The sequence below is a fragment of the Apodemus sylvaticus genome, chromosome 13 (assembly GCF_947179515.1).
Source record: "Apodemus sylvaticus chromosome 13, mApoSyl1.1, whole genome shotgun sequence".
NCBI classification, from domain to species: Eukaryota; Metazoa; Chordata; class Mammalia; order Rodentia; family Muridae; genus Apodemus; species Apodemus sylvaticus.
The window spans coordinates 88,549,814-88,621,902 of NC_067484.1; the positions used below are offsets into that span (position 1 = coordinate 88,549,814).

General features: G+C 38.2%; 1 pseudogene; it reads left to right on the forward strand.

Annotated features, from left to right (window-relative positions):
* Positions 1 to 24,447: 24,447 nt before the first annotated feature.
* Positions 24,448 to 51,327, forward strand: LOC127663680 (mortality factor 4-like protein 1; annotated as a pseudogene).
* Positions 51,328 to 72,089: the final 20,762 nt, after the last annotated feature.

Consider the following 72,089-nt stretch of genomic DNA (forward strand, 5'->3'; position numbering starts at 1 on the left):
AGGTGTCCTTCAATGGAGGAATGGATACAAAAAATGTGGTATATTTGCACAATGGAGTACTATTCAGCCATTAGAAACAATGAATTCATGAAATTCTTAGACAAATGGATGGAGCTGGAGAACATCATTCTAAGTGAGGTAACCCAGTCTCAAAAGATCAATCATGGTATGCACTCACTGATAAGTGGATATTAGCCTAGAAACTTTGAATACCTAGGACATAATCCATAAATTAAATGATGTCCAAAAAGAATGGAGGAGTGGCCCCTGGTTCTGGAAAGACTCAGTGCAAGAGTATAGGGGAATTCCAGAACAGGGAAATGGGAAGGGGTGGATGGAAGAACAGGGGGACGGAAGAGGGCTTATGGGACTTGCGGGGAGTGGGGACCCAGAAAAGGGGAAATCATTTGAAATGTAAATAAAAATATATCAATAAAAAAAAGAAAGAAAGATGATAGGGAGGAAGAAGAAAGTCAAAGAAAATAATCAAAGTTTACATGCCTCTTTACCCTCCAACCCTATGCAAATCACAAGCATCTGTTGCTTAAACCATGCCAAAAATAAAACTTTCAAAAAGCTGAAGAGTACTATGACATGAACAGCAGCCCTCTGAAGGAGAGAGAGCTTTCTCATCCAGTCAGAAAGAGTTCCGTTGCAAGGAGATGGCTGCCCATTGTGCCCTTGTTACAGAGACTATATCAATCCTCCAGCAGAGTCCACTTCCCCTGACAGATCTTCAGAATTGCCTTCAAACACTTCTAGACAAGTCAATTCTGTGACAGTGAAAGAAACCCTCATTAACAATTCACTCTATTTGAAAGTGTGACCTAAAAACCAAGAATTACCAGATTTCACATGAAAGAGAAATATCAACCTGACCCCTGCAATGGAGAGGTAATTAAGGCTAGTGAGAATCTTTCAAACAATTGCATCATGCAGCATGTTCCATGTTATTACAAATTATTACATTTTTTTAAAAAAAAAAGTTGTAAAAGTAAAAGAACAACTGAACAAAAAATTTAAAAACAATGATTGATTTCTAATAAAAATAAACAACAATACCACTAAATTAAAAACACTTTAAGGTACTGCCTGTCAGAGCAGGAGCCCTGAGAAAACCTTGGGATGGAGTGCTGCACCTAATTCCACAACACTGAGAGGAAGCTGGACTCCTAGGAGCTCTAACATGACCAGGATCATAGCCCTGCACACAATCCCACAACACCCAACGTAAGCTCAACTCCTAGATGATCTAAGACAGCCAGGGTCAAAGGATCACAGAAATTCAGGAGCTTGGTCACAACAGTATTTCAGGATTCCCAGAGGCAGCTTGATACCCAGGATCTCTTACACCCAGGATCTTAGGATCACAGAATCATAGAGACATCTGGACTCTGAGGAGTTCTATCACAACCAAGATAAGAGGAGAGACAGGCTCCAGTTAGAGACAGTGAGTATAAGTAGCACTAGAGATAACCAGATGGCGAGAGGCAAGCACAAGAACATAAGCAGGAGAAACCAAGGTTACTTGGCATCATCAGAACCCAGTTCTCCCACCATAGCAAGTTCTAGATATCCTATCAGGCCAGAAAAGCAAGGTTCAGATTTAAAATCACTTCTCATGATGATGATAGAGGACTTTAAGTAGGCTGTAAAGAACTTCCTTAAAGAAATACAGGAGAACACAGGTAAATAGGTAGAAGCCCTTTAAGAGGAAACACTAAAATCCCTTAAAGAATTACAAGGAAACATAACCAAATATGTGAAGGAATTGATCAAAATCATCTAGAATCAAAAAATGGAAGTAGAAACAATAAAGAAATCACAAAGGGAGACAACTCTGTAGATAGAAAACCTATGAAAGATATCAGGAGTCATAGATACAAGCATCATCTACAGAATACAATAGAAAGAAGAGAGAATCTCAGGTGCAGAAGATACCATAGAAAACATTGCCGAAATAGTCAAAGAAAATGCAAAATGCAAAAAGCTCCTAACCCAAAACCTCTGGAAAATCCAGGACACAATGAGAAGATCAAAGCTAAGGATAATAAGTAGAGAGGAGAGCAAAGATTCCCAACCTGAAGGGCCGGTAAATATCTTCAACAAAATTATAGGAGAAAACTTAACTGATATAAAGAAAGAGATGCTATTGAACATACAAGAAGCCAAAGAACTCCAAACAGACAAGACCAGAAAAGAAATTCCTCTAGTCACATAATAATCAAAATACCAAATGCACAAAACAAAGAAAGAATATTAAAAGCAGTAAAGGAAAAGGGTCAAGTAACATATAAAGGCAGTCCTATCAGAATTACAACAGACATTTCACCAGAGACTATAAAAGCCAGAAGATCCAGGACAGATGTCATACAGATACTAAGAAAACACAAATGCCAGTCCAGGCTACTGTACCTAGCAAAACTGTCAATTAAAATAGATGGAGAAACCAAGATATTCCATGACAAAAACAAATTTACACAATATCTTTCCACAAATCCATCCCTACAAAGGATAATAGTTGGAAAATTCCAACTCAAAGAGAAAAAGTTCACCCTAGAAAAGGCAAGAAAGCAATCTCCCAACAAACCCAAAAGAACATAAGCACACAAACATAATTCTACCTCTAACAACAAAAATAGGAGGAAGCAACAATCACTTTTCCTTAATATCTCTTAACATCAATGGACTCAATTCCTCAATAAAAAGACATATACTAACAGACTGGATACATAAACAGGACCCAGCATTTTGCTGCATATAGGAAACTCACCTCAGTAAAAAAGACAGACACTACCTCAGAGCAAAAGGCTGGAATACAATTTTCCAAGAAAATGGTCCCAAGAAACAAGATGAAGGAGCAATTATAATATTGGATAAAATTGACTTTCAACCAAAAGTTACCAAAAAAAGATTAAGTAAGGACACTTCATATACTTTAAAAGAAAAATCTACTAAGATGGGCTCTCAATTCTGAACATCTATGCTCCAAATTCAAGAACACGCACATTCATAAAAGAAACTTTACTAAAACTGAAAGAACACATTGCAACTCATACAATAATAGTGAAAGACTTCAACACTCCACTCTCAACAGTGGATAGATTATGGAAAGAGAAAATAAACAGAGATTCAGTGAAACTAACAGAAATTATGAATCAAATGGATCTGACAGATATCTATAGAACATTTCATCCCAAAAGAAATATACCTTCTTCTCAGCACCTCATGGTACCTTCTCCAAAATTAACAATATAATTGTTCAAAAAACAGTTCTCAACAGATACAAGAAGATTGAAATAGTCACATGCATGCTATCAGATCACCAAGGACTAAGGCTGGTCTTCAATAACAACAAAAACAATGGAAAGCCCACATATATGTGGAAGGTGAACAATGCTCTACTCAGTGATAACTTGGTCAAGGAAGAAATAAAGAAAGAAATTAAAGACTTTTTAGAAGTTAATGAAAATGAAGACACATCATACCAAAACTTATGGGACACAATGAAAGCAGTGCTAAGAGGAAAACTCATAGCTTTAAGTGCCTACAAAAAGAAACTGGAGAGAGCTTGCACTAGCAACTTGACAGCACACATGATATCTCTAGAACAAAAAGAAGCACATAGACCCAAGAGGAGTAGATGGAAGGAAATCATCAAACTCAAGGCTGAAATCAACCAAGTAGAAACAAAAAGAACTACAAAGAATCAACAAAACCAGGAACTGCTTCTTTGAGAAAATCAAAAAGATAGATAAACTTAAAGATAAACTAAGATACTTAACCAGAGTAACCAGAGAGCATAGAGACAGTACCCAAATTAATAAAATCAGAACTGAAGATGGAGACAAAACAAGAGAAACTGAGGAAAATTTTTTTTAAAAAAGATCAGATTCTAATACAAAAGCCTATACTCAACAAAAGTGGAAAATCTGGATGAAATGGACAATTTTCTAGACAGATACCAGTTACCAAAGTTAAATAAGGATCAGATAAACCATCTAAACAGTCCCATAACCCCTAAAGAAATAGCAGCAGTCATTAATAGTCTCTCAACCAAAAAAAGGCCAGGACCTGATAGGTGTAGTACAGAATTCTGTCAAACCTTCAAAGAAGACCTAATACCAATTCTCTTCAAACTAATCCACAAAAAGGAACACTACCCAATTCATTCTATGATGTTACAATTACACTTATACCTAAAGCACACAAGAACTCACAAGAAAAGAGAACTTTATACCAGTTTCCCTTATGATCATCCATCATGATCAAGAACACTTCATCTCAGGGATGCTGGAATGGTTCAATATTTGGAAATCTATCAATGTAATCCAGAATATAAATAAACTCAAAGAAAAAAACCATGTGAACATCTCAATAGATGCTAGGAAAACATTTGACAATATTCAACACCCCTTTATGGTAAAAGTCTTGGAAAAACCAGGAATTCAAGGCCCATATAGAAACATAGTAAAGGCAATAAACAGCAAACCAGTTGTCAACATCAAACTAAATGGAGAAAAACTTGAAGCAATCCCATTAACATCAGGTACTAGACCAGGCTGTGGACTCTCTCCCTACCTGTTCAATATAGAACTCAAAGTCCTAGCAAGGGCAATTATAAAACAAAAGGAGGTCAAAGGGATACAAACTGGAAAGGAAGAAGTCAAAATATCAGTATTTGCAGATAATATGATAGTATAGTTATGTGACCCCCCAAAATGCCACCAGAAAACTACTAAACCTGATAAACAACTTCAGCAACGTGCCTGGATATAAAATTAATTCAAACAAATCAGTAGCCTTCCTATACTCAAAGAATAAGCAATCTGAGAAAAACATTAGGGAAACAACACCTTTCACAATAGTCACAAATTATATAAAATACCTTGTTGTGACTCTAACCAAACCAGTGTAAGATCTATATAGCAAAAACTTCAAGTCTCTGAAGAAATCAAAGAAGACCTCAGAAGATGGAAAGATCTCAAATGTTCATGGATTGGAAGGACTAATATAGTAAAAATGGCCATCTTATAGAAAGCAATCTACAGATTTAATGCAATCCCAATCAAAATTCCAACTCAATTCTACAGAGAGTTATAAAGAGAAATTTACAAATTCAATTGGAAATACAAAAAACCCAGGTTAGTGAAAACTATTCTCAACTATATAGGAACTTCTGGGGCAATTACTATCACTCACCTCAAGCTGTACTACAGAGCAATTGTGATAAAAACTGCATTGGTATTGTATTGGTACAGAGACAGCCAGAAAGATAAATGGAATAGAATTGAAGACCCAAAAAATGAATCCATACAAGGTCAGTTCATCTTTGACAAAGGAGCTAAAATCATCCAGTAGAAAAGAAGACTATTTTCACAATAGTGCTGGTTCAACTGGAGGTCAACGCATAAAAGAATGCAAAACTATCCATTCTTATCTCCTTGTAAAAAGCTCAAGTCCAAGTACATCAAGGACCCCACATAAAACCAGATACACTGAAACTGACAGAAGAGAAAGTGGAGAAAACTCTCAACACATGGGCACAGGGGAAAAGTGCCTATAAAGAAAACCTATGCTTTCTGCTCTAAAATCAAGAATCGACAAATGGGACTTCATAAAATTGCAAAGGATACACTGTCAATAGGACAAAACAGCAACCAACAGTTTGAGAAAAGATCTTTACCAATCCTATATCCAATAGAGGACTAATATCCAATATATACAAAGAACTCAAGAAATTAGACTTCAGAAAATCAAATGATCTTATTAAAAAATGGGGTCCAGAGCTAAACAAAGAAGTCTCAGCTAAGAAAACCTGAATGGTCAAGAAGCACATAAAGAAATGCTCTTCATCCCTTGTCATCAGGGAAATGCAAATCAAAACAACCCTGAGATTTCACCTCACAGGAGTCAGAATGGCTAAGAACACTCAGGTTGACAGCAGATGTTTATGAGCATGTAGAGAAAGAGGAACACTCCTTCATTATTGGTGGGATTGCAAGCTGGTACAACCACTCTTACAAATCAGTCTGTCGGTTCCTCAGAAAATTGGTCATAGTTGGGGCTATGCCATTCTTGTGCATATATCCAAAAGATGCTGCAACATATAACAAGGACACATGCTCCACTATGTTCATAGCAGCTTTATTTATAATAGCCAGAAGGTGGAAAGATCCCAGATGTCCTTCAACAGAGGAGTGGGTACAGAAAATGTGGTGCATTTATACTACTCAGCTATTAAAATCAATGAATTCATGATATTCTTAGGCATATGGATGGAGCTAGAAAATATTGTCCTGAGTGAGGTAACCATACCACAAAAGAACACATATGATATGCACTCACTGATAAGTGGATATTAGCCCAAACGCTTGCAATACTGAAGATACAATAATTCACAGACCACATAAAGCTCCCGAAGGAGGAACACCAAAGTGTTTCAGTCCTTCTTAGAAGGGGCAACAAAATCCTCATGGGAGCAAATACAGAGACAAAGTGTGGAGCAGAGACTGAAGGAAAGGCCATCCGAGGTTGTCCCACCTGGATATCTATCTCATATATAGTCACCAAACTCAGAAACTAGTGTGGATGCCAAGAAGTGCATGCTAGATATAACTGTCTCCTGAGAGGCTCTGCCAGAGCCTGACATATACAGAGGTGGATGCTCGAAGCCCACCACTGAACTGATGGGCTCATGGGATCCCCAATGGAGGCGTTAGAGAAAGGACTGAAGGAGCTGAAGGGGTTCACAATCTCATAGGAAGAACAACAATATCAACCAACCAGAGCTCCTAGGGAGTACACCTTGAACAACCAAGTAGTACACCTGGAGGGACCCATGGCTCAATCGGTATATGTAGCAGAGGATGGCCTTGTCAGGCATCAATGGGAGAAGAGGCCCTTGTTGTCATGAAAACCCAATGCCCCATGGTAGAGGAAGGGGAAGGCAGGGAGGCAGGAGTGGGTGGATGGGTGGGGGTGATACATAGTCATAGAAGCAGGAAGAGGAGGGATGGGATGAGGTTTCTTGGGGGACTTCAGGAAAGGGGATAACAGTTGAAATGTAAATAAATAAAATATCCAATAAAGAAATAAAAAATAAACACTTTAAGATAAAATACTGAATAAAATACCTTCAGAATAAAAAACAAAAATGCAAAGTATATTTTCTTCCTAATGTTGCTTTCAAGTTTCCAGTCACTGGAGTCTTAAAGCAATATCCATTCATAAGTCCACAGATCCTGAAGTGACGAGTTTCTCATATTAAATGCTTGGTTTTGTTAAAAATATTTTCTGGATATGCGAGGTGAGAATCTTTTTTATTCCTCTTATTCTTAGGTTGGTCTTTCATAGTGTCTCGGCTTCTCTGGATGTTTTGTTTCATTTTTTTTATTTTTTCTTTAGATGTACATTTTCTTTAACCAATGCATCTATTTCTTCCATGGTATCTTCAACAGGAGAGGTTCTTTCCACCTCTTGTATTCTGATGCATCTTTAGTTCCTGTTTGTTTACCTACATTTTCCACTTCCAGAATTCCCCGTTTGTTTTCTCTATTGCTTCTACATCCACCTTCAGGTCTTGTACAGATTTATTCATTTCCTTCAACTGTTTGTTTTTTCTTTGCTTCCTTGACATTTTAAAGCAATTTATTGATTTCCTCCAATTTTTTTGTATTCTACATTTCTTTAAGAAATTTATTAATTTTCTCCTTAAGAACCTCTATCACCTTCATAAAGATTTTAAGCTCATTTTATTGGGCTTCATGGACAATATATGTTGAAATATTCAGGGCTTACTTTAGTGTGGTGGGCTGGGCTCTGTTCACCATCCCTGGCTGTTGTTGATTATGTTCTTACACTGGCATTTGGGCATCTGGATTTGGATTAATTATAGGTCTAGGTACTGATGTCTGGGTTTTTCTCTGCTGGATCAGTGTTTTCTTCCTTGGTTTCTATTTCCTCTGGTCTTGTGGCTGGAGTCACCTGTGGTTGAACAGAGGATCTTTGTCCAAGTTGGAGACTGGACTTCTGATGGTCTGGATGATGTTTGATCATACAGGGGTTCTGCCCAGGTTGAGGTCTAAAGTTCAAGTAATATGTGTTGCTTCTGGTCTCACTGGGGGGTGCTCTAGGTTTCAGGATGTTGATCTACCTTCTAATTTAGTAGGAGGCCTCTACCTAGTTTTCAGGGAACTGGCCTGGCCTCTGGTTATCAAGACATTGGCCTGGCTTTAGAGAGTGTAGGATACTTTTGCTGTAGACATGAGCCAAGATATGTTAACAAGAAGAGGAAGATCAATAGGCATTGTGCTGGGTGGGTGTGGGCAGGTCTGTCAAATGTTCTGACCCTTAATCCCTTGCCAAATCTCTGATGGGGTTGAAGACTAGTTAGTCATAGTCTTGAAATTAAACTTAACTTGTTTAGCATTGAAGATGTTCTAGATTTAAAAACATGGGTTTCAGAAGATAATACATGTTACAATCAAGTATGATTGAAGTACAGAATTATAAACTCTTTAAATTATAATAGATAATAAAATAATTTTCTAAATTGCTAAATATAATGAACTGGGCATTATAAGTGTATATCATACCTTGTAATTTGCATAATTGTTATAATAATGCTCAATTTATATCTGAGAGACTTTTATGGACTAGAAAGAGGAATTGTTGAGATTTTTGTCTTTTACTGTCTATAGAGATGCTAAGTGTGGGACCACAAAACCTGAAGCCTGCACATAGCCTCTAGAACCCTGCCTCATTATGATTGTTAAATAAGATGCCAACAGCAAATAGGCAGAAGAGACATAGGTTGGGTTTAAGCTTCAAGGGCTTGGAGTGCAGAGGAGTGGGGACCACAAGGAAAGAATAGAGTTCAGGAGGGGGAAGGAGATGCAGCCATGGGTTAAGAATCAAGAAAGCCTGGCCCTGAGGGCTACCCAATTGGTGCTAAGAGCAGTCCAGATGAAACATAGTAAATAGTAAGTAATAATCCGGGTTATGGATGATAGAAAAGGAGATTCTAACAGCATTGGCAATAGACAATTGCTCACCTCTTGTGTTGTTTAAGGCTTATTGTTAATATAAAGGCTTTGAGTGCTTCTTTCATTATTAAACATAAATGGTTAAAGATGGGGTAGAAACCTGGGGCCAGAATTTTAATAATTTCTACAACAGTTTGAATAATAACAAACCTAAGCACCCAGAATAAATTGATAATTATGATTATATTAAAATCAAAAGAGAATCTTATTTTTGAAAATAACTTCTTCCTACCTGTATATTTCTTTAGATCAGACTAATTTCCAATAGACATTCATGAAATAAACATTTCATGCTTTAGAAGATTTTCAATAAAATATAGAGGATTTCTGATGTACAAGGGGAATCTAAATAGCATAAGAGCTAAGAGATATGATATTTATTTACTTCCAAAAATATAATTGTTTTAAAAAATAAAGAATCAATGTACTACTTCCCGCACCTCATCTCCACCTGCCTCCAGGAGGCCTGTTCTAACCCAGGAAACCCAGGAGAGACACCATGTCCCAATAGGCCCTTGCTGGGTCTTTAACAAGCCCAGTAGCCTTGAACTCTGCACCACCCTATTGTTCCTTCACCTTCTTTTCTGTCCAGACCTCCACTTGTAATCTCAGGTTGCTCCAACCCAGGACACCCAGAGACTATCAGGCAGTCAACTAGAGACAACCAAATGCAAAAGGGTATCTTAAGAATATAATCAACAGATGCCAATGCAATAATTCACCACCACAACCTAGCTTTACTAGCACAGCAAACCCTGAATAGAATAGTCTAACACACCAGAAGAGTAAAACTATGACCTTAAATCTCACCTGATGAAGACGATAGAGGCCTTTAAAGAAGATATAAATAAATAAATAAATCCCTTAAAGAAATGCAGGAAAACACAGTTAAAAGCTTTTAAAGAGGAAACAAATAAGTTCCTTAAAAAATACAGAATGATACAATCAATAGGAGACAGAAATGAATAAAATTCTCCAAAGCATAAAAATGGAAACAGAAACAATAAAAATAAAACACAAATGGAAGAAAAATTGGAGATGGGGAACCTAAGAAGGAGAACAAGAATTACAGATGCAAGCATCACAAACAGAATACAAGAGATGGAAGAGAAACTCTCAGGCATAAAAGATATGGTAAAAGGAATTGGTATATTAGTCAAAATGGCAAATATAAAAAGTTGCTAACTCAAAACAAACAGGAAATTTGGGACACTATGAAAAGACCAAACCTAAGAATAATAGGCATAGAAGAGGGCAAAGATTCCCATATTGAAGGGCCAGAAAATATCTTCAACAAAATCATTGAGTAAATTTTCCTAGCCTAAAGAAAGCTATGGCTATGCTCTAAAATGAAGCTTATAGAATATCAAATAGATTGGATCAGAAAAGAAACTTCCCTACCACATTAAAATCAAAACATTAAATGTATAGAATAACAAAAAGAATATTAAAAGCTGCAAGGCAAAAAGACCAAGTAATTTAAGAAGTTCAACCTATCAGAATTACACCTGACATCTCAACAGAGACTCTAAAAGCCAGAAGATCATGAACAGATCTCTTTCAGACCCCAAGAAAAGATAGATTCCAGCCCAGACTACTATACCCAGGAAAACTTTCAACCACCGTAGATGGAGAAACCAAGATATTCCATGACAAAACCAAAGATACATGTAAACAGTATCTTTCTACTAGTCCAGCCTACAGAGGATACTAGAAGGAAATTCCAACATGCGGAGAGTAATTATACCCAAGAAAACACAAGAAATTAGTCATCTCACAGCAAAAGCAAATGAAGAGAATCACACACACACAATACTAATACCAACATCAAAATAATAGTAACTAACAACTATTGGTCATTAATATCTCTTAATTATCAGTGAATTCTATCTACCAATAAAAATACACAGGTTAATGGACTAGATACATAAACATGACCTATCATTCTGCTTCATACAAGAAACTTATCTCAGTCACAAATATAGATACTTCCTCAGAGTAAAAGGCTGGAAAAAAAGGATGTGCAAGCAAATGGATCCAAGAAACAAGCTGGGGTAGCCAGTCTAATATCCAATAAACTAGACTTTAAAACAAAAGTAATCAAAGGAGTTGGGGAAGGACACATCATACTCACTAAAAGAAAAATCCACAAAGATAACATCTCAAGTCTGTACATATACAATCCTAACACAAGGGCACCCACATTCATAAAGAAAACAATCTTAAAGCTCAATTCACACATTGAACGCCATACAATAATACTGGAAGACTATAACACCCCTTTCTCACCGATACATAGGTTATCGAAATAGAAACTAAACAGAGAAACAATGAAACTAATAGATATTACAAATCCCAGAAGAAAAAAGAAATTGAAGATATCAGAAGATGGAAAGATCTCCATTGCCCATGGATCTGTAGGATTAACATAGTGAAAATGGCCATCTTACCAAAAGCAATCACAAATTCAATGCAATTCCCATCAAAATTCAAACACAATTTTTACAGACCTTCACAGAAGAATTCTACACTTCATGTGAAAACAAAACAAAATAAAACAAACAAACAAAAAAAAAACCAAAAATGGGATAACTAGAACAATCCTGAACAATAAAAGAACCTCTGGTGGAATCATCATGCCTGATCTCAAACTGTTCTGCATGGTATTAGTTCATTGGAATCAAACTAAAGAGCCAGAAAAAAAAAAACCATACAATTATGGACACTTGATTTTTGATAAAAAGCCAAAACCATACAATGCACACTCCAGCCTTTGCCTGAGACTGCAGCCTTCACTCCCAGCTTACCTCTGAGATCAACTGCTGCTGGTTCTGATCACAACTTTTCTGTCCCTCCTGGCTTAGCTATGTGACCAGCTAGCTCCTTTCGTGGGAGCTAAGATCTTGCTCCCAGTCCCTCCCTGCTGAGCTTCCCCAAGCCATCAGCTACTACCCTGGCTTCTTTCTTTCTCTGCCCACCTTTGCTCTGATGATGAAAACATTTAGACAATTGCTGGGCGCAAAATCTCCTGCTCTCACCTTATCAGGTAGCCTATTTCAGCCATTCACTGGTGGCAGAGGCTGCCGTTTCCAACCACCCCAATATCTTACATGGTTATATGCCTCCCATTCCAAAGCCTGGCCAAAAAGCCCTTTCTTTCCCCTCCAGTCTCTTCTTCCTTCTGCAACCTGGAAGTCCCATCTTAACCCTTTGCTCGGCAATTGGCTTTCACCTTCTTTATTGACCAAATCAAGAACCAATTAGGGAATCAGCACCTCCCCTACACATCTTCTTCCAAACAGTACTGGTCTAACTGAATGTCTGCATGTAAAAGAATGCAAATAGATCTGTATTTGTCACCCTGCATAAAATTCAAGCTCAAGTGGATAAAGGACCTCAACATAAAACCAGATATGCTAAATCTCATAGAAGAGAAAATATGAAATATTCTGAATGCATTGGTACTGGAAACAATGTCCTAAACAGAATACCGATGACTTAGGCTCTAAGATCAACAATTGATAAATGGTTCTTATGACTGAAAAGTTTCTGTAAGGCAAGGGACGCAGTCACTAGGACAAATAGAAGCCTAAAGACTAGAAAAAGATCGTCACTAACCCTACATCTGACAGAGGGCTAATATCCAAAATATATAAAGAACTCAAGAAGTTAGACTCCAACAAACCAAATAACCCAAGGGAGAGAAAATTGTTGACCAAGAAATAATGAACTACGTGCATTCTTCCATCAAAATAGAGACTGGAGCAACTCTCACCCCTCAAGAGAAGAGGTTCTCTGCAGTATGTGGAAACGAACAGAGACCCACAACTGAACAATATGTAGAGAGTGAGAGACTTTGAGTCCTAAATGGGAAGTCTTCACTTAACCCTCCCCTCAAAGGTCAAGAATCTATGTGGCAGAGAAGAAAAGATTGGTAAAAGCCACAGGTGATGGATAGGTGACTCCAAGGAAATGGTGTTCTCCAGATGTAACGGCAGTGACATGCATGCATATGAGCTCACTGTGATTGTCACAGCATATATAAGACCTGCACAGATTAAAACCAAACAAATACCAGCACCGAACAGTGGAAGTGGACACAAGGCCTGGCTCCAAACCAAGAAGCTATTTGCACTGAGACCTTCTGGGAAAGGGAAAATCAGTTTGTTTTTATTTTCTTAATAAAGTGTCCCTAGGTAGATCAACCAAACTCCAGGGCAGGCCAAGTGCTGAGGAGTAGCTGACCAACCAAAACCAGTCTCAATGTGGTTTTATGTGATTTTTGTTTTCTTTTGTTTGGCAGATTTTCTTTCTTTTTTTCTTCTTTTGAGTTCATTTTGATTTTCTGCTGTTTTTCTTGTTTTGTATTGTGGGGGAGAGACAAAGATAATGAAATCAGGTAGAGGGCTTGAAGAATGTGGAAGAAGTTGGGGAAGTATAAGAATATAGAATATGATCAAAATATACTGCATGAAAAAATAAAATAGAGAATAAATGAAAATATTGGACACTTTTAAAGTACTCCGTTTCTTACTATTAGTAAGAATGTAAATTAGTGAGGCCAGTATGGAAATCATGAAGATTCTTCTAAAAATCTAAAAATAGGTCTACCACTAATTAGAACATGGGCCTAGAGGGAAACTAAATGCTATTGTTCTGTTAAAGGAATATAATGATAAAGTGATTCTATCAGTACTGCCCTCATCCATCACCAGAGAATCTCCTTGCAGTAGATGGAAACTGAGACTCCACAACTTGAAAACATGCAGAAAATGAGAGACACTGTATCACTCAGTAATGAATATGATGTCTTCAGCTCCCTGCAGCTCAGAGACACAAGCAAACAAGAAAATGGAAAGATGTCCTAAAGGGTCTTCCCCAGTTTCTTTTCTATTAGCTTCAGAGTGTCTGGCTTTATGTGGAGGTCCTTGATCCATTTGGATTTGAGCTTAGTACAAGGAGACAAGGATGGATCAATTCGCATTCTGCTGCATGCTGACCTCCAGTTGAACCAGCACCATTTGTTGAAAAGGCTATCTTTTTTCCATTGGATGTTTTCAGCCTCTTTGTCGAGGATCAAGTGGCCATAGGTGTGTGGGTTCATTTCTGGATCTTCAATCTTGTTCCATTGATCCTCCTGCCTGTCACTGTACCAATACCATGCAGTTTTTAACACTACTGCTCTGTAGTATTGCTTGAGGTCAGGGATACTGATTCCCCCAGACTTTCTTTTGTTGCTGAGAATAGTTTTAGCTATCCTGGGTTTTTTGTTATTCCAGATGAATTTGATAATTGCTCTTTCTAACTCTGCAAAGAATTGAGTTGGGATTTTGATGGGTATTGCATTGAATCTGTATATTGCTTTTGGCAAAATGGCCATTTTAACTATATTGATTCTACCGATCCATGAGCAAGGGAGGTTTTCCCATTTTTTGAGGTCTTCTTCCATTTAATTCTTCAGAGTCTTGAAGTTCTTGTCATACAGATCTTTCACATGTTTGGTAAGTGTCACACCAAGATACTTTATACTGTTTGTGGCTATTGTGAAGGGGGTCATTTCCCTAATTTCTTTCTCAGCCTGCTTGAAAGTTTCTGAACAGAGCACCAATAGTGTATGCTCTAAGATCAAGAATTGACAAATGGGACCTCATAAAATTACAAAGTTTCTGTAAGGCAAAGGACACCATCAAGAGGACAAATCGGCAACCAACAAATTGGGAAAAGATCTTCACCAATCCTACATCAGATAGAGGGCTAATATCCAATATATATAAAGAACTCAAGAAGTTAGACCCCAGAAAACCAAACAACCCTATTAAAAATGGGGTACAGAGTTAAACAAAGAATTCTCACCTGAAGAACTTCGGATGGTGGAGAAGCATCTTAAAAAATGCCCAACTTCATTAGTCATTAGGGAAATGCAAATCAAAACAACCCTGAGATTTCATCTTACACCAGTCAGAATGGCTAAGATTAAAAATTCAGGAGACAGCAGGTGTTGGAGAGGGTATGGAGAAAGAGGAACACTCCTCCACTGCTGGTGGGGTTGCAAATTGGTACAACCACTCTGGAAAGCAGTCTGGCGGTTCCTCCGAAAACTGGGCACCTCACTTCCAGAAGATCCTGCTATATCACTCCTGGGCATATACCCAGAGGATTCCCCACCATGTAATAAGGATACATGCTCTACTATGTTCATAGCAGCCCTATTTATAATTGCCAGATGCTGGAAAGAACCCAGGTATCCCTCAACAGAAGAGTGGATGCAAAAAATGTGGTATATCTACACAATGGAGTACTATTCAGCCATTAGAAACAATGAATTCATGAAATTCTTAGGCAAATGGATGGAGCTAGAGAACATCATACTAAGTGAGGTAACCCAGACTCAAAAGGTGAATCATGGTATGCACTTACTAATAAGTGGTTATTAACCTAGAAAACTGGAATACCCAAAACATAATCCACACATCAAATGAGATACAAGAAGAAAGGAGGAGTGGCCCCTGGTTCTGGAAAGACTCAGTGAAACAGTATTTGGCAAAACCAGAACGGGGAAGTGGGAAGGGGTGGGTGGGAGGACAGGGGGAGAGAAGGGGGCTTACAGGACTTTCGGGGAGTGGGGGCTAGAAAAGGGGAAATCATTTGAAATGTAAATAAAAAATTATATCGAATAAAAAAAAAAGAAAAGAAAATGGAAAGATTGTAAAAGCCAGACGGCATCAAGGAAGCAGTGTTTTCCAGACACAACAGGACTGGTGCATGAGCGACCTCATAGTACCTGTGGTAGCAAGCACAGGGTCTGCACAGGTCCAAACCAGACAAAATACCAGCACTGAGAGAGGAAATGGGTATGTGCTTCCAGGAACCTAGCTGAAATTGATGCCAGGTACAAAGGTGAAATCAGTCTTCTCCAGCGGAATCTCCCTGGGTGTATGGTAGGCCCCATGGCCACAAGTAGCTGGTCAAGACAAAATAAACTCAGTGGCATTTTTGAAGACTTTTTGCCTCAGATTATTTTGTTTCATATTTATTTTATGGCCTGACGGGTCTTTTGGTTTTATGTTTTGGTTCCTGATTTTGTGAGGGATGTTTGTTTGTTTTGCAAGTGTACGTATCTGTTTCTGTGTTCCTGTTTGTTTATTTGTTTGCTTATTTTAAAGAAAGAGAAAGAAAAAGCATTGAATTGAGAGGAAAGGATGGTTGGAAAGAGCGGAGAGAGGGGAAAAGCCTGGTCAGAATACATTGTAGGTAAGCAATTTTTTTCAATCAAAAAATAGACACCCACTATGTGACCCAGCTCTATCACTGATTTATATTTATCCATATATTCTAAGCCATCTTATCACATAGATAGTTGCACATCAGAAATGTTTGCTGTAGCACAATTCATAAAATCTGTTATAGAATCAACCTAGGCATTCATTAACAGAGGAATAGATAAAAAATATATACATATATACAATGAAATTCTATGTAGTCACAATGAATGAAAGTCTGTCATTGTCAGGAAAACAGATACAATGAAGATTATCATGTCAAGCAAATTCAATCAGACTCAAAAAGGCAAATACCATGTGCTTTTTTATTTACTTATAAAATGTTTACATTTGCAACCAAAGAAGGAATGCTGCCTTAATCAACTCAAATAAAAATGTATTTCTATGAACTGGGCCATTTACTGATATTGACTCATACTTTCTTAAACCCTAAGTAGAATCTAGCTTTGCAAAACAAAGGACTATCGAGATCCTGAACACATTTCCACCTGGTTTAAAAATATGTAAAGCGGCCCCAAAATGCCTTTTGTTTCCAGAAAAAGTATTGAACTAAGAAACTTTGGGACTTTGCAGTTATTAAAAAGATTGTTCAATGTGTGACTGTTTTGATCCCACAAAAATTCCAGTTTTATTTGTTGAGTTAAATCTTCCTGCAAATTGTGGGCACTGTGATGTTGGATGCTCATCTCGCAGTAATCCTGGTCAAATAGTCATGTTTGATCACCCCCTGCTCTCTGTGGAGACAGAGAAGTCTAATAAATTCTCCCTACTATTTTCAAAGTATGCAGTAGTCACTGTAAACAGAAAAGAATAAGACAAATTGAGGACCAGCAGAAATGTATCCTGTGTCTTAAATGTTAGATTCTGAGAGAAGAAAAATAAATGTGAAGGAAAAGTCTAAGCCTGAGCTGAATTTTCAAAAAACAAAAAACTCTGGAGCTGTGAGGCACATGCTGAGACCCTTTACTTTTTGCCGTACATGAAAAGGCACAGAAAATATTAAATTTTCAGTTAATACAAAAATTAAATATATCCCATAAGTCAATTATTCACTAAGCATCTTTCTCATATACCATATTCAGCACTGCAGTACCTGTCTCATATTCATGGAGCTCCAAGATTGGAGAGAATGTAGGGCACTATGTACCAGAGGATACAAGACATCATGACAAATAACGGGTTCCATTGGTCATGTGTCAATGATGATCCCATCGACGATCTCACCACCTAGGTGTTAGCACGGTGAACACCAAGATTCAGCACACCTAGGTGTTAGCACGGTGAACACCAAGATTCAGCGCACCTAGGTGGTGAGATCTTCGATGGGATCATTGATACATGAACAATGGCTGACAAAAGTGACCCTGGACAAATTCCAAATGCAGGTTAGAGATGATCAAGCCTTGGATGGGGGTGGTGATTTAGGGCTGTAATCCCTGCACTTGAAGGGGTAATACTGAGGCCTACACAAGGTTGTCCTACATTGTGGAATGAGTTTCAGGCTAGCCTGAGCTACAGGGCACAAAGAAAGATGCCACCTGCCATATCCTAATGCAATTAGAAAGTTTTGTCAGAGACTGATCATATGGCACCATTGAACCTTGAACTTCCAGATTCAAAAACCATGATAGTGAACTGGCTTTGTGATAAAGCCAGGGACATTGTTGTGCTACAGGAAAGAGTAAAAGATGCTGCTTCTGCTAACCTTTCTTATGAGATGGTCCAGCTGCTACAATCAAAAGACTCAATTTTAGGCTTCCCATTCAAAAGTAAAACATTTATTTCTGTCCTATATATAAGCTGAGTGGAAGTGGTGTCATTGTCCTCAGTTCTATGCTTGTGTACCAGTGCCCTTCCAGCTGGGGGCAGTGACACACCCAGGGTGGAATTCTTAGTCTCTAATCTTTCATCACCAGCTCACATTCTAGTTGTCTGAAGGAGGAGAAAGATGGTGTTGTGTGTTTTAAAAGACATAGTGGAGGCTGAGCTCATGTGTCTATCTTTTTCCTGTTGGCTTGAATTTTAGTTATGGGGTCACAGGAGACGGTAAAGAAACCTGAAAACTCTACTATTCGTAGGCACCTATATTCCAAGAAAACAACACCACATGTATAACGAGGAAGACAGACACTGGGGACACTTAATCTATGCCACCGTGGCTTCTACATTTTTGCTACTTTCCTACTTGTCACATCGAGACTACAGTACCTGTCTCATTTGTTTTCTTGCAAGTGTTAACTGGAATCTCACCATGAAAGTATTTTGTAAACCGCCAAGTGATATATATAGTATAAAATATTAATTACATCTTATACTGACATTTTCCTGACCAGATGAGATGAGATAAGAGAGAGAAAATAAATCAGAGAAGATGGGGAAATATTTATTGATGCGGTTTTCCCAGAAACATGAGCATGCTTTTTCAGACACAGTTTGAAGTTGAATTTAGTTATCTGTGATGTGTTAGACTCCAAGGATGAGTTTACAGTGTGAATGTTACTGCTTTAATTTGAAATCACATCTATTTGTCTCAAAATATTTCAGATGGCATACCAGCCTTCCTGGGACTTTCCACAGAAATGCACCCTTATTGCTATGAACTGGGCTGAGCACAAGACATTGAGATGGGTGTTGAAAAGGGAACAAAGAAATGCTGGTACCAAATAAGTAAAACTTAGTATCTGTCAAAAACATAATAATAAGCTTACAGACACATATGAGTTTCTTTGACATTGTGGTATCACAATAACTACAGTTTTAAATGTCCAAATATCAGTATCATAATTCTCTAATGCTGACAATGGTAGTTAGTTACAGATTATTTTTTAGAAAATATGGTTTTTAATAATTTCTCCTCTTTGCATTTATAACGTAATTCACTTAAACAATCACAGAATCCTTTTCTTCCAACACCACAAACTATATTACAAATGAAATCTAGTACTATTGCTGCTCATCAAAATGTACAAGACAATCGCTGTTTTATATAAAACCACTTTATATGTTAACTTGTTTCAGTGGCCGCAGAGCTGTGACTGGGTAAGTGATGTTTCACTATGCTTCCTGTCCTCCATTATGACTTCCCAAGTCTCCTTGTTTGCCCTGTAGCAACAGATGCTTCCCATCCACCCAACTCTGTTCTCTGGAGATTCCAGCTCTTGGTACAGACTTAGGGTCACCATGGGCCCTTTATCCATGTCACTTTAGGAATATCCTCTGCCCTACTATATCCTCTGTCCTACTACAACCTACTCTCAGGAGCTCCTCCTCTCCTCACATAGGACTCCATTTCTTAGTGTTGACAGGACCCCAGTAGTTCTTGCCCACAGTCTGCCTAAGTCTTTTATCTTAGCACACCTCCATTCCTCTCTTCCTTTTATTGACCTGCAGAAGGGTTTTCTAGCAGACGACCTACAGCTACTACACTTGTCTAAAATACAAAGAGAAAAACAGCAGCAAACAATGGAATACTGACCCACCAGATAAGAGCAGACACCAGATACCTCTGAACACAATCATCACAACTTCATATGCCTAGGAGTCCACCAGGATCCTGAAACCTTACTATAGCAAGCCCTGAGAAATGAATATACATGGAACCCAAAAAGAAGGATCTTAAAATAGCAATTATAAATATGTTCAAAGACCCTTAAAACAATACGAATAAATCCCTTCATACATACCATGAAAATACTAACAATTCAATGAAATAATGAAAATTATTCAAGTCATGAAAGCAAAATTTAACAAGGAAAGAAAACACAAACTGAAATAAATTGGGAAAATGAAAAAAATTAGGATATCAAAAACTTCAGAAGTACTCCTCACTACGGATAACAAAAAAACTTGGACTGAAAATTCACTGTTGTGGAAAATATGTAGAATTAATGGATATCTTAGTCTAGGAAAATATTAAATATAAAAACACTAGGTACAAAATACCCAGGAAGTCTGGCTCACTATGAAAAGACTAAATCTAAGCATAATAAGAACAGAGGAAGGAGAAAAAAACTCAAGTCAAAGGCACAAAGAATATTTTAACAAAATTATGGAGGAAAATTTCCCCAACCTATATAAGGGGGTGCCTATTGAGGTACAGGAACCATACAGAACACCAAATAGGACCAGAAAAAAAAGTCACTGAAACATAATAATCAAAACACTAAACTTACAAAACAAAGAAATTATATCAAAAGCTGAAAGAAAACAAAAACCAACTAATATATAAAGTCGGGCCTTTTAGAATAACACCAACATTATCAATGGAGAATCTAAAATCCAGAAGGGCCAGAACTTCTGTTCTACAAACTCTGAGAGGCCTCAGATTTATACAGCAAAACTATCAATCACAATTGACATGTTCCAAGATAAAACCAAATGTAAGCAGTATCTATCAACCAATAGAAGGCACTAGTAGGAAAACTGCAATTTGAAGAAGTTAACAATACCAGAGGGACATAAGGAATAACTAATCCCAGAACAATAAATCAAAAGGGCAAAAGAGAGCAAAAAACCCACATCATATCAGCAAATAGCAGGAATCAAAAAACACTTCTAATTGATAACTCTCGATATTAAAAGTTATGATTCCCCAACAAAAAAGACATAGAATAACAGACTAGAAAAGAAAACATAATCCATCGTTTTGCTAAATCAAAGAAACATATCTCACCCTGACGGATAAATATCAATTCATAGTAAAAGATGGAAAAATATAGTCTGAGCAAATTAACCCAAAAAGGAAACAGTAATAGCCACTTTAATACCTGACAAAATAGACTTCAAGCAAAAAGCAATCAGAAAAGATAGGGAAAGACAGTACATAGTTATCAAAGAAAAAAAATCCACCAAAGTTTTTTTTTGGCATTTCTAAACATTTATGCACCAAATACATGGGCACCCCAAATCATAAATGACACTTTAAATAAAATCACACATTGATCCCTCATACAGCCATAGTGGATGACTTAGACATGCTATACAGATAAAACTTAGGTAAAGAAGTGCTAGAGTTAAATGCTGTCATATATAAAATGGACTTAGCAGATGTTTACAGAACACTTTGCCCAGTTTACAATACACTTTCTTCTTAGCACCTCCTGGAATTTTATTCAAAATTGGCCATAAACTTGGACACAAAGCAAGTCACAATAAATATATGTTGTGGATGGGCCTGGTGTTGTTCTTGTGAACCAATCCCCTAATGAATAAAGGAGCCAATCACTGGGTTCAGTAGGCAGGACTTCTGGGTTGGATGGAAGAAGACAGGAAGCAGGAGAGAATTAGGTCCTTTTGCAACAGGGACAGCAGTGAAGCTGCAATGCAGCAGGACTAAAGACTCAAGATCAACTTTGCTATCTTTCAAGTTTGATGGAAGAAAGGACCCTTCTTGAGTGAGAGGAGCCTTCCAGGGCTGTCTTCCAGGGCAGCAGCTGTATTATAGAAGCTTCACCTTCTGTGGCCCATCTCTGCCAGGTTGTAGGTGTCAATTATCTGGAGTTCTTGGGGACAGGTGCATCCATTTCTCCTAATGAGCAGTGATGCCCAGATTCATCAAGGTAGGGATAAACATGGAGTAATTGAGGCCAACAGGTTCCATGAAATTGGCCAAATGCACTAGGGTCCAGTCAGCTTGGGCAATGGCCAACCTGTTTTTGTCTCATGGAGACTCTGACTCAGAGCTCCACTCCAGCCAGCTTGCTAGGTTCCCACTGGCGGGTCACTACCAAGCCAGCCCCATGCTTCAAATTAGCCACAGTCTTTGTGGTGCACATCTGGCAAACCCATGCTTTGCCACTGTACCTTTCTACCTTGAACCCAGATGAGCTGCTGTGTGAAGGAAAACGGACAACAAACTTAGTTCAGAAACAATGGTAACTTAATCTCAGGGTGCAACAACTAAAATCTAATCTTGTAGACCTTAATAAAATCTGATTCCTCTGATGGCAAATCCTTGTGGATCTGCCCTGTTACTAGGAAACTCTAGCAGCTATATCTTATCCATATGCTGTCCCCATTCCAAAAGGACAACAATTGCCTCTTTTCTTCTACAGACATAATACTGTCTAAAGAAAGGACACAATTACAGGTTTAAGACAGATTGATTCTGCCGAGACAGAGTATGCTAGTCCTTAATATTCTGTTTTTCTATGTCTTTTAGATGATCCTGGGCAGGAGGCTGAAGACATGCTTTATCTTCCTGGCTTACTGGGGCTCTGTAGGTAGGCAGCTATCTGAACAGTTTGACTCAGTTCTAGAAGCTGTGTTAGGCTTCCTATATATTTTCACTTAATGTTGGTTATTCTCAGATTTCTGACTGGGTTGAAAAACTACTTATAGTCTCATAGCCAACCCAGGCTATATACTTTGAGAGAATAGATTTGAGTGGATGATTTTCAGATAGCATACTATGTAAAGCTAGAACATAGGTAGGTCCAGGAAGAATCATTAGTCTTTTAATTTAGGATAGATGACAATATTCTAGCTTAATAACATTAATAATGGATTGGGTGTTAGGTCTATCTTATATGACTGCGTGTTATGTTTTGGTAGAACAAATGTCTAGGCCAATGAGCCAATAGCTGAAATTTTTAAAATCTGCATTGGTCAGAAATGTAACCATAAGGATGTCAACTGTAAGTTGGATGTTAACTATAACTATAAGAAAAAGAAGTGGGTGAAAGGCAAATAAGAGAGAAGGAAATATACAATGAAGAATTGGATACTGAAGATCAATATCCAATTCTTCACAATTTGATTGAATCCTGGCTGCCAAGATTTTACCAAAGAGGATGCAACAAGACTTTCAGAATACTTAGCCGTCTGCAATACCTGATTCTTCTTTTAAATGTCTTCCATTCAATGCATAATGCAATGTAATATAGTGAAGAGGCGGAAGGTTCAAATCAGACATATCTGGATTAAAATCCTCCCTTTTGTTTTCCTACACCAAGGCCTTAGGTACCCCTTCCAGGGGCATAGACTGGGACTAACCAGAACAGAACAGATCAGCTCTCCAACAATACAGAGGGATGTCCACTGTAGCCAAATCTCCCCTTGCCTTATAGTTCAATGTCCTAATCAGGCATCTATAAGAACTTGATTTTTATTTGTTCATGACATATTAATATTCTCATGCATTGCTGATCCTGTCTAGAAGACAGCTTCGTTCATTCTTCTTTGACCAGTGTTCATCTTTTGAGTATAAAGATTGTGCTTGCCTCCCTGAATAGGTTGAGCTAGAAGATCTTTAATAAGTAGTTATGTGCTCTTAAAGAAGACTACTTAATCTCTCAGAGTGCCTTTTTCTCACCTTAAAAAATCTATATCTAATAGGCAAAATAAAATATATTTCTACCATTAAAATTATTAGATTAATGTATGTCTTTTATAAGCTACATCTCCTTAGAAAAGATAAGAAAATTGTGTAGGGGATATATTGCAATAACAGGAAGTCTCTTACTTCACTGTGATTTCATAGAAATTATAACAGATCTTATTGAAAATTATGTTAGAAAATTTATCATGTCTCTAAAGTATTTTCCTAAAATTTTCTTTCCTCCAAATGCTTAAATACATTTCATTTTTAAAAACAGATTGAACCTATTTACACATTATTGCTTCTGTATATCCATATGGTTTATTCATGAATGTCAATCACCAGGAAAATACTGTGCTCATGTAACTGACACCAAACACTGAAATTAAACAGTAAGTGTTACGGCTCACAAAGTGGAGCACAGGGAGAGAAAAGAGGATTAATAAATACAGCAAGAAGTCCTTGCTTCCCATCACAAGGAAGCTGCTCTGTGCCTCAGACTATTAAGCTTCCTCAAGACACATGCATAAGAAAATTCTTGCTCCTTGGAGCAATTAAGGACCCAGGAGCAAACCCCAAAGAGCCACAAAGTCATGCTAGCAGAAAAGCCATTGAAGATAATAAGCAATTAGGGCTGGCATTTTACAGAGCATAATTGAGAGATGATACCTTCTTAAAAGCCCCCGCTGATTAAAACTCAGTTTCTAAAGTGAACCACATGAACTGAAATAAGCACTAACAATTTCCCTGTAAACAGTGAAAATGACCTTTCATTAGAAATGCAGGTGCCGGTGCCGGCAAGATGGCTCGGCGGGTAAAAGCACTTGCTGTCACACCTACCCATAGAACTGTCAGGTCCCTCTCAGAAAGAATGAATGGTACAAGAGACTTCTTAGAAGTGGTCAACGCTGTGATGGGCGAAGGTAATAGAAGGGGTTAGGGGAGGAGGTATGAGATGGGATGCGGTCAGCGAGCAGACAGGGAGGGGGATGGAATCTGAACTATAAAAAAGGATTTAAGAATAAAAATAATTTTTTTTAAAAAAAAAAGAAGTTAAGATGCTGGAGAAAACCAGAGCAAACCCACCTACAGACCATAGGGTACAGAGAAGGCAAACACCAATTGGTTTTCTTTTTTTTTAATCAAATATTTTCTTTATTTACATTTCAAATGTTATCCCCTCTCCTAGTTTCCCCTCCGAAAACCCTCTATCCCATCTCCCCTTAACCTGCTCACTAACCCACCCACTCCCGCTACCCTATCCTGGCATTCCCCTATACTAGGGCAATGAGCCTTCACGGGTCCAACAACCTTGCCTCTCACTGATGTCCAACAAGGCCATCCTCTGCTACACATGCAGCCGGAGCCATGGCTCCCTCCATGTGTGCTCTGTGGTTGGTGATTAAGTCCCTGGGAGCTCTGGGGGTACTGGTTGGTTCATATTGTTGTTCCTCAACAAATACCTGGCCAGAGGACTATGCTCAAATGTGCTCAGAGAGATTTGAAAAGTACCAAGCGATGAAAAGACCTTGAACATGGTGAAAGAAGAAGGTAGCAAACATACTGTTTGTCCTCGTCGTCGTCGTTGTCGTCGGTGCAGGAGAATTTTATGTTAAGCTTATCTGCTGTGAGCCGTGCGCTGCTGTTCATCTTTGAGAGACGATCGATTCAGAGCACTGCGGAAAAACTAAGCGATGAAGGACAGAGGTGCTGTTGGACTGATAGAGTCACTGGCAGAGGAAAAGGAAGTGGGATAAAGTACGAATATATTTAACAGAAATGGGAGAACCTGGTGAGTGATTTGATGTGGTCTTAATGAAACAGATGGGAAGTTGGGTAAGGTTACAGTCAGATTTATACCCTGAGCAGAGTGCATGACACTGGCATCCCTTGAGTTATGGGACAGGACTTGGTTTGTGGGAAGGAAAGGTCAGAAACACGGTCTGTGTTGAATTGTGTGCTTTTCTGTAATAATGGTGTATAATGTCCCACAGGGTTAGCCACATGGATGTATACCTAAGAGAAAGATAGGTATAAAGGTCAAAATGGATGGATTCTCAAAGTTGTACAGTCTTCACATTTGTAAGCATTTATTGACTCAAAATCTTGCATCTTTTCCTATTCCTAGTTAGTTAGCTGTGCACATTCTGTGCTGGTAACTGCAGAAGCATCTGAACCCATCACTGCTCACTGCTGCACGTCCTCATCTCCCTCTTGCTCGGTGCCTCATTTTTAATGTAACTTTTATAGTCTGATGCTCCTCTTGTCTTTAACAAGTGGTCAGACAAGCCATCTCCCAGCCCCTTTACTGGCCACAATCCTCTACTTACAGAACTGCATACCCTTCCTTTAGAGGTGGGATTTCTGTCTTTCAAATGTGTTTCTATTTCCATTATTCCATCACTATCAATCAAAATTTCCATAATAATAATTATGCTTCCTGATGAAGCAAATTTAGTAAGGTAGTGCTCACCTTCAGGAGCTGTGAGGACCATGTGTTGCTGTTTATCACCCTCTCGTCCTAAGACGCCTCAGTGGACTGAAGCCTCATTCTTCCAACATCGGCCCTAGATTTCCTTTGTAGTATTGGTACCTATCTCCAAGTAACTTCCTTACTCTCCATGTATTTTCACGTGATTGCACCTACTTTTATTGGCTATATTATTTTGTCTCAGTGAATCCTTGGTCTAGACCTCTGACACAGAAGTCTCTAGAGGAGACCACAAAGAAATGTGATGAAATTCCATCTCTTCAGATAGACACTCTTTATTCTTGGAATCCTTAGTAATGCCATGGCTCTAATTTGTTTAATAAGTATTGACTGTCACACCGACAGGGAGAGCATCTGTGTTCTCGGCTTGCTTGTTTCCTGGTTCAGAATGAACTGCTTCTTTGTTCAATTATTATGTTCTGTATCATTTCTTTCAAGGACAAGTACACAACTTCTCAAGAAAACAAAACAAAACAAAACAAATCAAAAAACAGTTCACTAACCACTCCTTCCCCTGAACTCCAATCATATCACTGTATAACCCTCCAGAGCATAAAAGGAGTAGAAATTTCCATTCCTAGATGCAAATGCTGGGTTGTAGGTTCTAGCATTCATTATCTAAAAGAAATCATGCTTTCCTATGTCTGGTCACTGAAGGAGCATGCGTTTGATAGTTATCAATGTCTGTCTTGGGCGCAGAAGGGAGAAGGAGCAACCTCAGCTTGCTACTCTCTGGGCATGCTATAGCTCTAAAGATGTACTAATGTGAATTGTTGTTCATCTAGATTTCAAATGGCCTGCACCCAAAGCCAGAATTTCAATCACTACACATCAAGAACTGGTCTCTGTTCACTGTATTTCCATGAATATATCAATTATCTATATATATTTGATGAGTAGGAGAGCCATTGCCAGTGGAATAAATTTTAAGAGTGGAAACAAAAGTAGTGTGCAGATAGTTATTTAAGGAAGGGACTCAGAGTCTTATTATCTCTTCTCTGAAGATGCATTCCTAAATTAAATCACCTTGTTCTTACAGGCCCAGATGGGAAGACAATATTTTTAGAGAACACGTTTTCTTTTTTGAATCTTATACAATCTACTTTTAAAGTTCAATCAGTCTTAAAGTGTACGCTCTGGTTTAAATGACTTCTACACAACTATTAAAACCCAAGTGCGATTTTACTGTTAAGTATCCCCATCCATTTCCCATGTCTGTAAAATTAAGAGGTAGGGTTCATTCATACTTCCGAATAGATTTTAGAAGAAATTAGTTGTGTGGAGCATGCTGTGCTAAAGTAGTACTACAGGCATTAAAGCAGGCATAGGCAACAAATATCTCAAAGAGGAATGTTTTTCACACCTCCCTTATCTCCAGTGACTGGTTCCAATGCACACATTCTTGGGGTTGTTCTACAGTTACTATAACACAGAGTACACAGGCAAATTGTATATAGTCATGGGAATACAATGAGTAGAGCCCAGTTCTTTATGTATACTGATTTAAAAATCTGGATTTATGTGTCAACATACTGAAACATGAATCTGTGAATAACACATTTTAATATTTTAATTCATTTTGGTTTGAATCATTTGTGTTTGTGAATGTGTGTATGCATGTGTGTATATGTATGTGTGTGTGCATATGTGGAAATCACAGAAGGATCTAGGGGGTATGAACATTCCTGGACATTCCAGCTCTTCTGCCTTGGGGTTGGGGATTCGAACTTAGGTCCTTAAGTTAAGCACTTAAATGAAAAGCACTCTTGCCCAGTAATCAAGCTCCCTTCCCACTCGCATGCTGTTTTCATGTCTTTTGTATGTGTGTTTTGCTGCTACTAGATAGAAATGACGTTTTTCTCCCAAATCTCAATGTCTGCAATTACCAAGCTTAACCTCTTAAATTTCCCCCTTCGCTCCATGTTATGCTATTTCCTCTGATGGGGAAAAGAAAGACTACCTTGTATAGACAGTTTTCTAAATAATAGGAAGAAAGTAGCATTGCAAATAGCACTTCTAATGCACTCAGTGCTAGGGAGAGCATGGCCTTCAGGTTCTTAATATCAGTATGACTTTAGGCAAGAGTCTCATCTACAAAATGAGACTGCTAATACCTATTGGACATGAGTCTGCCACCAGAAGAAATTGTGTAGTGAGCACAAAACCTACAACAAAAAAAGTGGGACTTGGGATACTGTCCAGTCCAACTATTTTCCTTGCACTTACAGGTAACAGTCCATCATTGTTGGTACTCAGAACAGGAACTCAACACATGAACCTGGATGTAGAAGCCATGGAGAAATGATGCTTTCTATCTTCCTTCCCATGACTTGCTCAGACTGCTTTCTTATTACCCAGAACCACTTGCTCAAAAGTGGCCCTGTTCACAATGAGCTCAACTTCCCACACCAATCATCAGTCAAGAAAATGTACTACAGGCTTGCCTACAGGGCCTGCTATGAGAGAGTTGTTTTAATTAAAGAATCTTGCTTCTGAGATGACCCGAACTTGTGTCACACTGACATAAAAACTAGCTGGCATACAAGCTTGCTCTCTCTGCTTACTTGCCCCCCTCCTCCCTCCCTCTCTCCCTCTCTCTCTCCCCCTCTCTCTCTCTCTCTCTCTCTCTCTCTCTCTCTCTCTCTCTCTCTCTCTCTCTCTCTCTCTCTCTCTCTCTCTCTCTCTCTCCCTCTCTCTCTCTCTCTTCCTCCCTCCCTCCCTCCCTTCTTTCTTTTTTTCCTTTCTTTCTTACTTCCATATTGCCCTTCAGCTAATGTTCTAAAAACCTTTACAGTGAATTTGGTAGCTGTTTAAGAGCCAAGGTTCAGACAAGAGCAAGTCCGGGATAACTGGGACTTCTGGGACTTAAAGTTAAGACAGATAGCGGTGACTTGGGGAGAAAGAACAAAAAGGAGAAAAAACTTGGTGTTAAGCTGCAACAGTTTTTCAAGCATTCTATTTTGCTTTTCTCTTAGCTGATTTTTCCAAATGAGCTGATTAACTTTTTTCTTTTCTTTTTTGTTTTTTCTTCATTTTTAATTATTTGAGATAATTTTTAAATTTAAATATATTTTGATCACATTCTTCTCCAGTTTTTTCCAGATCCCCTTCCCCTACCTACTGCTCCAACCTTATAAACACACACACTAGATTTTCATTCATTCATTCGTTCGTTCGTTCATTCGTTCATTCGTTCATTCATTCGTTTTAAAATATGATAAAATAGAATAAAGTAAAACAAAAACTATAGCATCAAAATTGAACATAGCAAGCCAACAAAAGGAACAAAGCCCTAGAGAAGGCAGAAGAATCAGTAACAAATTTGTAATCCAGCTAGGGCAACAGAGAAAGGTAGATATCTGGGGCTTCTTGGACAGCCAGTCTAAGGAAAGATACTTAATTTGACCTGTGACCAACAAAAACACATTCTTCTGCACCCACACAAACATGTGCAGACACAGAAAGAAACAAACACAACCAGAAAGCATAAATATAATAAATAGATGCTACTTGTGACTATTGACTTTTAATATCAAAATAATACTATAAGCTTCAAATACAAAACTCAATGTACCTGTTATTAATGTTAGCATTGATAAAAGTATTCCCTTGACTAAAACGGGAAACGATATCAACCTTTAAACATAAAAATTATTTTTTTAAATAATTCATGGTACTAATTAATCATCTGAACTGGTAATGTCTAGGTTGCTATATGCTCCTCCTTCACTGTAAATATCAAGTAAACAATATAACAAAAAATTGTAAATATAATATTTATTACACTATTTTAAGCTGTGTGTGTCGTGGGAGTTTATTTATTCTGCAACAGATAATGTGTAAAAGGAAAATTTTAGAAAAAAATATTCCACTTATTTTCAAAAGGTGTTTGCAAAGCAAATAGTGGTTCACATTTATTCTACTTTTTTTTTAAATTTTTTTTGGTTTTTTCGAGACAGGGTTTCTCTGTGTAGCCCTGGCTGTCCTGGAACTCACGCTGTAGACCAGGCTGGCCTCGAACTCAGAAATCCGCCTGCCTCTGCCTCCCAGAGTGCTGGGATTACAGGCTTGCGCCACCACCGCCCAGCTATTCTACTTTTCTCTCCTTAAAAAACCCTCTGATTTATCTCCCAACCTTTCAAATATTGGAATTAATAGAGGTGGAAATATGACTGAGTGGTTGGGATCACTTGCTGCTCTTGCAGAGAACCCAGATTCAGTTCTCAGCACTTCCATTGCAACTCAAAACTCTCTAGAGGTTCCAGATCCAGGAGTTTTGCACCCTCTCCTGGCTTCTCTGGGCATCATGCACACATTTGGCACACATACGTGTACATAAGCAAGTATTCATACACCTAAAATGAAATAAATATGGATTGAAACTGAAAATTAAGTAGTATGGTATTCTAGACAAATAGATCAATGGTGTAATTTTTTTCTAAAAAGAAAACTTTACTTCTTTTTTAATCACTTTTAATGTGATTTTCTTTGAAATTAGATTATATCACTTCCCTCTTCCCTTCTGTCTCTCCAGCTCCACTCGGGTTCTATCTAACCCCATGCCCCCCCCCCCCCCCGTTGATAGCCTCTTTTTTCCTTGATTGTCACTGTCACATACATACATATATACATAGTACATTTATTCAAATTGCACTGTATGTACACAAGTAAACAGACAACGCAATGAGTCCATCTAGGGGCTTTCATGTCTATGATTTCAATATGGACCGTTCTTCATTGTACAACCAACAAGGGAGCCCTTCCCTGCTAGAGGCTAATTATCCTTCTTCTAGCAGTCCTTTGTTGTTTGTTGTTTGTATAGAAGTAGGAGCCTTGTGACGTCTTCTCCCTGATACATTAACATGCCCATTGATGTTATCATGGACTTATTTAAGCAGCAGTTTCTATGAGAGACTGTTTCACCACAGACTATCTGGTATTTTGGCTCTTATAACCTTTCTATCTTTTTCAAAATGTTCCCTGGGCCATAAATGTGGTGTATATGTATCTCTTTGTTTTTGGTTCTTCATAATCTGATGTATTATGTTCAGTTGTAGCTTTTGTGATGGTCTTCATTTTCTATAAAGGCTTCTTTGGTGAGGGTGGGTAGCTACACTTATCTGTGTGTTTAAAAATAAGATTTAGAATATAATAAAGAATTATGCTTGTCTAGCAAAGCAGCAGATGTAGATTGTTTTTCTAGGTCCATAACTGCAGTAACCCAGATACATTGGCTAGGTTTCCAGAACCAGGTATGATTTCTCTCCTGTTGAGTGGAACTTAAATCCAAATAGACAGTTGTGGGTTATCATGACATATGAGTGCAACTGATCGCACCTTATGGGTGTCCTGCTGTGGTAGCCATTCCCATGGTTCACAAGTGTTGCAGATGCAGAGGACTCTTGCTTCTGAGGTCTGTATCCTATCCTTATTCTCACTTCACTGACTGCATTACAGCCATAAACAGCATAGCTTGCATGATGCCCAGATCTGGAATTAGCCTGAGCTATGAGTCACTTTTACACATCATCACTAGTAGGTAATTTGATACTTATTTCCACCCTTAATTTTCATGATACAGATATTGACAATATTCACATTTCAATGATCTTTGGAGGTAATGTATGGAAACTCCTCACAAAAACTGAAGCATAGGATATAGCAAGAGAGAGTAGATGTTGCAACGTGAATTTCCAGAAAATGGAAATGCCAAGGAAAAGAAACAAAAAGGAAGACTTAGTGCTGGATGAATTATGTAGTTGATATAGGAGAAATTTTGAGCCATCAGAATAACATATTTGAGAAGCTTTCATATCTTCTGGAAATCCAAAACAATAACATGGCTTTATTAATAGTGTGGCAGGAAATACTTTTCTTTCTTTCTTTCCTTCTTTCTTTCTTTCTTTCTTTCTTTCTTTCTTTCTTTCTTTGTTACATAATTGGTCCTATAATCTTAGGTCCTATTAATTTTATTGCTATCTGATTTATATGTCTAAAAGAAACTGCCCTACCTAGGGATCCATCCCATATACAGTTAAAAAACCCAAACACTATTATTGATGCCTACAAGTGCTTGCTGACCAAAGCCAGATATAGCTATCATCTGGGAGGCTCTGCTAGTGCATGACAAATACAGAGGAGGAAACTCTCAGCCAGCCATTGAACTGAGCACGGGGTCTCCAATGGAGGAGCTAGACAAAGGACCCAAGGAGCTGAAGGGGTTTGCAACACCATAGGAGGAACAACAATATGAGCCACCCAGTATTCCCAGAGCTCCCAGGGACAAAACCATTAGCCAAGAGTACACATGCAGTTACCCATGGCTCCAGACACATAGGCAGCCCAGGATTGTCTTGTTAGACACCATAGGAGGGAGAGGCCCCTATTCCTGGGAAGGCTCATTGCCACAGTATAGGGGAATACCAGGCCAGGGAAGCCCGAGAGGGTTGATTGGGGAACAGGGAAGGGGAGATGGCTTATGGGATTTTCAGGGGCGGGGGGAAACACAGGAAAAGGGACAACATTTGAAATGTAAATAAAGAATATATCTAATAACAAAAACTGTGGTGTTCTGTTTGTTCAAATGTGGATTTGGAGAAGGAAGTGTTTCAATAAATAATCAATCACATACCATGGAATTTGGTTATTTACTGAATGTTAATTATCAATGAAAATACAAGCATTTTGTGAATTCTGACTGGTGACATACAGAGAGATGGCTCATCAATACTACAAAGGTGATTAATGTAGCAACACAGTGGAAACCCTCAAATAATAGGTTTTACATAAGTATTACAACAGAAACAATCTGTTAATAACCTAAAAACACCTCCTGGAAGTCAAAGCCAGGTCAGTCTGTAGAAAAATAAGACCAATATGCTCACTGAAGTTGCAACTTGAGAGAGTAAAATTTTGTTTTCTCAGATGCTCCAATGACATGAAATTCTATGAAAAAAATTAGATTGTGATTTAAAATTGAGGACACCTGGAGACAGATGAGTTGGAAAGCTAAATTTGAAACGAACCGTTGAGCAAAATGCATAAAAGTTATGCATATTACTGCCTTCTCTGAACACCCCTTGTAAATTTTGTTTGTTTCTGCTAACTGCTCATACTGCCATGATATTTTTAATACTAAAACTGGAGGTGTGAAGAATGAGGCCTGTTAGTTTAATGGTTACAGTTGATGAAGAACTGTGGCCTTTATTTAATTCAACATTAGAAAGATTTTGAAGTACTGATGAGTCTCTTGTTGGCTGAAACAATTCTTGTGAAATTGAGAAAAAATGATTGACAAACAAACTGATGATCTAGGTAAATTTTCCTTCCCTTCCCAAAATATCTTTTAGAGAAAAGTAGATTTCAGAACTTTTCTGTAACTGTCACTTATAGATTTATCGTCAACTACAACCTTCAGTGTCATAGGATCTCCAGTTTTTAGGTTGCATGAAAGAAAACAAAATAGCTCCATGCCATGAATCGATAATACAAAACCTATAATTATTTTTTGCAATGCTATATTTTATATCATCCCAAAGAAGAGATTTAGATAGAAACAAAATTATCGGGAAACTGACTCTTGGGGTAATTCAGTCTTACTTGAGATTAATCATAATGCTTTTTTTCTCCCAATCTGTATGGTTGACAGTTCTAATATAGTCTATGTAACCATTTCTATCAGAATCAATGACCCATAGTGCTTATATGGAAGAAAGAATGGAGAAGGCAATGATGTTAGGTCTACTGGAAAGTTTGCAAAATGAACACCTGGTTTAATCTCCATTTTTTTGTCCTTTTCCTCAAAAGTATGAAAGCAGCAAAAATGTTTATTTAGTAAAAAAATGAAAAATATCTATTTTAGTTTGAATATTATTACAGAAAAATTAACAGAGCTTTTTAATATGTGTCATTTTCAATTAGGACAAATGTGATAATTATGTCTGCACAGAGTTTAACATGCATTCACATAATTTTTACATGAGCTCAGTGAAGCAGAAATCAATATGGTATTCTAATGCCCCCAAGGAAGAGAACCCACCTTTACAGAAGGAGCCAGGTCCTTCTCAGATGTTTGGATAAGGGAGAGCCAGCCTAAAATTCTGAGTGATGCATAATTTAATAGCTCTTTTTATTATTTATATGTTTGAAGATTTTTTATGCTTAATTACTTGCATACCTTCATGTCTGAGTGTGAATTTGTGCACTTGAGGGTTGGTGCCTATTGACAGCAGTGTTATTAGATGCCGCAGGAGCTGGAGATATAGGTGGGCAAGGGCCACTCTCAAAGAATATATGAATTAATGTTTCTTATATAACACTGTGCTACTTTGTCCTCTGTGAGTCCTACATTTTAGCATATATAATGATCATAAATGATCTACAGCTCTGAACTACAATTATTTTCACACATGAAAAAATACAAAATGATGCTTTTAGGAACAACAACCCCAATACTCTGCATACAGAAAACAATCTATAAGCACAGACTTGTGAAGATGTCCAAAATATGAACTAACACCTACCTTAACTCATCACAGAGGATGAGAAAATGCAGCTCCTTTGTGATAGCATTCAGCTGTTTAAATTGATATTAATGTTTTAATAATATCATGTCCTGGAAATATAAACTGGTTATATTTGTATCACATATCAATAATGAGTGCATAATGGTTATTCCACCATTTTTAATATGCTATCCAATGAATTAATATCTACAAAATATGGTGATAAATACATTTGAAGCTGGACGGTGGTGGTACACGCATGTAATCCCAGCACTTGGGAGGCAGAGGCAGGCGGATTTCTGAGTTCGCGGCCGGCCTGGTCTACAGAGTGAGTTCCAGGACAGTCAGGGCTACACAGAGAAACCCTATCTCAAAAAAACCAAAACCAAAACAAAACAAAATACATTTGAATACAATCATGTCTTCAGTAAAACATAGCTTGGTAGACTCAATTTACTGATTTTTTTAATCCATTTGAGTGAAACATGTTCTCACCGCCAGAGTTATAGCAAGAAACAGAAACTCTGCTCCCAATCCCACTGAGGCATCTTCAAGGGAATTGTCTCCTGTGGCACCACAGTGCTAAACGCTGACAACAAATGATGATACTGGACTCAGATTTGCCATAGCAGAAAACTATCGCTCTTAGGACTTGAAATTAAAACAGGTAAATTCCAAAATGTTGGAAAGAAAAAGAGCATCTCAAGAAAATCTGGTCTGCCAAACAGGAATGCCAGTTACTGGGGTAGGGAGGGAGACAGAGAATAAATTCCTATCTGTTGGTACCTCACATCCCACATTCCAAGGTTTCTGTTGCCTACTTCCCTTCCTTAAACTCTACAAGAAGCCAAAAAGCAGGGGGACTTTTACCTGCTTAAACAGGAAACAATTTGTGAAGGTTGCCCAGAGCAAAACAAGGGATTGGAAAAATAACTCTTCCAGAGCCAACAGTTATATACCCAGCACTGATGAAATAACACTCATCTTCTACATAGGAGAGATGGCTAGGGATCCAAGAACTTGTTGTACAAGTGTTATATTCTATGATCATTCATTGGAACCTACATAAAAAATCTGGGTATAGCAGCAAGCATCTTTAATCCCAACAGTCCTGTTGGGAGATAGGAGCCAAAGACAAGAGAATCGGCCAGACGCTCGAGGGCCAGGTAACATGTAATGCACCACACTTCATAAGAACAAGAAAGACCTCGCCTCAAAACAAATGTGCAAGGCAAGACCTGAAGCCTCAAAGTTGTTATCTATATGACTTGTATATGCTTACTGTGGCATTTGCCTGAACTCAACATACACAAAATTAAATTATTTTTTTAAATCACTGAATCATTCTTTTAAAAAGTCTGCCTTCAAAAAAAAAAGTCTACCTTCCACCTCACATATATTTTTCAGATTTTTGTCAGCTAATTAGCAGATTTTGTAAAAAAAATAATAATAATAATAATAATAATAATAATTAATAATAATAATAATAATAATAATGTGTACCAAGGATAAACACTTCAATCTGAGCCTGGGAATGCATATTTCAGAATTTGGTCAACAGAAGCAAAAAGAAAGATGAAGAGTTCAAGAGAGGTCTCAGTCACACTGTACATAAGGCTATCTTGGGCTCTATGAGACTATGAGACTCTCTCTCAAAATATGAAAGGAAGAAACAGATAAAAGAAGGATGGCAGGAAGGACAAAAAGCAAGCCAAAGAGGAAAGAGGGGGAGTAGAGAGAGAGGGAGATTGACTCATGGTACACTTCTCTGTATCATGGATACAGAGAAGAAATTTTAAATTGCTTTAAAATGTCTACTCTCCAAAAAATAGCTAGCACAAGTCTGAATCCCTCCCAAACTACCTGGACTAGTGATTTTAGAACATATATAAAAATATAAAAAAATGAATTAATAATATTCTATTTAAAACTTTTAGAATTTGCTTAAAGATGGCTTAGTTTTAGTGACTTATTAGAACCATAAGAAATACAAAAATTCTTTGAATTTCCATCAGATATCAGTGTGCCCCACACTAACTGTTTACCATTATTCACAAGCATGAACCCTTGGTTATGTAAAGAACTATGTCTTTTATTTTTCTCTCTACAACCATCCTTGGCACTACATGTCCACCTGACTAGAATAATATCTCTGGAATTTCCCTGACCTCCTCTAATTTTCCCACTTTCAAGCTCATCTGTCTGATCACTGCTATCACACCATGGCCAGGTCCTTTCTTCATGTGCTCTGATCATAGCCCCTCTCCTTGTCCCCTGCTTGTGTCCCTTTCGCCTTGTTTTCTTAATTCATCTTTTTGTAACACATTATTAATTCTTCAGTCAGATTACGTGGTCCTTGAAGTGAAGATATCAATTTCTCCTTTTAATATTCTATAGTATCTCATTAGTAATAAACTCAAATCTATCCCATTCCATTAAGGATCAAGGCTATTTCCTTTACTTTTATTATAGCCCTTTATTTATATTATAGTAATATACACTTAGGCTGTGTTTTAATTGCCTAAAATGTGATAAAGGAGGTTGGGGAGGAATCTGGATCTGTAAGATGCTCACTACACAATCATAAGGACCTGAATTTGGATTCCCTGAACACTGTAAAAGCCCAGGCAGGGTAGTACTCTAATTGTAAACTGTAAATTGCAGTACTGTAATTGGACCACTATAGGGACAGAGACAGGAGGACCCATGGAGCTCCTGAGTTTCAGGTTTAGTAAGAGACCCTGTTTCAAAAACTAAAGTGAGAGAACAGTTAAAGAAGGCACCCAAGATGGACCTTTGGCCTCCAAAAGCATGTGTGTGGATGCTTCCCTGTGCAGAGTGTTCAGTCACATGAATATGTACATATACCACACACACACACACACACACACACACACACACACACAGAGAGAGAGAGAGAGAGAGAGAGAGAGAGAGAGAGCACAAAAGCCATCTGAAAATAGATTACTAAAACATTTTAGATAATTTAAATTGGTAGTTTAAATAGAGACTCCCAATAGAATTGTGAAGCAGTTTGTGCAGCTTACATGAACACTTTCATAAGAGAATGCTGTATGGCTTTGTTTTGTTTGTTGTTTGTTTGTTTGTTTGTTTATCTCAATGTGTTTTAAGGCTTCTCAGGACAAATGACATTAGGATTTTGAGTACCTTCCCTTTTTTCCTTTCTTTGTTTCTTTGTTTCTTCCTTTCTTTTTGCTTTTGTTTGGGGATTTTTAGTTTAGTTTTGTTTTTTGTTTCTTATTTTTCTGAGACAAGATTTTTCTGTGTAGACCTGACTATCCTGGAACTAGTTCTGTAGACCAGGCTAGACTTGACCTCAGAGAATCACCTACCTCTGCCTCCAGAGTTCTGAGATTAAAGGCCTGAACAACCACCTGGTTGGATCTTGATTATAATCTTAATAAATATAATATATATATAATATATATAATATATATAATCTATAAAAACCAGATTTGTGCTCCCTCTCCATCTCTCACACTGTTTCCCAGATAACTAGAAGCATATAAACTTTTGATAGTGAAGTAATTAATTCAGCTTGGCTATAATAGAAATTTTATTATAGGTCTAATATTATGTTTAAAGAATAGAAGTATTATGTCTTTTAAATTATTTTTAAATATCTATGGTGTTTATTATGAAAGAGTCATGGTCATGCCAAGATGGTCTCACCAACGATCAAGTTCAGATGGACAGTTTCCTGCCACCACTGTCACTCCAGGTGAGACTCTTACTCTCTACAGACAACGGAAGTCGGCCAAGAAAAACAGTGTCTGGAAGAAACAGTTTCACCACATGCCTCCCTCTACTTTAGACTCTTATTAGAAATTCCACAGGCTTTCCTTTACATTGCTTTTTAAGACAATTCTGTTTGTTTGCATGAAAATGCAAGACTTATTTCAGCACTTCAAAATAAAAGAAAGAGAGAATCCACACCAATGTAAGTTTAAAATATTTGAGATCCTCTCCTCCCCTTCTCCCTCTCTCCTCTCTATCACATTAAAACAAAACAAAACAAACAAACAAACAAAAATACTCTTAGAGTCTGTAGTAAGGAAATTCATTCTACTTAGATTAATTTAATGTTTTTCAAAACCAAATTGAAGTTTTTATTTATATTTTTCTTTTCAGAACACTCATGACCTTGCTGAAAGGGTTTTGCATGACATATCCAAATAATACTTAAGGCACTGAATATCTCATAAATTTTATTGTTATAATTATGATGCGGGTCCAGTGATAGTTATTATTTATTTATTCAAATTAAACATGTAACTTCTACTTTCTTGAATTTTTAAAATAATTTTCACACTCAATTTGAAGGGCTTTTGTATATGTGGATGCATATTTGTGTGCGGATACCTGTGGAATCCAGAGAAAAACTTTAGATGTTCCTCCTCACGGTCTACTCATCTTTGTTTTAGTGGGTGGGAGGGTGGGAGTCTGTCTCTCACTACTCTAGGGCTCATTAAGTAATCTGGGAGGACTGACCACTGAGTCCCGGGAAACTTTCAACGTTAATGTTCGTTTAGCCTTTGAACACTGGGATTATAAGGGCATATCACGCACACCATTATCTTACATGTGTTCTAGGTCATCATCTTTGCAAGAAGTCATCTCCCTAGGCAAGTAATTAATTTTTGTTCTCCTTAAAAATAACTTATAAAGGCAGAATGATAGTTAATAAAAAAACATAATATAAACACAAGTAATAATATCTTATTTAACTCATTAATGAATAAAGGAACTTGCAACCAGTTCAAAGAATTTGTAAGGTTAATTAATAGGGAGAATCAGAAATGATGAAATAATCACTCTTTCTTGGAATAATTCATTGCCATTTCAATATCAAAAATCATTTATATCACTAATTTTTCTCTACTTTACACAATAACAAAACTCTTAAAGATAGCAAAGGGTAAAGATAACCCAACGTGTATAGGGCACACTTTAATTTTTTTTCCATTGTAAAGTATTTCACAGTTTCCTCACACTTTAAATATATAAATACAATTTTCCCATTTAAATTTATGACAATTTGTGTTTTGTGTGTGTGTGTGTGTGTGTGTGTGTGTGTTTGCCCTTCTTGAAACCCATACACTTAACAACTTAGATCGATGAGATCTTACATCACTAGAAGGGTGCTGTATACACAAGACTGTTCCAGATGTTTGCATGTATCACATGATTCAAATTCCAGCTCAAAATAATTAAGTGTTCAATGTCACATAAACAATAAGATGTAAAATTAAGCAGCATACATTTTCTGTCTACATAGCTTATCTTTTTCCTGGTTTACAAACCTGTGCATGCTTGCACTACTTTGTAAGGAGTAAATCATGATCTTCAGAAGTTTAGCTTGGACATCGAGGTTCCTCAATAGGACTGTAATAACCTGCTTATTTCCAGATTCTTTCTCTCTCCTCCTTGAGATAGACTCTTCGGCTTCCTTCCTAACAAACTTATTGGGAAGTTCAATGACCTTCCCATTCTCCTCAGTTCCACATCCAAATCATGATGAAATTTCAACCTCCAAAGCCCACGTCACCCTTCTGTTCTGTTCTCTTTTCCTTTGCTGCCAGCCCATCTCCTCAATCATCATTTCACTCCAGCAGCTATCAAGCTGCATCTGGAAGTGGGAAAGGCATGAACCAAAATTTCAGTGATTCCAACCATCTTAGTCTGTCTGTTTACATTGCCAAAACAGCCAGTCAAGAGAGAAAGGACTAGTGAAGTAATTCTTCCACTGTGTTTATAAAAGTTAGGATAATGGCTTTCCCCATTGATTAATATGATTGTTTTGGAAAACAGATCAAATCAACTAGTTATCTCAAGTGACAGTCCCCTATACTTAGAGAAGGTCTTACCCTAAGTGCCTTGTTATTCCCACTGTCAAACTTCATGCAGAGCATGTAATGGGTATTCATTAAAGGGCATTGATTAAATTAAATGTCATATTAGATATAACTCCAATCAATGGCTTACACTACCACATTTAAACTCTAAAGTTTAAATCAGACATGATAGCCAATGGAAAAGAAAATCTAAAGGGTAATTTAGCTTTTATAGTCAGTCACAGATGTTAAAACCTAAATGGTGAGCAATTTTAGATCATTAAAAATAATAACTCACTCTACACAAGAATTGAAAGACCCAATTTCTAAACCCCTAGGTGGCCTATTTAACTACAGTGTTTTTCTTAAATGATGGGTGACCTTCAAGTTGAATGAGGGTTAATATACTTAAGATGAGACTTTACAAAAAGGACTCTGACCAACAGGCTAAATTTCTAGTTTTACAAAATAGTTGATTGCATCTTGGAAATTCAAGTGACTGTTTTGATTCTTTGACTTGTCTCACATGCTTTTTAAAAGTCATCTTTTAGGGTATTTTGCTCTAATTTTACACTTGATCTTAGCCAAAAGGCCGAGAAGTGATTGCTCTACTTTTAAAAATCAAAAAACTTGAGATGTCCTAAAAGTTTATATTTGCTAATGTTATAATGTGACGAATAATAAATTAAAGACTAACTGGAAATATTCTAGAAAAATGATATCAAGATTCAAATGTTGAAGGGATTAATCTATAATCCAGAAACAAGTTCATGATTTTAGAGCAAAGAAAAATTCAAAAAAAAACCAAGAATAATTGACACATTGATCTTATGTTCCAAACCAAAAATCAAAGCACACAAAACATCTAAGTGTCTTTCTTTGGATATAATGAGACAACACTTTGGTTTTGGGTTGTTCTGGAACATGGAGATAAGCACAAATAAAATTTAATCAGCAAAATAATCAAAGCATCTGTATTAGGAGAGGTTTTCCCTAATACAAGGAGATTCCCCTAATACAAGGGAGCCACAGATTCCAAATGAGATCTTCCACAATTCAAGAAACCTAGAGAGGTCATTCATCTTTCATCTTCCATTACTTAGACCAAAAAGCTTGTGAATCAATCACTGATTGTTTCAAGTAATGAAGACAGCTAAATATTGGAAGACAAGAGAAAATTGATCTAAGAGTAGTATATGACTTTGATGGCTAAGACTAAATTTGCATAAAAGATTTCATTACTATGTAAAATGCTATTAGTTATCCTAAATTATATCAACCTGACATAACAATACATGATACTTATAAGAACTATACCTACATTTATTTGACCATTATGATGATCAAGTGGCAATGTTACATTTATTGTCAAAATTATTTCTCAAACTAGCCCTTCACATGTGAGGAAATTAGTACTCAAAAGTTAAGTAACCTTTTCAATATTATGCAACTATTAAGTGATTACGTATAGACATATTTATTTTTTGAGTTGTTCGCAGTTCTGTACTGTATACAATTCAATGAGCATTCTAGCACAAAAGCCTCCAAAAAATCACATTATATCAACTGGACCTTTTGGTTTCTTACAAATGATAAAAATCTTAGGAAGAAAATAAATAACTAAAATTATCAGTATCCTGGATTGAACGTCCAGTCTCCCATATGGGTTCAAGTATTTGAATACTCGGTCTCTGGTTAATAGCATTGTTTTTAAAACTTGTGGAAACTTTAAGGGTTGGAACCTTACTAGAGTGAGTAAGTTGGGGTGGGCCTGCATTTTTGTAAAAGAAATATAATCTATCGCCTCAGGACTCTGACTCAGGTATTTCCCAGCTGTGATGAATGGAATCACCTGCAGCTATAAGCTTACTAAACCCTTAAGGTTGTTTCTTATCAGGATTTTGGTCTCAGGAAAGGGAAATAGAACAAATAAATTTACTTTTTAATGCAATAAAATCATTCTGATCAATTGCTGAACTGAAACATTTATTCTGATTTGAAATTATAAACAACAGTTTCATGAAGAGACCATAAAATTTCCCATGGCTCTGATGCCATCTGAATTTAATCCCTTTCCAAATAACATTAGAACTTTCAAGTATGCAATTTACCCTCCAGTGTCCTCCTGTCTCTTGAATTAGCTTTTCTCTCAGATACATATTTTTATGTTTTTAAATATCATAATACAAATATCAGAAAGAAAGAATGACATTCAAAACTCCTTATGCAACCATAACTAAGAATGATAAGGAGCTAATCCTAAGAGACTTATAGTAAAATGCAACAAAAATATAAAGAAAAGAAGAAAAAGAGAAGGGAGTGGGGGAAGAGAAGAGAAAGAAGGATACATACACCTTTAGCACTAGTACTGGGGAATCTGAAGAGAGATACCATAATTTAGAAGACAGCTTGGGCTACAAAACAAGTACCAAGATAGCCAACACTATCTATCAAGATGGTATCTCAAAAGGAAGAAAGAAAGGAAAGATATAAGGAAGGAAAAGGGGGAAAGAGGGAGGGGAGAATACATTCAGGAAAGTAAAACAAAACTTGGGGAATGAGAGGATAGGATAAGGTAAACTTGTATCAAAATGTCTGGATGAAACCCATCTTGCTATAGAATGAATGTATTTCAGTCAAAATGAATTTAGGAGTGAACCTTTATCTTTTAGCAAAATGCCATGAAAATGTGAAATACAATAGACAATTTTTATAACAATGATGTAACTAATAACTTGTTACTTACAAAGAAATGAAATGTTTATAAATAAATATTTTGCTTAACTTACCTTTCCAGATTTTGGTATACCAACATTTGTGTGGATATATACTTTTATTATTCTGGACTTTATTTTTATTATTCTGGACTCTCAGATTTATGAATGAAATGGCCTGTGTCAAGTTTCCTTCTGCACCTGGAGCTGATCCTGTGCTACAGCACTCCATACCCAAATGGGAGATCTGGTCTCCCAGAAGTGCTGACACACCTTTCAGCACAGGCAAGACCACCAAGAGGGACCATCCCAGAGCCATCAGTACACAAGAACCAAGGAATAGCCAGAGACAGGTTCCTTCCAGTTTCCATCTGCACCCTGAAGCTGACCCTGTGCCAGACCTCTCCATGCCCAAATTCTGCATGGAGAGTTCTGGTCTCCCAGGAGTACTGACACACAGGCCTGCAGGAGTGACAACTGACAGTCAGAGACAGCAAGACCATCCAATAGAAAAAAGACAGCATTTTCAACAAATGGTGCTGGTTCAACTGGCAGTCAACATGTAGAAGAATGCAAATTGATCCATTCTTATCTCTCTGCACTAAGCTCAAGTCCAAGTGGATCAAAGACCTCCACATAAAACCATATACACTGATTCTAATAAAAGAGAATGTGGGGGAGAGCTTGGAGCATGTGAGCACAGGGGAAAATTTCCTGAACAGAACATCAATAGTTTATGCTCTAAGATCAAGAACTGACAAATGGGATCTCATAAAATTGCAAAGCTTGTGTAAGGCAAAGGACACTGTCAATAGGACAAAATGGAACTAGATAAGGCTGCCCACTCTCTCCCTATCTATTAAATATAGTACTGGAAGTCCTAGCTAGAGCAATTAGACAACAAAAGGAGGTCAAATGGATACAAATTGGAGAGGAAGACATCAAAATACCACTATTTGCAGATGACATGATAGTATACTTAAGCGACCCCAGAAATTTCACCATAGAACTCCTCTAGCTGATAAAGAACTTCAGCAAATTGGATGGATATAAAATTAAATCAAACAAATCAGTAGCCTTCTTATACTCAAAGGATAAAAAGTCTGAGAAAGAAATTAGGGAAATTAGGGAAAAGAAATTATTGTGTGCCTTCACAATAGTCACAAATAATATAAAATATCTTGGTGTGACTCTTACTAAACAAGGGAAAGGTCCCCATACAACAAAAACTTCAAGTCTCAGAAGATGCTCCAACATGCAATAAGGGCACATGGTCTACTATAATCATAGCAGCCATATTTATAATAGACAGAACCTGGAAACAACACAGATGTCCCTCAACAGAGGAATGGATACAGAAAATGTACATTTATACAATGGAATACTACTCAGCTATTAAAACAATGACTTCATGAAATTCAAAGGCAAATGGAGCTTGAAAATATCATCCTAAGTGAGATAACCCAGTCACAAAAGAACACACATGGTATGTACTCACTGATAAGTGGATATTAGCCCAATAACTCAGAATGCCCAAGGTACAATTCACAGACCATATGATGTTCTAGAAGAAGGAAGACCAAAGAGTGGATGGTTTAGTCCTTCTTAGAAGGGGAAACAAAATACTAACAGGAGGAAATATGGAGACAAAGTGTGGAGCAGAGACTTAAGGAAAGGCCATTCAGGGACTGTCCCACCTGGGGATCCTTCCCATATACAGTCATCAAACACAGGCACTATTGTGGATGCCAAGAAGTGTATGGTGACAGGAGCCTTAAATAGTGGTCTCCTGAGAGGCTCTGCCAGAACCTTACAAATACAGAGGCTGATGCTCACAGCTAACCATTGGACTGAGCACAGAAGGAGCTTAAGGGATTTGCACCTCCATTGGAAGAAAAACAATTATCAGCCACCCAGACCCACCAGAGCTACCAGGAACTAAACCATCAACCACAGAGTACACATAGAAGGACCCAGCATGGTACCAGCTGCATATGTAGCAGAGGAAGGCTTTGTTGGGCATCAGTGAGAGGAGCAGCCCTTGGGCCTGAGAGGGTTCAATGCCCCAGTGTAGGGGAATGCCAGTGCGGAAAGGCAGGAGTGGGGGCTGAATGGTGGGGGCCACCCTCATAGATGCAAGGGGAGGGGGAAGGGATAGGTGGTTTCCAGAGGGGATACCTGGAAAGAGAGTAATATTTGAAATGTAAGTAATGAAAATATTCAATTAATAAAAAAGAATGGTTAACCATTGCATTGAAGTAGCCTTAGGAAGTGACTAGCTGCATCAGACATGGTCTATGAGTGTGTCCTTATTGATCCTCACTAGTCACATTTGGACACTCCTACTGCCCAAACCCTCTCAGAAACATTTCCGGCCGTCTATCTTTTATTTTAGTGATTCTAACAGACTGCATCTTCAGAGCTCCACACATGCAGGATGCTGTTATTGCTACTGTTTTATCCAATTTCCCATTTGGTAAATGAGAACTTAATGCTGTGGCTATTCTTGTTGTGTTCCACCATTCTCTTTGCATTTGATATAGGATGTCATAATATAATGACACAAGTACTTTTTATAGTACTTCCCAAGTTCTAGGGCTAAAGGTGTATGTATGAGTCCTTGTTTCATAATGTTTCACTTTAAAAGAATCTTTTCAAACTAGAAAAAATTTCCACATACTATTAAAAGATTTTTTTTACAATTTTATTAGATATTTTCTTTATTTACATTTCAAATACTATCCACTTTCCTCGTTTCCCCTCCAAAACCCCCTACCCCATCCCCCCTCCCCCGCTCACTAACCCACCCAATCCCACTTCCTTGTCCTGGCATTCCCCTACACTGGGGCAATAAACCTTCACAGGACCAAGGGCCTCTCCTCTCACTGATGTCCAACCAGGTCATCCCCTGCTACCCATGCAGCTGGAGCCATGGGTCCCTCCATGTGTTTGGTTGGCAGTTAAGTGCCTGGGAGCTCTCGGGGTACATTGTTCCTCCTATGAGGCTGTAAATGCCATAGGAGTTAAAATAAACTAGTCTCAGTGGGAGCAAGGGTGTGTCAGGCAGACTGGCTGGCCATAGCAGTGGAATGTTTCAAGCCCCAGGTTTCTATTACATCACCCTCTTCCCCTTTCCTTCAAGAGATCCATTCGTTTTGCTTGACGTGAGCTGTGGCTGTTCAGCTACACACTTTGCTATCTATCCTAACTTTCACTTGTTTCCCATATTACTATAAATGTTGTTTATTTGTTATACTTGAACAAACAGTTAAACAGTATTGAGGAGGAAATTTCTGGTTTCTTTGGCAACTCAGTTGTGTTACGTGATTTTTTTTTTTCTGGGAGCTATTGTGAGAGGATGTTTTGCTGAACCTAAGAGCAGATGCTTGAGAGAACACATGATGTTTAGGGGGACAGAAGAGGGCTTATGGGACTTGCGGGGAGTGGGGACCCAGAAAAGGGGAAATCATTTGCAATGTAAATAAAAATAAATAAATATTTAAAAAAAAAGAAAAAAAAAGAAAAAAAACCTTTTCAGTTAAGTTTATATACAGATTGAAATGCCTAATTAATATCGTGTATTTTGTAAAACAAAACAAAACAATAAACAAACATTTTTTAAGAAAAAAAAAAAGAAAGACTACAGAACTCCATGACCAGAGTGAGGTCTCTCTTGCATTGCTACATGCAACTCTTTGCTGGTCTCACTTCTCTGGGCTTCTTGAGGGTTCACTTCATAGTGGAAAATTCCAAAGGACTGATTCTGGCTGCTTCCACTGATTCGTACCGATTTGGAGAATCCTTATGGTTTCTGTTGGATGGTATCACCACTACTGACTCATCTTTGGTGTTTGTCATTGAACTGGACTGCTGGTATCCTGACAACAAGTGGAATAACCACAAGATACTACTTCTTTTTTTATTTTCTGTATTCTTTGTTTACATTCCAAATGATTTTCCCTTTCCCGATCCCCACCCCCATAAGTCCCATAAGCTTTTGTCCCTCCGCCCATTCTCCAATCAACCCTCTCCTTCTTCTCTGTCCTGGTACTCCCCTACAATGCTGGATGAAGCCTTTCCAGGACCAGGAACCTCTCCTTCCTTCTTCTTGGGGATCATTTGATATGCAAATTGTGTCTTGGGTATTCAGAGCTTCTGGGCTAACATCCATTTATCAGTGACTGCATTCCATGTGTGTTCTTTTGTGATTGGGTTATCCTAAGGATGATAATTTCCAGTTCCAACCATTTGCCTAAGAACTTCATGAGTTCATTGTTTTTAATCGCTGGGTAGTATCCATTGTGTAAATATACCACATTTTCTGTATCCATTCCTCCACTGAGGGACATCTGAGTTCTTTCCAGCTTCTGGCTATTATAAATAAGTCTGCTATGAACATAGTGGAGCATATGTCCTTATTGCATGCTAGGGAATCCTCCGGGTATATGCCCAGGAGTGGTATAGCAGGGTCCTCCAAAACTGCATGGTATTGGTACAGTGACAGGCAGGTAGATCAATGAAATAGGATTGAAGACTCAGAAATGAACCCACACAACTATGGTCACTTGATCTTTGACAAAGGAGCTGAAAACATCCAGTGGAAAAAAGATAGCCTTTTCAACAAATGGTGCTGGTTCAAGTGGAGGTCAGCATGCAGAAGAATGTGAATTGATCCATTCTTATCCCCTTGTATTAAGCTCAACTCCAAGTGGATCAAGGACGTCCACATAAAACCAAACACACTGAAACTAACAGAAAAGAAACTGGGGAAGGCCCTTGAGGACATGGGCACAGGGGGAAAGTTCCTGAACAGAACACCAAGAGCTCACACTCTAAGATCAAGAATTGACAAATGGGACCTCATAAAATTACAAAGTTTCTGTAAAGCAAAAGGACAAAATGGCAACCAACAAATTGGGAAAAGATCTTCACCAACCCTACATCTGACAGAGGGCTAATATCCAATATATACAAAGAACTCAAGAAGTTAGACTCCAGAGAGCCAAATCTATTAAAAATGGTGTGCAGAGCTAAACAAAGAATTTTCACCTGAAGAACTTCGGATGCTTGAGAAGCACCTTAAGAATTGTTCAGCTTCATTAGTGATTAGGGAAATGCAAATCAAAACAATCCTGAGATTTCACATCACACCAGTCAGAATGGCTAAGATTAAAAACTCAGGAGACAACAGGTGTTGGCTAGGATGTGGAGAAAGAGGAACACTCCTCCACTGCTGGTGGGAATGCAAGTTGATACAAGCTCTCTGGAAATCAGTCTGGCGGTTCCTAAGATACTACTTCTAAACACATCCACAGCCCCCTTTTCCTATTAACCTTCCTTTTCCCCTATTTCTGGTTGGTTGTTAGAAGGGAGGTTGAAGAATTTAGGAACCCTAAAGGAATTAGATTTAGAGAAAAATCTAAGCCTACACATTATTTTCAGAGGATTATCAAAGGAATTGATTTATAATAGAAGCTGTCCATAAGAATGAAAGATTAAAATTTATTTATATGACTCTGACTGGAGTAACTTTGATACATATAAATTAAAATTCTTTTTTTTTCTGTTTTTTTTTATTCGATATAATTTATTTACATTTCAAATGATTTCCCCTTTTCTAGCCCCCCCCCCACTCCCCGAAAGTCCCGTAAGCCCCCTTCTCTTCCCCTGTCCTCCCTCCCACCCCTTCCCAGTTCCCCGTTCTGGTTTTGCCAAATACTGTTTCACTGAGTCTTTCCAGAACCAGGGACCACTCCTGCTTTCTTCTTGTATCTCATTTGATGTGTGGATTATGTTTTGGGTATTCCAGTTTTCTAGGTTAATAACCACTTATTAGTGAGTGCATACCATGATTCACCTTTTGAGTCTGGGTTACCTCACTTAGTATGATGTTCTCTAGCTCCATCCATTTGCCTAAGAATTTCATGAATTCATTGTTTCTAATGGCTGAATAGTACTCCATTGTGTAGATATACCACATTTTTTGTATCCACTCTTCTGTTGAGGGATACCTGGGTTCTTTCCAGCATCTGGCAATTATATATAGGGCTGCTATGAACATAGTAGAGCATGTATCCTTATTACATGGTGGGGAATCCTCTGGGTATATGCCCAGGAGTGGTATACTGACAATATCTGACAATTTCTCTAGATAATCTCTACTTAAATTTTCTGTAACACAATCAGAAAACTTTAGTAAAATTATATTTGATAAGTGTGAATATTGGTAAGGTTTGTATTAGTAATAGCCACTACACAAATGAAGGTCTCTTATAAATTAACTTTAAACAACTTATGGAAGTACACATATACATCTTTATTTGCAAATTACAGTTCTATATATTAGATATGTGTTTATATATATATTAGAGTGGGATTTTTTTGAACTCTAGAAAAATTTAGTAAGAAAAGTAACATCTGGCAATGCAGTTGATCCCTCATTTAAAATGATTTCTAGAAATGAGAGTATTAAATTGGTTCAGGAAAACGGGCCTAGCAAATAATGTCATATTCTTTCATCTTCAGAACACAGTAAAGGAATATTATGTTGTGTTTCAATTAAATACAGAACTCATGAAACAGTCAGTAGTGTCATTAAGAAAGCATGAAGATGATTTGGAGAAATAACAGAAACGTTGGTAGGATGGCATCTCACAGTTAAACTAATAGTCATGTTGCAAATATCCAAAATCCAAGGCAAGATTCAATCAAAAGAGCTAGTCTCATTTTTGAATGAAATAACACTTTTATTTTTTTAAAAAAAAACTAATATCCGTTTTATTTATGTAATGCAACAGCTAAGCACTAAAGACTTAGACACTGAGATGGCTCAGTGGTTAAGGGCACTGGCTGCTCTTCCAGAATTCCTAGGCTCAATTCCCAGCACCTACATGATAGCTCACATATGTCTATATCTCCAGATTCAGGACTTTTGACATGATCAAGAATACATTCAGGCAAAACACCAATGAACATAAAATAAAAATAAATAATACAAAAAAGAATTAAAGAATTAACTTAAGCTATATAGAATAAACATTTTGCAAAGTCATAACCTTTACAAAGAAGTGAAAATTTCTTGGTTTACATATATCATTTTAGAAAACGATATATGTCACCTTGAATCCAGATGTAGTGTAGAAGGGTGTGGTGATTTTGATCTGACTAGCACACTGTTTTATTTGCAAAGAAAATAACTTAATGGTAGTTGGGGGTGGTGAGAGAAGGAGGAGACGGCAATTCACTTATAAATGATGCCCAAGCATTCCTGAAGCCTAAATTCCAGGAAGGTGAGCAGTGCTGTGTCTTCATGGGCCTCTTCTTTATGAGGCAAAGTGTGTAAAAGCTGCCATAAAGGACAAACAATTGAAGTATTTCATCCATTGCAGTGGCTGAAATAAAAATTGGCATGAATGGGTGCCAGAAAGCAGAGTACTCAAATACAGACACCAATTCTCAGAAACAACAAGAACTTCCAAAGGACAATCAGGAACAATATGCAGAGGGCAAGATGAGAGGGGCTGCTCCAGAGAAGACATCTGGTCTGCAACAGAAAAATGTTGAGGTAAAAACAAAAAAGAACAAGCAGAAAACACCTGGGACTGGAGATGGTGGCTGTACCAGTGAGACACCTCAGCCTCCTAGGAAGAAGAGAGCCTAGAGATGGTGGCTGTACCAGTGAGACACCTCAGCCTCCTAGGAAGAAGAGAGCCCGGGGAGATCCTACCATTGAAAAGGAAGAAACATTCATGAACAGAGTTGAAGTTAAAGTGAAAATTTCTGAAGAGCTGAAACCATGGCTTGTGGATGACTGGGACTTGATCACCAGCCAAGAAGAATGTGGAGTTCATTTTGGAGGATTATACAAGTTATAAGAAGTCTCAAGAAAATACAGATAACAAGGAGTATGCTGTTAATGAGGTTGAGGCAGGGATAAAGGAGTACTTCAGTGTAATGTTGGGCACTCAGCTACTCTACACACTTGAGAGACCACAGGATGAAATTCTCGCCAATCACCCGGATGCATCCATATCCCAGGTGTAGAGAGTGCCACATTTACTGAGATTATTTGTGCTAATTGGAGCGATGTTGAGAAAGTACCATTGGAAGGCCGTGTGAGGGGTGTGCTCTCTCTCACTGGTGCTTGGATCTCTGTAAACAGTTTGTTTCTTAGTTTTTCTCTTGTACAAATAATGTACTTTGAAGACTGTTAGCGTTAGTGTATAACAGAATTGGCGTTTGATTTTAAACAGAGAGAATAAAAGGAGTAACTGCTCCTTTTTTCGTTTTTTCTGTTTTCATTTCAAAGTTTCTACAAGTGTATCCATGATGGCCAACAGAGTCATGCTGTAGAGTGTTTGCCTAGTTGACAAAGTTGTTTTTGAATGCCGGTGGTTTGGTTCCTTTGACAGCATGCATTTTTATAATATGTGTTAATGCTTTATGACAAAATGCTCTGATTCCTAGTGCCAAAGGTTCACTTCAGTGTATATAACTGAACACTCATCCATCTGTGCTCTTATTTTTAATGGTGCTTAAAAAGCCCACCCTTTACAAGTCATCCACATTGTTCCTTAGGCATTTTATCTTTGCTCATTGTTAAAGAATGGCGTCTTGCTTTCATGGTTTTTGTATTTGTGTCTAATGCACGTTTTAACATGATAGGGGCAATGCATCCTGTACCTACAGGTTTATGGAAAAGTCGATCTTGTAGGAGTTGTTTTTCAGATCTCCAATGAATTTTTTTTCTTTAAATTTCAAAAAAAGAAAAGAATTTAATATTGCAAAAATGGTAAATGTTTACAGATTTTGATTTAAGATCCACTTTATTAAATATCACATTTTAGTTATTCATTTAAAGCAACTCTAGATGGGCTATGAAGGGCATTCTTAGAACTGATTGTGTGTTAAATAATTCAAAACCCAAGAGTTGGGATCAAACCAATCTTCAGGCATACATAAGTACCATCGAGGTGAAAGTGACAACCAAGGCAATTAAGGGTAGAAATTAATGTCTGGAAGTAATCGATGGCCGAACAGGCTGTGGACTCTCACCTCTGCATTGTCTCTATGTGGACTCTCACCTCTGCATCGTCTCTATAGCTGTAGTTGGGCTCTACAAAACCAACTCATTTCTGAAAGGCATTTATAAATTAAACTAGAACCTATAGAATGCAATTCCACGCTCAGACTTTAACTTAATGTTATTAATATTGCTGACCAGTAATGAAAATTAACAGTAAAAATATTTCACTAAACTCTGAAAGTCCAAGTACAAGGTTTGGTTTCAATAGTCTCTCTACAAGGGTTAACAGGGAGTTGGGGGTCACCTTTTCTACTTCTGATGTTTTTTTCCAAGACATTAACATCACAGGCTTAGGAAGAGATACTTGACATTCTGCTCACTATCCAGTTGTGGCTTACAAATAGCTAATAAATGTTCTGCAGCATGCCAACGTGGGCATGTTCTTTTCTTTTTCACAATGCGTATAATACTAGTGGATAATTTTTTAAATCTTAATGTATGTTTGCACTTGTTGTATACCATAGGGAAAGATCTGTTAACTTCTCATGGATAGAACTCTGATTATATGAAAAAAATAGAAAAATCTAATTTCAAACTAAGTAGAAAAACAAAACAAAACAAAAACAAACAAAACTTTGCAATATTAGTCCATTTTATAGCCCTGCTAAGAATAGTATGATAGTGCTGAATTAATATTTTTTTATGATTGATGGCTCTGCAGTGCCATGGGGTCAGTATAGATTGTTGTTAAGGTAACAAGCCACAGTTTATTGAACTGTAAATCTGAACTGAGCAGATACTGGTTTATCTCCCTATGCTTTGCTCCCTTAGTTGTACCATGGAATGGGAAGGAATCCCCTGATGTCATGACCCAGCCAAGCAGTTTCATGTACATATATATCAACTGTCATGGATTTTTTAGTAGAAGAAAAACATAAAAGCCTCCAATAGCCATACGAAATGGTCTTTCCTGAACATTTGTCCAACCCTGTTGCTGGTTGTGGGAGACGGCGACCAGCACTAGTCGATTAACAGGTACTTCAGTGATGTCACATCCTTGGAAATTGCCTTGATTCAAGTCAGGAAAGAAATATGCACAAATGTAATTGGACTGTCAGTGTTGCTAAGGACGTTGTGGTCAAATTGGCAAGCTTGAAAATTGCAGTCTGAATGCTGATCTTTTAATAAAGAGATAATAATAACAATTACTGTCAAATTGTGCCCTCAATAGAAAACCCCAGTCCCTGTAAGCAGCGCTGTGCAAGTGCATCTTATTAGAGAACTTCATAGAAAGGAGCATCCAGGCCTTTACCCAGAGCTTCTCCTTCAGAAGGTCAGGGAGAGTACCAGAACTCTGTCTCATGACCCCTTCACTTTGTACAAACAAACCAATCACAGCTCAGAGAAAATGGGGACCAAATATAGGAGCAGTATACTGGGACAGGACTCTCTAAGGATAATATTTATAAGAGTCAAAGGGCCTGTTCTTAAAAATCGGAGACTGTAGATGCCCATGGGGACTTGGGGAATGGTACATGGTGACAGTGGTGGAAGACAGGTGAAGGTTATTCACCACATTCCCATGACTTTCATAACCAAAGGTCTCCACATCCTCAGGCCTTCATTTACTAAACATTTACTAAACTTTCCACAACAGCACAGCACATGCAATGCGGGAGAATTTCAGAAAAATCCTCTGCTGAAAGAACAAGTGGGTTACTGGTGTGTAATATCAAGAAGTTGGAAGTGTGGATAGTATGGTAGGAAATGAGAGTACATTTTGTGAATTGTATGATTTTCTTAATCCTTTAATAAATAAAAATTACCACCACTTATAGATGAAGAAATTCCTGTTAGTCATTTAGCTAATCTGTCCCTCATGTAAATATATTTAAGTACCAATATTATAATTAGTGATAGTTATTAAGCATGTGAAGTTACTATGCTTTGTGCTAGCTCCTTTACATACTTGATTGCATTCAATGTTATTCTGCCAATACTACTTTTTTCCTTTTATGTTTAGCGCAATTTGAACATTATACAAAGAATACATGTATTATACAACTCTATAAATATGTTCAAGCTTATGAATGAGTTAAAAATAAAAAGAAATAGTAACAGAGAAGATTCTTTATATCCTGATGCTAATAGGCCTTTTGGCTTGTCAGATCTGTAGAAAATCTTGGCAGTAACTACTAATCTGGGTTGCTCTAACCTCAGTCACTGAGACAGGAAATCTGCTGTAATGACTGTTGTAGAGCAGCACTTCTGGTCATATCTGAGAAGATATAAATGAACATGTATAATTAAGATTACTGATTGGAAAGACAGCCTTCCCAGCATTCCCTCACAAAACCGCTTTTGACAAAATAATACCTTTACGTAAAGAAAAATAGTATTAAAACAACTAAGGCACAGGCCAACTGCACTTCAGAACAAATGGAGATGTGGTCTGGGATTTCAGTCACTCCTTCCCTATGACTCAGAGATAACTGGGACTAACGCATTTTCTGAATAAGAAAAAGATAAAACAATAAATTTAAAAGTGGAAAATGGAGAGAGGAAAGCAGAAAAAATAAATTAGGAAGGAAGGAAGAGATGGATGGAGGGCAGGAGATAAGGAGGGAGGGAGTGCAGGTCTGATAGGTCGCTGACAAAGTCACTGGCACAGGCATTGGAAACCAATGGAAACAGAAAAGTAGGGATGGATGCTTGAAGACGTTCACAAGTAGAGTTACTGATTCCTAAAGGGCAATCAACAACAAAGGAAGCATGGCCTGTTTAGTTAGAGAGGCACGTATAAGGATGCATAAACCTGCTCTTTAAGCATCCACATTTTACCTTAATCATCCATATATCAGAAATGTGTAAAAAAAATAAAATAAAATAAAATAAAATAAAGGTGTCTTTCATGTGCTGGAAGGAAACCTAACAGCATTTTAGGCTGAAGGTGCCTTGTGGCACCAAAGTGAAAAAGAAAAAAAGTTCTAAACCAGCTTCCAGAGGAAGAGAACCCTTTTCAGATTCAACTTGGTTTGAACTGAACCTCAGCTGCAGTTACAGCATGAAACATGAGATGGGGCTCAGCACACAGACACAGTGTTATGAGCCCCATTTATCTCCAAGGAGCAATCAGGAAGCAGGTGCCTCTTGGATCCATCTTAGTTAAAAGAGGGCTTCAGAGGTCTTGATACAGGGCCCTGCCATTTGCAGGTAAGCTGTCCTTTTCCACAAGCTTCTCCTCTAGAGCAAGAAAACAGCTGCTGCTGCACAGGCAAAGACAGATGGTGGCTCAAGTAAGTTACACATGAGAGCTGGAGATGGGATTACACTACATTCTAACACCCGAAAGCCAGCTAAAGGTGGTTAACCAACCGAGTAGTACAGAGACATTGAATCCGAGTCCTGTTAACTTCAGAAGGAATGGTGGACAAAGAAAAGATGAAATTATTACCCAGCAGTTCTTGATATAACCTCAGACTAATACAAATCCAAGTTTACATATAAAGAAGGGTCCTTCATTGGCCATGTCTTCACCACCATGTTTCCTGTCATATCTGACTCAGCTGGAGGACAGCAGAACAATCTGAACACTGGGGTTTTACATTTTCAGTAACAGATGACATTTTTGGATTGATATCTAAGGGTACTCCAGGACCTTACTTTAATTCAGACCAACTCGAACAGTTGTGGAAATGACTGATCCAGGATGACCAAGACAAAGAAAAGCAAAAACCCACTGCACACAAGTTTTAAAAAAAATGAGGGAAACCATTGTAAAGTTATGTAATGATTATTGAAGAGTTTAAATTACATTTATGTGATAAGTACCTTGCCAAGAACCCCTGAAACTATTAATGATAACTGTGTTCTGCCTCCAGATAGGAGCCTAGCATAACTGACTCCCGAGAGGCTTCATCCAGCAGCAGACAGAGGCAGATGCAAAGACCCACAGCCAAACATCAGGCTGAGCCTGGGAGTCTTGTGGAAGAGTTGCAGATAGAAGTGTACAAATTGAAGGGATCAAAGACACTGCTGGAGGACACAGTGAGTGCCTAACCTGAGACCATGGGGGCTCACTGAGCCTGGGCCACCAACGAGGGAACATGCAACAGCTGGACCTAGAACTCCTACACCTTTGTACAATGTACGGTTTGGTCTTTATATGGGACCCTAATAAGTAGATCCGGGCCTGTGTCAGTTTCTGTCACCTGTCATTGGATCAACTGCCCCCAACCTGGACTGCCTGGCTGGATCTCAATGGGATAGGATATGCTTAACTCTGCTGGGACTTGATGTCCCAGGGTGGGATGGTATAAGTGCATACACCTGCTCTTTAAGCATCCACATTTTACCTTAAACATACATATATCAGAAATGTGTAAAAAAAAAAAAAGTGTCTTCTCTGTGCTGCAAGGAAACCTAACAGCATTTTAGGTTGAAGGTGCCTTGTGGCACCAAAGTGAAAAAGAAAAGGAGTTCTAAACCAGCTTCCAGAGGAAGAGAACCCTTTTCAGATTCAATTTGTTTTGAACTGAACCTCAGCTGCAGTTACAGCATGAAACATGAGATGGGGCTCAGCACACAGGCACAGTGTTATGAGCCCCATTTATCTCCAAGGAGCAATCAGGAAGCAGGTGCCTCTTGGAAGGGGATTCTTTTCTTTAAGGAGAAGGGGAAGGGACATGGGGAGGTGGCATATAAGGTTGGGACTGGGAATAGGGGAGGGAGGGGCTGTAATTGAGACATAAAGTGAATTAAAATGAATAAAAGAAAAATTATAAAGAAAAAGAAAAAAGAAGAAATTTAAAAAAAGAAATTCAGAGAAAAAATAGGAAGGAAACTTGGCAAGAAAGAGAGACATCTGTTGATGGCCTCTTAGCATTACCAGGACACTGAGAACGGGAAGAGGCAACTAGGAGTGAAGGGTTGACCTTTATCTATTGAGTGGACAACTATCTCAAAGTGGGACGGAGACACCATTCTCATAGCTGACAGCAGAATCTGAGTATTGGCAGAGCACAAAGACATCATGGAAGCCTCTACGAATACAGGTACAGTCTTCTGTATCCAAAGACCAAGGACTAGGAATCTGTTAGACCCTACACTTACACTAACATGATTGAATGCAGTTAAAAATGAAATCTCACTGATACATCGCCATACTTATTTATTACTATGCAATCTAGTACTGTTATCAAGAGGTAACTACTCTGTCCTTCATGTTTTCTTCCTAGATCTCTAACCAAAGACATTATCACAGGTATCTCTAAGATAGGTAAGAGAGTTTGCTATCATGAAAACAAAGAACATGGATTTGATGAGATTTCCTCAAATTCCCATAAGGAAATGTGTGTGCAATTAAAATTAGCTGCCTCTATTTTGATTTCTAGCCTGATGTTAATAACACTGACTAGCCTGTGTGGCAATTTTGTGCATATTTTAAATAAATAGTCCACATTGTTACTCATTACTTTAAGAAATATTTGGTACATATATTTTGAAGCCCTGTGTTAGAATATACCATATGATTTAAAAGATTGTATGAATTGTCAAATTAACTATACATATATTAGGAACACTAGTAATTATGAAGTAGATTATTAAGAGATATAATTTTATTATTAACACATACTTTTCAATGGTTCCTTGTTCCTTGTTTCAATGTTTCAATGATCCTTAAGAGGCAGGAAAGAAATATGAAGCCCGAAGTCCTTTGGTCCAATGATCAGTGACTTCTTTTCAGTAATTACAAATCTCAGAGCATTGGTCTTCTTGTTCTATTTACACGCCAACATTTCTTTCTTTATTCTGTATTGTTGCCTATTTCTAAATGGCTGTGAAAGGTGATAATTTCTGAGGGAGGAAAATCACTCCCTTTTGAGGATGAGTTTACTGACATGACACTCACACTCCAGTACATGACCCAACACACATGTTCACATATGGGCACCACTAACGGGAACTGTTGGGATATAAAACTAATTTTGAAAACAGGGCATGAAGTTGCATGGCAACATGCTCCAAGGAGAGCTGAAGCAGTGATGGGGAGGGTGTTAGATACAATTATATTTCATTATATACATGTAAAAGGTTAAAAGGATTAAAATTAAAATATTCAGATTCATAAAATAGATATAATTTCTAAAACTCCTGCTTCATTGAATTTATCTTGAATGTTGTTGTTCTGCACAAAATTCTACGTTTTAAAATCATTCTCATTCTAGACATAGATTTTCATTCTTTGTTCCTATGGAAAAATCACAGATGCAGCAAACCAACCTTATTATGAATGTTTTAGGGTATGAATGTTTTGTGGTTCTTGTTTTGTGTTAGTTTGAAACAGAACATTTTGTCAGCATCTACTATGGATTAAAAGAGGTAAAATACATAACCACCTATAACACCATTTTTTTGTACCAAGTTACAATATTTCAAACTGCGAGAGAAAGTTATTGGGCTGTCAGTGCCTAACAGAGCTTTCTGTGGTTCCTGCAACCCAGCATGACTTCCTCACTCTGACCTTCCCTAATCCAAGTGAAGGAATCTTTTGCCAGCTGAACTCCACTTTCTCAATGAGAAGTAGTCATGAGGCATCTGAAAGCCAGAAAGGTGAAAGCAGAATTCGCACCACTGCACTTATGTCCGTGTGTAGGTTAAGGGTTTTGCAGTGATCTTTGGATGTTTTTCTTTTAAAAGTATTGATTCTGTAGACAGTATGGTTTGTAGTGCTAGTTTTCTGAGTCTATAAGGATTCTCTAGCTCTCTGTAAGATGTTTCTGGCTCTATATTCCCTGGCTTTAGCTTAGGTAAGGTATATTTGAATCTAGGAAAATACTAAATATGTTGTATTAAATTCTTTCATGTCTAAAATAACTTAAGTCATGGCTTTCTTCTGTTAAGATATTCTGAAACAGTAGTTGATACTGAAAGCAAGAAACAGATTTTTACATCAAGGATTTAGAATGGCTTATTTGCCTTGTTAAATTTAGAGATTAAAATAAATGATATTAATGTCAGTAAAGAATGAATCATTTGTGTTCTGTACTGCTGAAAAGGTATGCTTAGGTATTATGTTTTCAATGTAGTGACTAAACGAAGTGTCTCCTAAATGACCAGGGTTTGAAAAACAACAAAGGTAATATAATTAAGTACTCGGGTGTAGACGCTGCTCACAGAGATACTGTAGTGGCTGTCTGTCTGCACTGAACCACCACATACATAGATACCAAAGAGTTAATATCTTAAATTTTAAACTCGAGGCATGACCTGAAAATAGAACTATTTTCAGTTTGTCATTTTCTTGAACCTAAATACAGAGACAAAGTATTTGAACATTCAACTCCACTTTAATGAGGTGTATTGCATAATTATGAAGCACACTGAAGTCATCATTTTTAGTATCTTAGGTGAAAGTTAAGGCACGATCTGTGAACAATGTGGACTTTTGAGTGGATCCCAATGGTTCTGAGCCTCCAAATTTTACTGCACTGTAATGGAGACAGAGGATCAGAAAAAAAGACTATACTTCAAGCATTTACCTTATAAGGGGTTCCTAGCTTTCCACAGGATGTACCTATCATCTTATTCCTTCCAGACTCAGTACCAGAGTAAGATACAGAAGAATAAAGTCTCAACTTGGGGAAATAAGACACACAAAAAGAAATGGAAGATTCTGCTAGCCTGTGTTGTTAGAAACCTGGGAAAGAATTCTGTAAGTGGGTTTTCAGAATTCTAGATGGAGAAAATACTAAATTAAGTAACGCCATTTCATATCATTATACTTCCTATACGTTCCATATTTAAGATATTTGATGTTTGAGAATATAATCAGAGACTGAGCATAGCAGCCTCTCACCTTTAATCCCAGCACTCTATAGGCAGAGATGGTTGGATCTCTGAGTTGGAGACCAGCTTGGCCTATAGAGAGGATTCCAGGACAGCCAAGCTACACCGAGAAATTCAGTCACAACCCCCACCCACAAAAGAATACAATAATGACTAGTGGGTCATTAAACTCAAATCTGAACTCAATAGTGGTCAAGAGTAATTATAACAGAAGTGCCAGACCATCTGTAGTACAATGTCACTGGAGATATTGAAAGAAAGATTTAATATTGAAGTGCTAAGTATACCTCATCCTTTATCCCATCACCATGGTCACCGGAAAAGACTCAAAAGTCATCCTTTCACCAAAGTGCTAAGACATGCGTTGCTGAGGACAAGAGTGAATGCAGGAAGAATCTCCACTGAAATGTGTTTCTGAAATCCATTAGTGGTAATGTGATCCTGAAGAGTGGCAGAGGCCACATGACTGGACGATGCTTGAAGGTCTAAGAGAAAATATACATAATTCCCAAGACCAGGAGCAGCTTAGGCAAAGCTGAAAGTGACTAGGGTATGGAGACACCGGATAAGCTAACACAACACGATGTCTGCTGGACTATCTGCACACCGGCGACTTGATATTCATAACTTTGTATATTAATGGCACAATTAAAAAATGATAGTCTTTCATTCAGTGCCCAGACTCAGATCACCAAAAATGAAGAGAATACCAGATCCCCTTTGTCTTTGCCAAAGTACTAAACTGTAAATATCTCTAGCAGTCTGTCTAAAGGTTCTATAGCCAACAACACTACCGGGAATTTTATCAAGTGAGGCAATCTCCTCTATTTCTAAAGGTATAGTGGACAAAAAGACCCTAGTGATGCCAGAAATACCAAAATTGATGTTTTTGACCCTTAGCATATTAGGAAAGGATGACTCTTTTTTTAGCCTTTGGAACTAATCCCACACACCAAATAGTAAATTAAATTGGGTATGGCACATATTCCTTCCACCAAGTAAAACTAAATAATAGATATATTCAGATATAAGATTCCAATCATGTCCACATTTTACTATGTGACCATGGCCAAAAATAAATGGCCCTGGAGAAAGACAGGGAATTACTGCAAACATAATCAGGAAATAATTCCAATTGCAGCTGCTGCTCCAGATGTGCTCGCTCCCTTTTCAGAGTAAATTAACATACCACTGAGAACTGTTACACAGCTATTGATCAAGAAAATATCTTTTCTGTATGTTATGAGAAAAACAAACACAGCCAAGGGACTTGGTTTCCCCTAACATGGGCAGAAGTGCATCTTTTCTTCACCCAAGGACTAGTCAACAATGTACCTTTCTGCTATCATTTGCACATGGCTGGACACTCAGCCTTCTTGAGACACATTTTTCAGGTCTCCTCCCTAAGTGATGAAGGAGTTGCATTTTTCAAGATGGTAGATGGTTTACACGGGCATGTCTTAGCCTTTGAGGGTTCATACCCAAAACACTTCACTCATTGGTTTAAAAAAATTAAGTAAAGTACTGAGATGGGATTTTTGCAATATAAGGTTCTGGGGTAATAAGATAAGACAAAGTAAGCTAAATGCCTCTGGTTTTTTGTTTGTTTGTTTTTTAATCAATTTTCCATTTTCTTTTGTAAGTTGAATAGAGAAAAATTCCAAGGAGATCCCCGTACTTTGGGGAAAGTTAAGTCTTGTTGCTATATTTTTCCAACCCAATTACCCAGTAAAAGAAATCACAACTCAACCAGTAACAATACGAGCTAGAAGCCTAGATTGGGATCTCCCACTACACTACTCTATTCCCATCTATATTGTCCCATATAACTTGCGGTTTCTCCAGGTCACAAGCTTCCCTTCAGCCTCTTCATAGATCCTCATAGCTCCTCCCCCTTCCCCCGGCAATCGCCCGTAGCTCCTCCCACTTCCCCATTCTTTTCTCCTCCCCCAAACACTCAGCCCCTCCCCTTCCTCCTGCCCAATCATTGGCTCAAACCTTTCTTTGAAAAGTTAAGGTGGGGAGAAGGTTTACAAGGCAACTCCACATCTGCAGCCCCTCCTAAGAGTGAAATTAGCTTCAAAATACAAGCCCAGAGGCTATCTACAACAATGTCCAAAACAAAAATTCTCTGTATAAAGGGCAGGAGTTAGCTATGAGGTAGAGGACAAGGTCCTCAGGAGATAAATAATCCCTGTGAAGAGAACCTCTCTGGATTAAGTATTGTGATATCTGATACAGACAGGAAGGGTGAGTATTTTATTATTTCCTGCTAACAACCTTCTTCTTTGCTAACAACCACCATTATCTTCTTTGATTTGGAATTTTTCATATTCATTTAAGTCATAATAGTAAACTTAATCTTTTTGTTTTAATTGGTGTCTCATACAAGTGCTAAAACATTGCCCAGAACATACCAAAAGCACCCGAGGGCATGGGGGTGTGTGTGTGAAAACTCAAATGGATGACAGCATTTTGCAAATGCCTGTGAAGTGTTTGGTCTGCACTAAAGATGAATTGAGATCAGTAAAATACACTGAGAACACAGGGATAACAATTTGAAGTCAGGAAGCAAAAATCCATGCTTCTGAATTAAGAAAAAGAAGTGTAGACCACATCGAATCCTTAGATACATGTACCCAGAGAAAGGCATTGACTCTCCATTGGTTACTTGCAGTGGAGACTTATTCCACAGAAATAAGGTACTTTGGGGTACTGTACATGAAGAGTACAGAACACATATGACATTCATTTTAGCTAAATCCTATAAATGTGTGCTCAGCTTTGTGAGAGTTATACATTATTGACATAGCTCTTGTCAATAGAGGGAAAAATGAAAACAGCCAAGATTCACAGTCTAATTTAGGACCAAACCAGTACAGAATTGAAAACACAAACTCTGTAAGACGCCTAAATGCAAGTGTCACCAGATTTAAGGTGGGGCTCTTAAATTTTATCTTGAGTCCTTGGAAGAGAGAATCCTACCTGCAATGTTATCGTGAATGCTATCTGCATGAATCTCCAGGGAGAGCTTCAAATAGGGCAGAGTCTGCTCATACAAAACCCATATGGAGAACTCAGAACCTGGGAGCAATGTTCTGCTGCACACAGATGTTCTGCATTCTTGTGGCTCTCAGAAGGGCTGTCTACTCAGGCACACTCCTATTTTCCTCTTACTTGGGGAAAGCCAGGGGGTAAATCGCAGACCAGACTCCTAGGCTCCAGACACCTTTCTTTCACATAGTTTTAGAGGCAAAATATTTCACAGTGAAGCTTCACTATGAAAATAGAAACACCCTTTCTGGCTGTTCTCTTGCCAGGAGTCCTAAACTTATATTTAAATTAAAGTGTGGCATTTGCATTAAGTACTGAGGGCTGGGTACCAACTTTCACAGTAATGAAATTTAGTTCTGCAAATGGTAAATATCTCTCATTTTTCTCAAGCTCTGCTTTCTGATGATGCTGATTTTTTTTCTTGGAAATCAAAGTTTTCTACACGCAGAAAATAGGGATCACTTCTTGATACTTCATTGTGCAAAGTCAGTCATTTTTAGTCACTTCTCAGATCCACAGAGTGTGTATGCTCTGCTTTCATTTATCTCCAGAATGCTCTGCTCTGAGTAGATAGATATATAAAGTTGGAGTAGAAAGCAAATTCCAAATACTGTCTTTCATGGTTCTCCCTAGAATGCAGCTTTTAAACTGAAGTCCCAAAACAATAGCAGTATCATCTAAGAACCTTCGAGGAGATTCACTTCCATGTCCCAGTCTAGATCTACTGACTTAGAGGCCAGGAATCTATTTTAATAAAGTCACTGAATGGTTGTGATTGCATTGAAAAGGCAATCTGAAGCCATTTCAGATTGGGCTGGTCTGAAGCCATCAGTATCTTCCCAAGTTGGTCTGCGAAAAGAGCATGATCATTACTCAGTTTCCACACAGTTCACATGTAGGATTAAAATGTCTTCTGCTCACTGGCCACTCATAGGTGTCTGAGTTTCTCTTCTCTCTTTCTGGATCAGAACTGACAATTCTGGAATATGGTCCTCTGTCTTGAAACCAAAGGTTCCATCCTAAACAGAGTTTCTCTAAGGCATGGGAAGGGTGAGGAATATCTCCCTACCATAGTCTATAACCTGAGAAATGCATTTCTTCTCCTACGTTCATTATGATGAGTGATGTTTCTATCGTCTTCACTTATCAGGAATTGACACTAGATTTGGGCGGATGGATGGTCCAGCTCTCCCTTGAATATTGCTCATTCTTCTCTCCTCTCTGTTTTGCTTTTCTTCTTATAGGCCATAAAGATGTTGTTTTAATTCTGTTTGGTGTGTTTATTTTTGTGTCTGCATACATAATATATTTAGGTGCATAGATTTTAGACATACCAGTTTTGAAAGAACCCTTGTCTATTCTCTGTGCATGTGTGCGTGCTTGTGGGTGGGTGTGTACCAGTGCACACATTCTATAGTGCTTTGTCTTGGAGAGATCAGTGGAAAACTCTCAGGAGTTTCTCCTTCCCTTCCAGCTTGATGACACAGCATCACTGTTAATGTATATTCTATGCTAAATACTCCAGCATAGCTGTCCAACAAGCTTTGGAGCCATTCTCCTGCCTCTGCCTCCCAATTTCTTTTATGAGTGTTGGGATTATAAACACATACCACTTCATCTCGTATGTCTGAGTCAGACAGATGTAGACACCCACAGCCAAACAGTAGATGGAGCTTGGGGACTCTTATGGAAGAATAGGAGGAAGGATTGCAGGCACCAAGGATGATAGGAACTCCACATGAAGAACAGTAGAGTCACCTAACCTGAACCTTTGGGGCTCTTGGAGTCTGAACCACCAACCAAAGAACATACATGGTCTAGACCTAGGCCTCCATACTCATATGTAGCAGATGTGCAGCTTGGTCTTCATGTGGGTACTGAACAACTGGAGTAGGGGCTATCTCAGAAGGTGTATGTGGGATATGTTCTTGTGGATGGCCGCCTTGGCTGGCCTCAATGGGAGAGGAAGCACGAAGAGGCTTGAAGTACCAGGGTGGGGAGATTCCCAAGGGGGGCACCACCCACTCAGAGGAGAAGGGGAGGGAGGATGGGGTAAGGATGGTGGGAGGGGGTGATAGGAGTGGGGCAGAAACTGGGATGTAAAGTGAAGAGTAAAAAAAAAATTTTAATTTTAAAAATGATTTTATATTTATGTACATATGTATTTACATATGTGTGTTTGTATGTATGTATGCATGTATGTATGTATTTAATGTGGGTGTCATGCCATTGTGTACCCATAGAAGTCACAGAACATCTTTTGGGAGTCAATTATTTTTTACTATGTGGGTTCCAGGCATCTGTCACCCAGCTTGGCAGATTTGCTAGACCATCTTCCCCTAACCCAAAGAACAACTCTTCTATGTCCAAACCACTGTCTTCTCTATCAACTGCTCTCATCTTGAAAGTCTTAAAATGCATGAAAATTGGCTCTTACTAAGTTTCAATATCAGTTTTATATCTCAGAAGCCTGTCACTGATAGAGTCTTTGTATTTTTCCCTCAACATTCCTTAGGACTTCAGATGGACTAGAGTAGTCATTTTCTACTTGTGGGTTGTGTCCCTTTGGGGGGGAACAAATGACCCTTTCTTAGGGCTCATATATCACATATACTGCTCACCAGATATTTACATTATGATTTATATGATGTAGATCTGTAACCAAGTTACAGTTACGAATCAGAAACAAGATAATTCCATGGTTGGGGGTTACCCAGTTGAGGAACTGTATTCAAGGGTCACATCATTAGCAAGGTTGAGAACCACTGAGCTATAGGAAGAAACATAAGGAAGTATGGGAAGGCAATCATATTAAAGAAAACATTAAGATCGAGGATAGATTCTACAGACATGACTCAGCTGTGAAGAGAACTGGTTGGTCCTCCAGGGCCCTGAGAAGTATTCTCAGCACAAACATGGCAGCTTACAACCTCCTATAACTGCAGTTCCAGGGAACCCAATGCCTTCTTCTGCCCTTTATGGACACCCTCGAATATGTCGCATACATAAATACACATAAAGACACACAGAGATAAAAATAAAAATAAAAACCTTGACATCAAAATCTCCAGTCATTTTCCCAAGTCCACTGAAGCTTAGCGACACGGGCCTAGCTCCTGCGGTAGGTACACTGTGCTTTCAGTCTCTTGCCACCCCTAAAGTAGCTCTTGGAAGACACCCTCGAGTTTAAACTATCTCGTTTTCCAATTTTATTATGATGCTTTTATATGGATGGGATTTTTGCCCACAGGAGCACATGCAGTGCCTGTTGAGGCCATAGGTGTGCATTTAATTCCCTAGAACTATAGTTTGCATATGCTTGTGAAACACCATGTCAGTATTAGGAGCTGAACCCTCATCTTCCGGGATAGCAAAAAGTGCTTCAACCATCAAAGCATTTCTCCAGCCCTGGTAATCATCTTTGCTTGGTTCTTTAAATGTTTTTTTCTTTTTAACCTCAATTGTAGATCATTCTTTACTATAAAACTTGCATATTGAAGCACATATAATATGCTTAATAATGAATTTTAAAAAGTGTCCTGCTTTTGCAGTATGGGTGAATATCATCTTCTGGCTTATCACCTGCTACCATTCTATTCAGCCTGACATCCGTTCAGAAGTTTATGTTTAAAATGTAAAGATTCTACGATAGAATTCCAACTCTTAGGAATGTTTCTCAATAGATCTCTCTTTGTGGCGCAAGCTGCCTCTATTCTTGCTGAAGTTTTGCATTACCCGAGGGATATGCACTTAAGCAACATGAAACCAAACATCTAGACTTAGAAATAAGGGCCCCTATGGGCCATAGGTTGCTGTTAAACAGAGTTCCACTTTTTCCCCAGAACCACACTCCATTATATTTGTCCAGCTTTAATCCTTTTTACTAAAAGTCAATAATCACATTAAATGACACCCTTTATTAATTGAAACTTTTATCGCTGTTGACTTAACACAATGAAAACATTTTCAATGATATTTATAGAATCAACATTTCCTCTGTTATTGCAGTGTAACTATTCTGGTGTGACCCGGCATGTCTTTCTAGTTGTCAGGATTTCACAGGTCTGGAAGATTGAGTCCCTTTTAAGAATTTATTACAGGGCCTTGGATTCAATTAAATACTCATATCTAAATTTTGAGTAACTCTTCATTTATACACTCGTATAATATAATGTTTGTCTAGAAGAATTTTCATTAAATATGATCTATGAGGCTGCGATGACAGGTCCTATTTTCATTTCTAATCTTCTGGATTTCAGATTTCATTGGAACATGAAATTCTGTAATGGGGTGGAAAAGCAAAAATAATGCTTAAAACTCTGTTCCAGCAGGCTTAGTCTGACTTCCACGGGACCGGGTGCTCTTCCTGATGACAAGGTCGTTTCCACCTGTCACGTGAGCTGTTCTATTTTCCTGTAAGTGTGTCCTTGACGCTCCGACTCTTCATTTCTCAGTGCACCTCTGTGGGGCGGGGCGGGGCGGGGGGTACAGGACAGTGGTGCTTCTCGCTTCCTTTGTAGTTCTCGGGGCTCCTTCGGAAACTCTTCTTCTCACTCTCTTGCCCTCCTGGCAGCCTTTCAGCTTGGAGAAAGATCCACTTGTTCAAAATTACCCACATAGCCATGCGTTGAATTAGTTATAGAGAAAGGATCTCTGTTAAATGTGAAGGGCTTCATGATAGCCATGTACTGGCCTCTCAGAGGGCCTCAAGGATAGGCAAGGCAAACACTAGCTAACACTGTCTTATAACAGAAGGGATGGAATGAAATTCTACTCATGTTAATTCTGACAAGAGTGATTTTAAAAGCTTGAATTAAGAACATTTTGTTGTCTACACTTTATACTGATTTTACCACTCTAATGTCACAGCGTAACCATTTTAGAGAGTGCATGTAGCTTTTAAGTCTATATTCAGGAAGTCTGAAAAAGAATCAAATTATAATTAAGGTTTGTAAAGACATTCCCTATGGAAAAGTTAATATGAGTCCGTGTTTAATCTACAATGGTTTTTACATCCAAATAATAGGCCTTTGAGTAACAGAACTATTACAATTAACTCAGTTGTCAAAGACAGTAATTCTTCTTAGGCGTGTGTTCATATTTTGAAATATTTCTGAGTGTCCAAGATTTTTATCATCATTGTAGCTCTATAGAAAAGAATAGCTGCCTATACCTGAATCTTTATTTAATCCTCTAGTTAGGAAACTATTGATAATAATTTCTTTGATATATATTAAGGCTATAACAGCATATAATTAATATTGTGACAAGAAATTTGGAAGAAATTTGTTCTTTTTGTTTGCAAAACCAAAAGCATAATTACAATTCTTTTATGTCACTAGAAACCATTTCATTAGTTAAAATTGCTATCTGCAGTAAGCGTGGCCTTCTGACCCTAGAGCTTTTGTATTTATTTAGTATTTCAGCTTCAAGGATAAAGAAAAGATACTAATGCAGAACTTGCTTCAATTGAAAAGCAGCAACCAACACAGTCAGTAGATTTGTCCATTCCAGAAAAATAATTTTTAATGACATTAATTATAATTTCATTTTATATGCAAGTTTATTTACTAGATCCTAGACTAATGGGCTGACTCTCAAATGTTTTTGTCTATAATGCAAATGTATTCCACATTCCTTAAGTATAAAGTTATTGCATTTAAGTTATTCATAGGTTTTTTAAATACAAGCAATATATTAATAGCAGTAAATGGAAATATAAAAGCACAAAAGTAGATTTTTAAGAGACTACAGCATTTTATATTAAAACTACATAAACCTTTGCGATGTCAATAAAAGCAAACAGACAGTAGGCCCAGCCTAGGCGAAGCTTCCTCATTTTCTGCCAGCTAGAAAAAGCTGAGTGCTGTCCCTGTGATTTGCTCGGAAATGGAGTTAGCATAGGATGGACTAGGAACGGAAGTTGAAGCAGGGGAGTGTGTAAATGTATATATAGTAAAGGTTCAAACACAGAGCTTGTATCCCTGACATCAAACACCCCTCCACACCACTGTCCCCATTATAGCACTGGCCACTGGCCACAGCTTCTGGGAGAATGAGAGTGGCTGAGTCTTAACCCAGGCATGTCCTGTTGAGGAAGAATTTACCAGGAGCAAGAGGAAGAGGGGAGCACAGGAGTGCAGGAGAGCAAGAGAGTCAGCCTTCCAGAGAAGGAAGAGAAGGGGGTGTCAATGTGGCAGTTCCATGAGCTTTTAATTGGAAAATTAGCATGCAATTCAGGCTACAAAAATAAATCCTTGCAGGCCCTCTAAAAGAGCAACTCTGTTAAGTGCATGCAAGAACAGCTCATTTCACCGGAATGTTTAGTATCCTGTGAAAAGCTGTTGATCAAAGGTCTAGTATTATTTTTAAATAAGAAAAGAGCAAAACATCTGAGTTCAGTATGTTCCTGAGAGAAAATGTGGCAAAAAAAAAAAAATCCATAACACACCCCCAGTTACATCTTTCCACTTTCCGGTGTTCAACATATATAGCAGGCAAAACAATGGTGGAAATAATTAGCCTGGTGATCATTCCTCTATTTCTATATCCTTAAAAGGCATGTTAAATCTTTTTTTTTATCATATTAGAGTCTAAAATTCATTATCATTTTCCAGCTAAATTCAAGGGTCACAGCTCTCTGTTTAATCTATTAAAGTCATGCTTGTCAACACGAGGCCTCCTTTACTGCAAAGAGATTTTATGAGCAAAGACTGCATGGGGAGACTAATATTATTCCCCAAGGACCACCAGCAGCTTTGTGATACCAATCTCTGCTTCTTTATGAAGCATTTGTCCTCTGGGCAACATAGCTACAGAGCACAACATCCCAGACGTCAGACTGAAGAGTGAAATCTTTCATGGCAAAATTTCACTCATTTACAAACTGTTTATTTCTGGAAGGGACTTGAGCTGATATCAACTGGTACAGATTTGTGGGTTTGACCACAAAAAGGGACACAAAAAAGCATGTTGGTCAAGGAGTTTTATGCAGAGATAGAGATGGTTCCTGGCTGTCCTAAAATGTCCAGGTCCCTCATCCCACATGGCTTGTCTGATTCCTTTGAATTAAGTTCATCCAGCATTACTCATAGATTCCTTTTGAGCTAGATACTGTCCAAGACTGGAAGCTAGGGGTTACAGTAGGGGCGGAGGTTGAAGCACTTACACTGATAAGAGGCTAGTCAAACCCAAACAGAATCAATAACAGGATGACACTGGCCAAATGAGACCATGAACAACAGATCTTATGTGGGTTGCTAATCTGATAAGACTGCTGGCTTTAATAAGAAGAGGTGGAGGACGGCACTATTGTGGACGACAAGAAGTGCATACCGAAAGGAGCCTGTTATGGTTGTCTTCGGAGGGGCTCTGCCAGAGCCTACACATACAGAGGCAGATGCTAGCAGCCAACCACTGGACTGAGCCTGGGGTCCCCAGTGAAGGAGTTGGAGGGTAGACTGGAGGAGCTGAAGGGGTTTGCAGCCCCGTGGGAAAAACAAAGATGTCTGCCAACCAGATGCCCCAGGGCTTCCAGGGACTAAACCATCAACCAAGGGGTATGCATGTTCCAGCCAAAAGTGTGGCAGAGAAATGCCTTGTCAGGCATCAGTGGGAGGAGAAGTCCTTGGTCCTGTGAAGGCTCAATAGATGCCCCAACAAAGGGAAATCGAGAGGGGAGGTGGGAGTGGGTCTGGTAGAGGAGCATATACTTAGAGGCAGGAGGTGGGAGGAGGGGTTGTGAATTTTTGGGGAGAGGGGAAACCGAAAAAGGTTTTAGCATTTGAAATGTAAATGAAGAATATAGTCAATTAATTAAAAAGAGGTGGAGGAGACAGAGGAGGTGGTAGGTGTTTGGTTTTGTACCTTGGGACAACGGACTGAGGCACATATTTTACCTATCAAAGCAGGCCTTGCCTCTAGGTTCTCCCAGCATTCCCACTGTCCCAACCTGGTATATCTGCCCTCCAACCCTGAACTTTCCAGGCTGCCCTTCCCCTAGTGTTTTCTCCCTATATAACCCAGACATTTTGCTCTCTCCCTCTTCTCCATCTCTTCCTTTCTTTTCCCTTCTCATCCTTTCTCTTCCCTTCCCTTCCCTTCTCTCTTCCCTTCTCTTCTCTTCTCTCTGTCTCTCTCTGTCTCTCTCTGTTTCTCTCTGTTTCTCTCTGTGTCTCTGTCCCTGTCTCTGTCCCTGTCTCTGTCTCTCTCTCTCTCTCTCTCTCTATCTCTATCTCTCTCTCTCTCTCTCTCTCTCTGTGTGTGTGTGTGTGTGTGTGTTTCTTTTTTTCTCTCTCCCCTTCTGAGTGCTCCTGGTGACTCCCCTGGCCTCAGTCCTTGGGGCCAGTGAACTAACCCCAGCTTCTGAATAAACCTGTCTTTAATATATTCTAATCTGGCTTGGATTAGCTCATTTCACCCTTGGTGAAATAATTCATCAGCGGGGAAACAAAGTCCACCTGTGCCTATGCAGGCAGAAAGCATATGTGAGCACATCACAGATGGCATCCGGTCTTTCTCGACTTGAGCCCTAGTTCGGACCTGTGAGTGCTACCTCCTGAATGCCAGAACTCAGGACCCAGAGCTGTGAAAAGAAGTAGTGTAAGAAGTAGTGCTGGAGCTTGGTACGGTGGCACAGCCAGGCCTGTGAGCTCAGCTAGTCAGAAGACCGAGGACGGAGGCTTGAGAGTTGACTTGACTAGGCAATGGAGCGTGACATTCTCTCAAAAATAAAAAGTAAAGAGAGACTTGAGCTCTGGTGAGTGGCAGAGAGCTTATCTGGCATGTGTGAAGCCTTGGACTGAAAAGTTCCCAGCACAAAACCCAAACACAGAAAAAAAAATAAATCTAAAAATGAAAACAAAATCCTGTCCTGGAAGTCACTAAGCCTTCCATACTTTGTTCAGGCCATCATAGTAGACGGAGAGAGATTACTGCTTTTTATGTTTGGGTT